Here is a 72,089-nt window from a genome sequence, read left to right on the forward strand (position 1 = left end):
AGCACGAAATCTACAAAATCATGACTTTTTTCCAAGATTCAACGGCTGAATTGCAAGAAAACAGCAGAATTTTGCACGAAATCATCAAAATTCTTACAGAAAACGGCATATTTCGATGCAAAACGATTTTTTCTCGCCGATTTTCGTTGTTTTCTGGCTTGAATTCGCAAAGAATAGCACGAAATCTACAAAATCATGACTTTTTACCAAGATTCAACGGCTGAATTGCAAGAAAACAGCAGAATTCTGCACGAAATCATCAAAATTCTTACAGAAAACCGCATTATTCGATGCAAAACGACGATTTCTCGCCGATTTTCGTTGTTTTCTGGCTTGAATTCGCAAAGAAGAGCACGAAATCTACAAAATCATGACTTTTTACCAAGATTCAACGGCTGAATTGCAAGAAAACCGCAGATTTCTGCACGAAATCATCAAAATTCTTACAGAAAACCGCATTTTTCGATGCAAATCGACGATTTCTCGCCGATTTTCGTTGTTTTCTGGCTTGAATTCGCAAAGAAGAGCACGAAATCTACAAAATCATGACTTTTTACCAAGATTCAACGGCTGAATTGCAAGAAAACAGCAGAATTCTGCACGAAATCATCAAAATTCTTACAGAAAACCGCATATTTCGATGCAAAACGACGATTTCTCGGCGATTTTCGTTGTTTTCTGGCATGAATTTGCAAAGAAGAGCACGAAATCTACAAAATCATGACTTTTTACAAAGATTCAACTGCTGAATTGCAAGAAAACAGCAGAATTCTGCACGAAATCATCAAAATTCTTAGAGAAAACCGCATATTTCGATGCAAAACGATGATTTCTCGCTGATTTTCGTTGTTTTCTGTCTTGAATTCGCAAAGAAGAGCACGAAATCTACAAAATCATGACTTTTTACCAAGATTCAACGGCTGAATTGCAAGTAAACAGCAGAATTCTGCACGAAATCGTCAAAATTCTTAGAGAAAACCGCATATTTCGATGCAAAACGACGATTTCTCGCCGATTTTCGTTGTTTTCTGGCTTGAATTCGCAAAGAAGAGCACGAAATCTACAAAATCATGACTTTTTACCAAGATTCAACGGCTGAATTGCAAGTAAACAGCAGAATTCTGCACGAAATCGTCAAAATTCTTAGAGAAAACCGCATATTTCGATGAAAAACGACGATTTCTCGCCGATTTTCGTTGTTTTCTGGCTTGAATTCGCAAAGAAGAGCACGAAATCTACAAAATCATCACTTTTTACCAAGATTCAACGGCTGAATTGCAAGAAAACAGCAGAATTCTGCACGAAATCATCAAAATTCCTAAAGAAAACCGCATATTTCGATGCAAAACGACGATTTCTCGCCGATTTTCGTTGTTTTCTGGCTTGAATTCGCAAAGAAGAGCACGGGATCTACAAAATCATCACTTTTTACCAAGATTCTACGGCTGAATTGCAAGAAAACAGCAGAATTCTGCACGAAATCATCAAAATTCTTACAGAAAACCGCATATTTCGATGCAAAACGACGATTTCTCGCCGATTTTCGTTGTTTTCTGGCTTGAATTCGGAAAGAAGAGCACAAAATCTACAAAATCATCACATTTTACCAAGATTCTACGGCTGAATTGCAAGAAAACAGCAGAATTCTACACGAAATCATTAAAATTCTTACAGAAAACCGCATATTTCGATGCAAAACAACGATTTCTCGCCGATTTTCGTTGTTTTCTGGCTTGAATTCGCAAAGAAAAGCACGAAATCTACAAAAGCATCACTTTCTACCAAGATTCTACGGCTGAATTGCAAGAAAACAGCAGAATTCTGCACGAAATCATCAAAATTCTTACAGAAAACCGCATATTTCGATGCAAAACGACGATTTCTCGCCGATTTTCGTTGTTTTCTGGCTTGAATTCGCAAAGAAGAGCACGAAATCTACAAAATCATGCCTTTTTACTAAGATTCAACGGCTGAATTGCAAGAAAACGGCAGAATTCTGCACGAAATCATCAAAATTCTTAGAGAAAACTGCATATTTCGATGCAAATCAACGATTTCTCGCCGATTTTCGTTGTTCTCTATCTTGAATTCGCCAAGAAGAGCACGAAATCTACAAAATCATGACTTTTTACCAAGATTCAACGGCTGAATTGCAAGAAAACAGCAGAATTCTGCACGAAATCGTCAAAATTCTTAGAGAAAACCGCATATTTCGATGCAAAACGACGATTTCTCGCCGATTTTCGTTGTTTTCTGGCTTGAATTCGCAAAGAAGAGCACGAAATCTACAAAATCATCACTTTTTACCAAGATTCTACGGCTGAATTGCAAGAAAACAGCAGAATTCTGCACGAAATCATCAAAATTCTTAGAGAAAACCGCATATTTCGATGCAAAACGACGATTTCTCGCCGATTTTTGTGGTTTTCTGGCTTGAATTCGCAAGAAAGAGCACGAAATCTACAAAATCATGACTTTTTACCAAGATTCAACGGCTGAATTGCAAGAAAACGGCAGAATTCTGCACGAAATCATCAAAATTTTTACAGAAAACCGCATATTTCGATGCAAAACGATTATTTCTTGCCGATTTTCGTTGTTTTCTTGCTTGAATTCGAAAAGAAGAGCACGAAATCTACAAAATCATGACTTTTTACCAAGATTCAACGGCTGAATTGCAAGATAACAGCAGAATTCTGCACGAAATCATCAAAATTCTTACAGAAAACCGCATATTTCGATGCAAAACGACGATTTCTCGCCGATTTTCGTTGTTTTCTGGCTTGAATTCGCAAAGAAGAGCACGAAATCTACTAAATCATGACTTTTTACCAAGATTCAACGGCTGAATTGCAAGAAAACAGCAGAATTCTGCAGGAAATCATCAAAATTCTTACAGAAAACCGCATATTTCGATGCAAAACGATTATTTCTCGCCGATTTTCGTTGTTTTCTGGCTTGAATTCGCAAAGAAGAGCACGAAATCTACAAAATCATGACTTTTTACCAAGATTCAACGGCTGAATTGCAAGATAACAGCAGAATTCTGCACGAAATCATCAAAATTCTTAGAGAAAACCGCATATTTCGATGCAAAACGATGATTTCTCGCTGATTTTCGTTGTTTTCTGTCTTGAATTCGCAAAGAAGAGCACGAAATCTACAAAATCATGACTTTTTACCAAGATTCAACGGCTGAATTGCAAGTAAACAGCAGAATTCTGCACGAAATCGTCAAAATTCTTAGAGAAAACCGCATATTTCGATGCAAAACGACGATTTCTCGGCGATTTTCGTTGTTTTCTGGCATGAATTTGCAAAGAAGAGCACGAAATCTACAAAATCATGACTTTTTACAAAGATTCAACTGCTGAATTGCAAGAAAACAGCAGAATTCTGCACGAAATCATCAAAATTCTTAGAGAAAACCGCATATTTCGATGCAAAACGATGATTTCTCGCTGATTTTCGTTGTTTTCTGTCTTGAATTCGCAAAGAAGAGCACGAAATCTACAAAATCATGACTTTTTACCAAGATTCAACGGCTGAATTGCAAGTAAACAGCAGAATTCTGCACGAAATCGTCAAAATTCTTAGAGAAAACCGCATATTTCGATGCAAAACGACGATTTCTCGCCGATTTTCGTTGTTTTCGGGCTTGAATTCGCAAAGAAGAGCACGAAATCTACAAAATCATGACTTTTTACCAAGATTCAACGGCTGAATTGCAAGAAAACAGCAGAATTCTGCACAAAATCATCAAAATTCTTGCAGAAAACCGCATATTTCGATGCAAAACGACGATTTCTCGCCGATTTTCGTTGTTTTCTGGCTTGAATTCGCAAAGAAGAGCACGAAATCTACAAAATCATGACTTTTTACCAAGATTCAACGGCTGAATTGCAAGAAAACAGCAGAATTCTGCACGAAATCATCAAAATTCTTAGAGAAAACTGCATATTTCGATGCAAAACAACGATTTCTCGCCGATTTTCGTTGTTTTCTATCTTGAATTCGCCAAGAAGAGCACGAAATCTACAAAATCATGACTTTTTACCTAGATTCAACGGCTGAATTGCAAGAAAACAGCAGAATTCTGCACGAAATCATCAAAATTCTTACAGAAAACCGCATATTTCGATGCAAAACGACGATTTCTCGCCGATTTTCGTTGTTTTCTGGCTTGAATTCGCAAAGAAGAGCACGAAATCTACAAAATCATGACTTTTTACCAAGATTCAACGGCTGAATTGCAAGAAAACAGCAGAATTCTGCACGAAATCTTCAAAATTCTTACAGAAAACCGCATATTTCGATGCAAAACGACGATTTCTTGCCGATTTTCGTTGTTTTCTGGCTTGAATTCGCAAAGAAGAGCACGAAATCTACAAAATCATGACTTTTTACCAAGATTCAACGGCTGAATTGCAAGAAAACAGCAGAATTCTGCACGAAATCGTCAAAATTCTTACAGAAAACCGCATATTTCGATGCAAAACGACGATTTCTCGCTGATTTTCGTTGTTTTCTATCTTGAATTCGCAAAGAAGAGCACGAAATCTACAAAATCATGACTTTTTACCAAGATTCAACGGCTGAATTGCAAGTAAACAGCAGAATTCTGCACGAAATCGTCAAAATTCTTAGAGAAAACCGCATATTTCGATGAAAAACGACGATTTCTCGCCGATTTTCGTTGTTTTCTGGCTTGAATTCGCAAAGAAGAGCACGAAATCTACAAAATCATCACTTTTTACCAAGATTCAACGGCTGAATTGCAAGAAAACAGCAGAATTCTGCACGAAATCATCAAAATTCCTAAAGAAAACCGCATATTTCGATGCAAAACGACGATTTCTCGCCGATTTTCGATGTTTTCTGGCTTGAATTCGCAAAGAAGAGCACGGGATCTACAAAATCATCACTTTTTACCAAGATTCTACGGCTGAATTGCAAGAGAACAGCAGAATTCTACACGAAATCATTAAAATTCTTACAGAAAACCGCATATTTCGATGCAAAACGACGATTTCTCGCCGATTTTCGTTGTTTTCTGGCTTGAATTCGCAAAGAAAAGCACGAAATCTACAAAAGCATCACTTTCTACCAAGATTCTACGGCTGAATTGCAAGAAAACAGCAGAATTCTGCACGAAATCATCAAAGTTCTTACAGAAAACCGCATATTTCGATGCAAAACGACGATTTCTCGCCGATTTTCGTTGTTTTCTGGCTTGAATTCGCAAAGAAGAGCACGAAATCTACAAAATCATGCCTTTTTACCAAGATTCAACGGCTGAATTGCAAGAAAACGGCAGAATTCTGCACGAAATCATCAAAATTCTTAGAGAAAACTGCATATTTCGATGCAAAACAACGATTTCTCGCCGATTTTCGTTGTTTTCTATCTTGAATTCGCCAAGAAGAGCACGAAATGTACAAAATCATGACTTTTTACCAAGATTCAACGGCTGAATTGCAAGAAAACAGCAGAATTCTGCACGAAATCGTCAAAATTCTTAGAGAAAACCGCATATTTCGATGCAAAACGACGATTTCTCGCCGATTTTCGTTGTTTTCTGGCTTGAATTCGCAAAGAAGAGCACGAAATCTACAAAATCATCACTTTTTACCAAGATTCTACGGCTGAATTGCAAGAAAACAGCAGAATTCTGCACGAAATCATCAAAATTCTTAGAGAAAACCGCATATTTCGATGCAAAACGACGATTTCTCGCCGATTTTTGTGGTTTTCTGGCTTGAATTCGCAAGAAAGAGCACGAAATCTTCAAAATCATGACTTTTTACCAAGATTCAACGGCTGAATTGCAAGAAAACAGCAGAATTCTGCACGAAATCGTCAAAATTCTTAGAGAAAACCGCATATTTCGATGCAAAACGACGATTTCTCGCCGATTTTCGTTGTTTTCTGGCTTGAATTCGCAAAGAAGAGCACGAAATCTACAAAATCATCACTTTTTACCAAGATTCTACGGCTGAATTGCAAGAAAACAGCAGAATTCTGCACGAAATCATCAAAATTCTTAGAGAAAACCGCATATTTCGATGCAAAACGACGATTTCTCGCCGATTTTTGTGGTTTTCTGGCTTGAATTCGCAAGAAAGAGCACGAAATCTACAAAATCATGATTTTTTACCAAGATTCAACGGCTGAATTGCAAGAAAACGGCAGAATTCTGCACGAAATCATCAAAATTTTTACAGAAAACCGCATATTTCGATGCAAAACGATTATTTCTTGCCGATTTTCGTTGTTTTCTGGCTTGAATTCGAAAAGAAGAGCACGAAATCTACAAAATCATGACTTTTTACCAAGATTCAACGGCTGAATTGCAAGATAACAGCAGAATTCTGCACGAAATCATCAAAATTCTTACAGAAAACCGCATATTTCGATGCAAAACGACGATTTCTCGCCGATTTTCGTTGTTTTCTGGCTTGAATTCGCAAAGAAGAGCACGAAATCTACTAAATCATGACTTTTTACCAAGATTCAACGGCTGAATTGCAAGAAAACAGCAGAATTCTGCAGGAAATCATCAAAATTCTTACAGAAAACCGCATATTTCGATGCAAAACGATTATTTCTCGCCGATTTTCGTTGTTTTCTGGCTTGAATTCGCAAAGAAGAGCACGAAATCTACAAAATCATGACTTTTTACCAAGATTCAACGGCTGAATTGCAAGATAACAGCAGAATTCTGCACGAAATCATCAAAATTCTTAGAGAAAACCGCATATTTCGATGCAAAACGATGATTTCTCGCTGATTTTCGTTGTTTTCTGTCTTGAATTCGCAAAGAAGAGCACGAAATCTACAAAATCATGACTTTTTACCAAGATTCAACGGCTGAATTGCAAGTAAACAGCAGAATTCTGCACGAAATCGTCAAAATTCTTAGAGAAAACCGCATATTTCGATGCAAAACGACGATTTCTCGCCGATTTTCGTTGTTTTCTGGCTTGAATTCGCAAAGAAGAGCACGAAATCTACAAAATCATGACTTTTTACCAAGATTCAACGGCTGAATTGCAAGAAAACAGCAGAATTCTGCACAAAATCATCAAAATTCTTACAGAAAACCGCATATTTCGATGCAAAACGACGATTTCTCGCCGATTTTCGTTGTTTTCTGGCTTGAATTCGCAAAGAAGAGCACGAAATCTACAAAATCATGACTTTTTACCAAGATTCAACGGCTGAATTGCAAGAAAACAGCAGAATTCTGCACGAAATCATCAAAATTCTTAGAGAAAACTGCATATTTCGATGCAAAACAACGATTTCTCGCCGATTTTCGTTGTTTTCTATCTTGAATTCGCCAAGAAGAGCACGAAATCTACAAAATCATGACATTTTACCTAGATTCAACGGCTGAATTGCAAGAAAACAGCAGAATTCTGCACGAAATCATCAAAATTCTTAGAGAAAACCGCATATTTCGATGCCAAACGACGATTTCTCGCCGATTTTCGTTGTTTTCTGGCTTGAATTCGCAAAGAAGAGCACGAAATCTACAAAATCATGACTTTTTACCAAGATTCAACGGCTGAATTGCAAGAAAACAGCAGAATTCTGCACGAAATCGTCAAAATTCTTACAGAAAACCGCATATTTCGATGCAAAACGACGATTTCTCGCTGAATTTCGTTGTTTTCTATCTTGAATTCGCAAAGAAGAGCACGAAATCTACAAAATCATGACTTTTTACCAAGATTCAACGGCTGAATTGCAAGTAAACAGCAGAATTCTGCACGAAATCGTCAAAATTCTTAGAGAAAACCGCATATTTCGATGAAAAACGACGATTTCTCGCCGATTTTCGTTGTTTTCTGGCTTGAATTCGCAAAGAAGAGCACGAAATCTACAAAATCATCACTTTTTACCAAGATTCAACGGCTGAATTGCAAGAAAACAGCAGAATTCTGCACGAAATCATCAAAATTCCTAAAGAAAACCGCATATTTCGATGCAAAACGACGATTTCTCGCCGATTTTCGATGTTTTCTGGCTTGAATTCGCAAAGAAGAGCACGGGATCTACAAAATCATCACTTTTTACCAAGATTCTACGGCTGAATTGCAAGAAAACAGCAGAATTCTGCACGAAATCATCAAAATTCTTACAGAAAACCGCATATTTCGATGCAAAACGACGATTTCTCGCCGATTTTCGTTGTTTTCTGGCTTGAATTCGGAAAGAAGAGCACAAAATCTACAAAATCATCACATTTTACCAAGATTCTACGGCTGAATTGCAAGAAAACAGCAGAATTCTACACGAAATCATTAAAATTCTTACAGAAAACCGCATATTTCGATGCAAAACAACGATTTCTCGCCGATTTTCGTTGTTTTCTGGCTTGAATTCGCAAAGAAAAGCACGAAATCTACAAAAGCATCACTTTCTACCAAGATTCTACGGCTGAATTGCAAGAAAACAGCAGAATTCTGCACGAAATCATCAAAATTCTTACAGAAAACCGCATATTTCGATGCAAAACGACGATTTCTCGCCGATTTTCGTTGTTTTCTGGCTTGAATTCGCAAAGAAGAGCACGAAATCTACAAAATCATGCCTTTTTACCAAGATTCAACGGCTGAATTGCAAGAAAACGGCAGAATTCTGCACGAAATCATCAAAATTCTTAGAGAAAACTGCATATTTCGATGCAAAACAACGATTTCTCGCCGATTTTCGTTGTTTTCTATCTTGAATTTGCCAAGAAGAGCACGAAATCTACAAAATCATGACTTTTTACCAAGATTCAACGGCTGAATTGCAAGAAAACAGCAGAATTCTGCACAAAATCGTCAAAATTCTTAGAGAAAACCGCATATTTCGATGCAAAACGACGATTTCTCGCCGATTTTCGTTGTTTTCTGGCTTGAATTCGCAAAGAAGAGCACGAAATCTACAAAATCATCACTTTTTACCAAGATTCTACGGCTGAATTGCAAGAAAACAGCAGAATTCTGCACGAAATCATCAAAATTCTTAGAGAAAACCGCATATTTCGATGCAAAACGACGATTTCTCGCCGATTTTTGTGGTTTTCTGGCTTGAATTCGCAAGAAAGAGCACGAAATCTACAAAATCATGACTTTTTACCAAGATTCAACGGCTGAATTGCAAGAAAACGGCAGAATTCTGCACGAAATCATCAAAATTTTTACAGAAAACCGCATATTTCGATGCAAAACGATTATTTCTTGCCGATTTTCGTTGTTTTCTGGCTTGAATTCGAAAAGAAGAGCACGAAATCTACAAAATCATGACTTTTTACCAAGATTCAACGGCTGAATTGCAAGATAACAGCAGAATTCTGCACGAAATCATCAAAATTCTTACAGAAAACCGCATATTTCGATGCAAAACGACGATTTCTCGCCGATTTTCGTTGTTTTCTGGCTTGAATTCGCAAAGAAGAGCACGAAATCTACTAAATCATGACTTTTTACCAAGATTCAACGGCTGAATTGCAAGAAAACAGCAGAATTCTGCAGGAAATCATCAAAATTCTTACAGAAAACCGCATATTTCGATGCAAAACGATTATTTCTCGCCGATTTTCGTTGTTTTCTGGCTTGAATTCGCAAAGAAGAGCACGAAATCTACAAAATCATGACTTTTTACCAAGATTCAACGGCTGAATTGCAAGATAACAGCAGAATTCTGCACGAAATCATCAAAATTCTTACAGAAAACCGCATATTTCGATGCAAAACGACGATTTCTCGCCGATTTTCGTTGTTTTCTGGCTTGAATTCGCAAAGAGGAGCACGAAATCTACAAAATCATGACTTTTTACCAAGATTCAACGGCTGAATTGCAAGAAAACAGCAGAATTCTGCACGAAATCATCAAAATTCTTACAGAAAACCGCATATTTTGATGCAAAACAAAGATTTCTCGCCCATTTTCGTTGTTTTGTGGCTTGAATTCGCAAAGAAGAGCACGAAATCCACAAAATTATCACTTTTTACCAAGATTCTACGGCTGAATTGCAAGAAAACAGCAGAATTCTGCACGAAATCATCAAAATTCTTACAGAAAACCGCATATTTCGATGCAAAACGACGATTTCTCGCCGATTTTCGTTGTTTTCTGGCTTGAATTCGCAAAGAAAAGCACGAAATCTACAAAATCATGACTTTTTACCAAGATTCAACGGCTGAATTGCAAGAAAACAGCAGAATTCTGCACGAAATCATCAAAATTCTTACAAAAAACCGCATTTTTCGATGCAAAACGACGATTTCTCGCCGATTTTCGTTGTTTTCTGGCTTGAATTCGCAAAGAAAAGCACGAAATCTACAAAATCATGACTTTTTACCAAGATTCAACGGCTGAATTGCAAGAAAACAGCAGAATTCTGCACGAAATCATCAAAATTCTTTCAGAAAACCGCATTATTCGATGCAAAACGACGATCTCTCGCCGATTTTCGTTGTTTTCTGGCTTGAATTCGCAAAGAAGAGCACGAAATCTACAAAATCATGACTTTTTACCAAGATTCAACGGCTGAATTGCAAGAAAACCGCAGATTTCTGCACGAAATCATCAAAATTCTTACAGAAAACCGCGTTTTTCGATGCAAATCGACGATTTCTCGCCGATTTTCGTTGTTTTCTGGCTTGAATTCGCAAAGAAGAGCACGAAATCTACAAAATCATGACTTTTTACCAAGATTCAACGGCTGAATTGCAAGAAAACAGCAGAATTCTGCACGAAATCATCAAAATTCTTACAGAAAACCGCATATTTCGATGCAAAACGACGATTTCTCGGCGATTTTCGTTGTTTTCTGGCATGAATTTGCAAAGAAGAGCACGAAATCTACAAAATCATGACTTTTTACAAAGATTCAACTGCTGAATTGCAAGAAAACAGCAGAATTCTGCACGAAATCATCAAAATTCTTAGAGAAAACCGCATATTTCGATGCAAAACGATGATTTCTCGCTGATTTTCGTTGTTTTCTGTCTTGAATTCGCAAAGAAGAGCACGAAATCTACAAAATCATGACTTTTTACCAAGATTCAACGGCTGAATTGCAAGTAAACAGCAGAATTCTGCACGAAATCGTCAAAATTCTTAGAGAAAACCGCATATTTCGATGCAAAACGACGATTTCTCGCCGATTTTCGTTGTTTTCTGGCTTGAATTCGCAAAGAAGAGCACGAAATCTACAAAATCATGACTTTTTACCAAGATTCAACGGCTGAATTGCAAGAAAACAGCAGAATTCTGCACGAAATCATCAAAATTCTTACAGAAAACCGCATATTTCGATGCAAAACGACGATTTCTCGCCGATTTTCGTTGTTTTCTGGCTTGAATTCGCAAAGAAGAGCACGAAATCTACAAAATCATGACTTTTTACCAAGATTCAACGGCTGAATTGCAAGAAAACAGCAGAATTCTGCACGAAATCATCAAAATTCTTAGAGAAAACTGCATATTTCGATGCAAAACAAGGATTTCTCGCCGATTTTCGTTGTTTTCTATCTTGTTTTCGCCAAGAAGAGCACGAAATCTACAAAATCATGACTTTTTACCTAGATTCTACGGCTGAATTGCAAGAAAACAGCAGAATTCTGCACGAAATCATCAAAATTCTTACAGAAAACCGCATATTTCGATGCAAAACGACGATTTCTCGCCGATTTTCGTTGTTTTCTGGCTTGAATTCGCAAAGAAGAGCACGAAATCTACAAAATCATGACTTTTTACCAAGATTCAACGGCTGAATTGCAAGAAAACAGCAGAATTCTGCACGAAATCTTCAAAATTCTTACAGAAAACCGCATATTTCGATGCAAAACGACGATTTCTCGCCGATTTTCGTTGTTTTCTGGCTTGAATTCGCAAAGAAGAGCATGAAATCTACAAAATCATGCCTTTTTACCAAGATTCAACGGCTGAATTGCAAGAAAACGGCAGAATTCTGCACGAAATCATCAAAATTCTTAGAGAAAACTGCATATTTCGATGCAAAACAACGATTTCTCGCCGATTTTCGTTGTTTTCTATCTTGAATTCGCCAAGAAGAGCACGAAGTCTACAAAATCATGACTTTTTACCAAGATTCAACGGCTGAATTGCAAGAAAACAGCAGAATTCTGCACGAAATCGTCAAAATTCTTAGAGAAAACCGCATATTTCGATGCAAAACGACGATTTCTCGCCGATTTTCGTTGTTTTCTGGCTTGAATTCGCAAAGAAGAGCACGAAATCTACAAAATCATCACTTTTTACCAAGATTCTACGGCTGAATTGCAAGAAAACAGCAGAATTCTGCACGAAATCATCAAAATTCTTAGAGAAAACCGCATATTTCGATGCAAAACGACGATTTCTCGCCGATTTTTGTGGTTTTCTGGCTTGAATTCGCAAGAAAGAGCACGAAATCTACAAAGTCATGACTTTTTACCAAGATTCAACGGCTGAATTGCAAGAAAACGGCAGAATTCTGCACGAAATCATCAAAATTTTTACAGAAAACCGCATATTTCGATGCAAAACGATTATTTCTTGCCGATTTTCGTTGTTTTCTGGCTTGAATTCGAAAAGAAGAGCACGAAATCTACAAAATCATGACTTTTTACCAAGATTCAACGGCTGAATTGCAAGATAACAGCAGAATTCTGCACGAAATCATCAAAATTCTTACAGAAAACCGCATATTTCGATGCAAAACGACGATTTCTCGCCGATTTTCGTTGTTTTCTGGCTTGAATTCGAAAAGAAGAGCACGAAATCTACAAAATCATGACTTTTTACCAAGATTCAACGGCTGAATTGCAAGATAACAGCAGAATTCTGCACGAAATCATCAAAATTCTTACAGAAAACCGCATATTTCGATGCAAAACGACGATTTCTCGCCGATTTTCGTTGTTTTCTGGCTTGAATTCGCAAAGAAGAGCACGAAATCTACTAAATCATGACTTTTTACCAAGATTCAACGGCTGAATTGCAAGAAAACAGCAGAATTCTGCAGGAAATCATCAAAATTCTTACAGAAAACCGCATATTTCGATGCAAAACGATTATTTCTCGCTGATTTTCGTTGTTTTCTGGCTTGAATTCGCAAAGAAGAGCACGAAATCTACAAAATCATCACTTTTTACCAAGATTCTACGGCTGAATTGCAAGAAAACAGCAGAATTCTGCACGAAATCGTCAAAATTCTTAGAGAAAACCGCATATTTCGATGCAAAACGACGATTTCTCGCCGATTTTCGTTGTTTTCTGGCTTGAATTCGCAAAGAAGAGCACGAAATCTACAAAATCATCACTTTTTACCAAGATTCTACGGCTGAATTGCAAGAAAACAGCAGAATTCTGCACGAAATCATCAAAATTCTTACAGAAAACCGCATATTTCGATGCAAAACAACGATTTCTCGCCGATTTTCGTTGTTTTCTGGCTTGAATTCGCAAAGAAAAGCACGAAATCTACAAAAGCATCACTTTCTACCAAGATTCTACGGCTGAATTGCAAGAAAACAGCAGAATTCTGCACGAAATCATCAAAATTCTTACAGAAAACCGCATATTTCGATGCAAAACGACGATTTCTCGCCGATTTTCGTTGTTTTCTGGCTTGAATTCGCAAAGAAGAGCACGAAATCTACAAAATCATGCCTTTTTACCAAGATTCAACGGCTGAATTGCAAGAAAACGGCAGAATTCTGCACGAAATCATCAAAATTCTTAGAGAAAACTGCATATTTCGATGCAAAACAACGATTTCTCGCCGATTTTCGTTGTTTTCTATCTTGAATTCGCCAAGAAGAGCACGAAGTCTACAAAATCATGACTTTTTACCAAGATTCAACGGCTGAATTGCAAGAAAACAGCAGAATTCTGCACGAAATCGTCAAAATTCTTAGAGAAAACCGCATATTTCGATGCAAAACGACGATTTCTCGCCGATTTTCGTTGTTTTCTGGCTTGAATTCGCAAAGAAGAACACGAAATCTACAAAATCATCACTTTTTACCAAGATTCTACGGCTGAATTGCAAGAAAATAGCAGAATTCTGCACGAAATCATCAAAATTCTTAGAGAAAACCGCATATTTCGATGCAAAACGACGATTTCTCGCCGATTTTTGTGGTTTTCTGGCTTGAATTCGCAAGAAAGAGCACGAAATCTACAAAATCATGACTTTTTACCAAGATTCAACGGCTGAATTGCAAGAAAACGGCAGAATTCTGCACGAAATCATCAAAATTTTTACAGAAAACCGCATATTTCGATGCAAAACGATTATTTCTTGCCGATTTTCGTTGTTTTCTGGCTTGAATTCGAAAAGAAGAGCACGAAATCTACAAAATCATGACTTTTTACCAAGATTCAACGGCTGAATTGCAAGATAACAGCAGAATTCTGCACGAAATCATCAAAATTCTTACAGAAAACCGCATATTTCGATGCAAAACGACGATTTCTCGCCGATTTTCGTTGTTTTCTGGCTTGAATTCGAAAAGAAGAGCACGAAATCTACAAAATCATGACTTTTTACCAAGATTCAACGGCTGAATTGCAAGATAACAGCAGAATTCTGCACGAAATCATCAAAATTCTTACAGAAAACCGCATATTTCGATGCAAAACGACGATTTCTCGCCGATTTTCGTTGTTTTCTGGCTTGAATTCGCAAAGAAGAGCACGAAATCTACTAAATCATGACTTTTTACCAAGATTCAACGGCTGAATTGCAAGAAAACAGCAGAATTCTGCAGGAAATCATCAAAATTCTTACAGAAAACCGCATATTTCGATGCAAAACGATTATTTCTCGCTGATTTTCGTTGTTTTCTGGCTTGAATTCGCAAAGAAGAGCACGAAATCTACAAAATCATCACTTTTTACCAAGATTCTACGGCTGAATTGCAAGAAAACAGCAGAATTCTGCACGAAATCGTCAAAATTCTTAGAGAAAACCGCATATTTCGATGCAAAACGACGATTTCTCGCCGATTTTCGTTGTTTTCTGGCTTGAATTCGCAAAGAAGAGCACGAAATCTACAAAATCATCACTTTTTACCAAGATTCTACGGCTGAATTGCAAGAAAACACCAGAATTCTGCACGAAATCATCAAAATTCTTACAGAAAACCGCATATTTCGATGCAAAACGACGATTTCTCGCCGATTTTCGTTGTTTTCTGGCTTGAATTCGCAAAGAAGAGCACGAAATCTACAAAATCATGACTTCTTACCAAGATTCAACGGCTGAATTGCAAGAAAACAGCAGAATTCTGCACGAAATCATCAAAATGCTTAGAGAAAACTGCATATTTCGATGCAAAACAACGATTTCTCGCCGATTTTCGTTGTTTTCTATCTTGAATTCGCCAAGAAGAGCACGAAATCTACAAAATCATGACTTTTTACCAAGATTCAACGGCTGAATTGCAAGAAAACAGCAGAATTCTGCACGAAATCGTCAAAATTCTTAGAGAAAACCGCATATTTCGATGCAAAACGACGATTTCTCGCCGATTTTCGTTGTTTTTTGACTTGAATTCGCAAAGAAGAGCACGAAATCTACAAAATCGTCACTTTTTACCAAGATTCAACGGCTGAATTTCAAGAAAACAGCAGAATTCTGCACGAAATCATCAAAATTCTTAGAGAAAACCGCATATTTCGATGCAAAACGACGATTTCTCGCCGATTTTTGTGGTTTTCTGGCTTGAGTTCGCAAAAAAGAGCACGAAATCTACAAAATCATGACTTTTTACCAAGATTCAACGGCTTAATTGCAAGAAAACAGCAGAATTCTGCACGAAATCATCAAAATTCTTACAGAAAACCGCATATTTCGATGCAAAACGATTATTTCTCGCCGATTTTCGTTGTTTTCTGGCTTGAATTCGCAAAGGAGAGCACGAAATCTACAAAATCATGACTTTTTACCAAGATTCAACGGCTGAATTGCAAGATAACAGCAGAATTCTGCACGAAATCATCAAAATTCTTACATAAAACCGCATATTTCCAGGCAAAACGACGATTTCTCGCCGATTTTCGTTGTTTTCTGGCTTGAATTCGCAAAGAAGAGCTCGAAATCTACAAAATTATGACTTTTTACTAAGATTCAACGGCTGAATTGCAAAAAAACAGCAGAATTCTGCACGAAATCATCATAATTCTTACAGAAAACCGCATATTTCGATGCAAAACAACGATTTCTCGCCGATTTTCGTTGTTTTCTGGCTTGAATTCGCAAAGAAGAGCACGAAATCTACAAAATCATCACTTTTTACCAAGATTCTACGGCTGAATTGCAAGAAAACAGCAGAATTCTGCACGAAATCATCAAAATTCTTGCAGAAAACCGCATATTTCGATGCAAAACGACGATTTCTCGCCGATTTTCGTTGTTTTCTGGCTTGAATTCGCAAAGAAGAGCACAAAATCTACAAAATCATGACTTTTTACCAAGATTCAACAACTGAATTGCAAGAAAACAGCAGAATTCTGCACGAAATCATCAAAATTCTTAGAGAAAACTGCATATTTCGATGCAAAACAACGATTTCTCGCCGATTTTCGTTGTTTTCTATCTTGAATTCGCCAAGAAGAGCACGAAATCTACAAAATCATGACTTTTTACCTAGATTCAACCGCTGAATTGCAAGAAAACAGCAGAATTCTGCACGAAATCATCAAAATTCTTACAGAAAACCGCATATTTCGATGCAAAACAACGATTTCTCGCCGATTTTCGTTGTTTTCTATCTTGAATTCGCCAAGAAGAGCACGAAATCTATAAAATCATGACTTTTTACCTAGATTCAACGGCTGAATTGCAAGAAAACAGCAGAATTCTGCACGAAATCATCAAAATTCTTACAGAAAATCGCATATTTCGATGCAAAACGACGATTTCTCGCCGATTTTCGTTGTTTTCTGGCTTGAATTTGCAAAGAAGAGCACAAAATCTACAAAATCATGAATTTTTACCAAGATTCAACGGCTGAATTGCAAGAAAACAGCAGAATTCTGCACGAAATCATCAAAATTCTTACAGAAAACCGCATATTTCGATGCAAAACAACGATTTCTCGCCGATTTTCGTTGTTTTCTGGCTTGAATTCGCAAAGAAGAGCACGAAATCTACAAAATCATCACTTTTTACCAAGATTCTACGGCTGAATTGCAAGAAAACAGCAGAATTCTGCACGAAATCATCAAAATTCTTACAGAAAACCGCATATTTCGATGCAAAACGACGATTTCTCACCGATTTTCGTTGTTTTCTGGCTTGAATTCGCAAAGAAGAGCACAAAATCTACAAAATCATGACTTTTTACCAAGATTCAACAACTGAATTGCAAGAAAACACCAGAATTCTGCACGAAATCATCAAAATTCTTAGAGAAAACTGCATATTTCGATGCAAAACAACGATTTCTCGCCGATTTTCGTTGTTTTCTATCTTGAATTCGCCAAGAAGAGCACGAAATCTACAAAATCATGACTTTTTACCTAGATTCAACGGCTGAATTGCAAGAAAACAGCAGAATTCTGCACGAAATCATCAAAATTCTTACAGAAAACCGCATATTTCGATGCAAAACAACGATTTCTCGCCGATTTTCGTTGTTTTCTATCTTGAATTCGCCAAGAAGAGCACGAAATCTATAAAATCATGACTTTTTACCTAGATTCAACGGCTGAATTGCAAGAAAACAGCAGAATTCTGCACGAAATCATCAAAATTCTTACAGAAAATCGCATATTTCGATGCAAAACGACGATTTCTCGCCGATTTTCGTTGTTTTCTGGCTTGAATTTGCAAAGAAGAGCACAAAATCTACAAAATCATGACTTTTTACCAAGATTCAACGGCTGAATTGCAAGAAAACAGCAGAATTCTGCACGAAATCATCAAAATTCTTACAGAAAACCGCATATTTCGATGCAAAACGACGATTTCTCGGCGATTTTCGTTGTTTTCTGGCATGAATTTGCAAAGAAGAGCACAAAATCTACAAAATCATGACTTTTTACCAAGATTCAACTGCTGAATTGCAAGAAAACAGCAGAATTCTGCACTAAATCATCAAAATTCTTAGAGAAAACCGCATATTTCGATGCAAAACGACGATTTCTCGCTGATTTTCGTTGTTTTCTATCTTGAATTCGCAAAGAAGAGCACGAAATCTACAAAATCATGACTTTTTACCAAGATTCAACGGCTGAATTGCAAGTAAACAGCAGAATTCTGCACGAAATCGTCAAAATTCTTAGAGAAAACCGCATATTTCGATGCAAAACGACTATTTCTCGCCGATTTTCGTTGTTTTCTGGCTTGAATTCGCAAAGAAGAGCACGAAATCTACAAAATCATGACTTTTTACCAAGATTCAACGGCTAAATTGCAAGATAACAGCAGAATTCTGCACGAAATCATCAAAATTCTTACAGAAAACCGCATATTTCGATGCAAAACGACGATTTCTCGCCGATTTTCGTTGTTTTCTGGCTTGAATTCGCAAAGAAGAGCACGAAATCTACTAAATCATGACTTTTTACCAAGATTCAACGGCTGAATTGCAAGAAAACAGCAGAATTCTGCAGGAAATCATCAAAATTCTTACAGAAAACCGCATATTTCGATGCAAAACGACGATTTCTCGCCGATTTTCGTTGTTTTCTGGCTTGAATTCGCAAAGAAGAGCACGAAATCTACAAAATCATGACTTTTTACCAAGATTCAACGGCTGAATTGCAAGAAAACAGCAAAATTCTGCACGAAATCATCAAAATTCTTACAGAAAACCGCATATTTCGATGCAAAACAACGATTTCTTGCCGATTTTCGTTGTTTTCTGGCTTGAATTCGCAAAGATGAGCACGAAATCTACAAAATCATCACTTTTTACCAAGATTCTACGGCTGAATTGCAAGAAAACAGCAGAATTCTGCACGAAATCATCAAAATTCTTACAGAAAACCGCATATTTCGATGCAAAACGACGATTTCTCGCCGATTTTCGTTGTTTTCTGGCTTGAATTCGCAAAGAAGAGCACGAAATCTAATAAATCATCACTTTTTACCAAGATTCTACGGCTGAATTGCAAGAAAACAGCAGAATTCTGCACGAAATCGTCAAAATTCTTAGAGAAAACCGCATATTTCGATGCAAAACGACGATTTCTCGCCGATTTTCGTTGTTTTCTGGCTTGAATTCGCAAAGAAGAGCACGAAATCTACCAAATCATCAGTTTTTACCAAGATTCTACGGCTGAATTGCAAGAAAACAGCAGAATTCTGCACGAAATCATCAAAATTTTTACAGAAAACCGCATATTTCGATGCAAAACGACGATTTCTCGCCGATTTTCGTTGTTTTCTGGCTTGAATTCGCAAAGAAGAGCACGAAATCTACAAAATCATGACTTTTTACCAAGATTCAACGGCTGAATTGCAAGAAAACAGCAGAGTTCTGCACGAAATCATCAAAATGCTTAGAGAAAACTGCATATTTCGATGCAAAACAACGATTTCTCGCCGATTTTCGTTGTTTTCTATCTTGAATTCGCCAAGAAGAGCACGAAATCTACAAAATCATGACTTTTTACCAAGATTCAACGGCTGAATTGCAAGAAAACAGCAGAATTCTGCACGAAATCGTCAAAATTCTTAGAGAAAACCGCATATTTCGATGCAAAACGACGATTTCTCGCCGATTTTCGTTGTTTTCTGGCTTGAATTCGCAAAGAAGAACACGAAATCTACAAAATCATCACTTTTTACCAAGATTCAACGGCTGAATTGCAAGAAAACAGCAGAATTCTGCACGAAATCATCAAAATTCTTAGAGAAAACCGCATATTTCGATGCAAAACGACGATTTCTCGCCGATTTTTGTGGTTTTCTGGCTTGAATTCGCAAAAAAGAGCACGAAATCTACAAAATCTTGACTTTTTACCAAGATTCAACGGCTGAATTGCAAGAAAACAGCAGAATTCTGCACGAAATCATCAAAATTCTTACAGAAAACCGCATATTTCGATGCAAAACGATTATTTCTCGCCGATTTTCGTTGTTTTCTGGCTTGAATTCGCAAAGGAGAGCACGAAATCTACAAAATCATGACTTTTTACCAAGATTCAACGGCTGAATTGCAAGATAACAGCAGAATTCTGCACGAAATCATCAAAATTCATACATAAAACCGCATATTTCGATGCAAAACGACGATTTCTCGCCGATTTTCGTTGTTTTCTGGCTTGAATTCGCAAAGAAGAGCTCGAAATCTACAAAATCATGACTTTTTACTAAGATTCAACGGCTGAATTGCAAGAAAACAGCAGAATTCTGCACGAAATCATCAAAATTCTCACAGAAAACCGCATATCTCGATGCAAAACGACGATTTCTCGCCGATTTTCGTTGTTTTCTGGCTTGAATTCGCAAAGAAGAGCACAAAATCTACAAAATCATGACTTTTTACCAAGATTCAACAACTGAATTGCAAGAAAACAGCAGAATTCTGCACGAAATCATCAAAATTCTTAGAGAAAACTGCATATTTCGATGCAAAACAACGATTTCTCGCCGATTTTCGTTGTTTTCTATCTTGAATTCGCCAAGAAGAGCACGAAATCTACAAAATCATGACTTTTTACCTAGATTCAACGGCTGAATTGCAAGAAAACGGCAGAATTCTGCACGAAATCATCAAAATTCTTACAGAAAACCGCATATTTCGATGCAAAACAACGATTTCTCGCCGATTTTCGTTGTTTTCTATCTTGAATTCGCCAAGAAGAGCACGAAATCTATAAAATCATGACTTTTTACCTAGATTCAACGGCTGAATTGCAAGAAAACAGCAGAATTCTGCACGAAATCGTCAAAATTCTTACAGAAAATCGCATATTTCGATGCAAAACGACGATTTCTCGCCGATTTTCGTTGTTTTCTGGCTTGAATTTGCAAAGAAGAGCACAAAATCTACAAAATCATGACTTTTTACCAAGATTCAACGGCTGAATTGCAAGAAAACAGCAGAATTCTGCACGAAATCATCAAAATTCTTAGAGAAAACCGCATATTTCGATGCAAAACGACGATTTCTCGCCGATTTTCGTTGTTTTCTGGCTTGAATTCGCAAAGAAGAGCACGAAATCTACAAAATCATCACTTTTTACCAAGATTCAACGGCTGAATTGCAAGAAAACAGCAGAATTCTGCACGAAATCATCAAAATTCTTAGAGAAAACCGCATATTTCGATGCAAAACGACGATTTCTCGCCGATTTTTGTGGTTTTCTGGCTTGAATTCGCAAAAAAGAGCACGAAATCTACAAAATCTTGACTTTTTACCAAGATTCAACGGCTGAATTGCAAGAAAACAGCAGAATTCTGCACGAAATCATCAAAATTCTTACAGAAAACCGCATATTTCGATGCAAAACGATTATTTCTCGCCGATTTTCGTTGTTTTCTGGCTTGAATTCGCAAAGGAGAGCACGAAATCTACAAAATCATGACTTTTTACCAAGATTCAACGGCTGAATTGCAAGATAACAGCAGAATTCTGAACGAAATCATCAAAATTCATACATAAAACCGCATATTTCGATGCAAAACGACGATTTCTCGCCGATTTTCGTTGTTTTCTGGCTTGAATTCGCAAAGAAGAGCTCGAAATCTACAAAATCATGACTTTTTACTAAGATTCAACGGCTGAATTGCAAGAAAACAGCAGAATTCTGCACGAAATCATCAAAATTCTCACAGAAAACCGCATATCTCGATGCAAAACGACGATTTCTCGCCGATTTTCGTTGTTTTCTGGCTTGAATTCGCAAAGAAGAGCACAAAATCTACAAAATCATGACTTTTTACCAAGATTCAACAACTGAATTGCAAGAAAACAGCAGAATTCTGCACGAAATCATCAAAATTCTTAGAGAAAACTGCATATTTCGATGCAAAACAACGATTTCTCGCCGATTTTCGTTGTTTTCTATCTTGAATTCGCCAAGAAGAGCACGAAATCTACAAAATCATGACTTTTTACCTAGATTCAACGGCTGAATTGCAAGAAAACGGCAGAATTCTGCACGAAATCATCAAAATTCTTACAGAAAACCGCATATTTCGATGCAAAACAACGATTTCTCGCCGATTTTCGTTGTTTTCTATCTTGAATTCGCCAAGAAGAGCACGAAATCTATAAAATCATGACTTTTTACCTAGATTCAACGGCTGAATTGCAAGAAAACAGCAGAATTCTGCACGAAATCGTCAAAATTCTTACAGAAAATCGCATATTTCGATGCAAAACGACGATTTCTCGCCGATTTTCGTTGTTTTCTGGCTTGAATTTGCAAAGAAGAGCACAAAATCTACAAAATCATGACTTTTTACCAAGATTCAACGGCTGAATTGCAAGAAAACAGCAGAATTCTGCACGAAATCATCAAAATTCTTACAGAAAACCGCATATTTCGATGCAAAACAACGATTTCTCGCCGATTTTCGTTGTTTTCTGGCTTGAATTCGCAAAGAAGAGCACGAAATCTACAAAATCATCACTTTTTACCAAGATTCTACGGCTGAATTGCAAGAAAACAGCAGAATTCTGCACGAAATCATCAAAATTCTTACAGAAAACCGCATATTTCGATGCAAAACGACGATTTCTCGCCGATTTTCGTTGTTTTCTGGCTTGAATTCGCAAAGAAGAGCACAAAATCTACAAAATCATGACTTTTTACCAAGATTCAACAACTGAATTGCAAGAAAACAGCAGAATTCTGCACGAAATCATCAAAATTCTTAGAGAAAACTGCATATTTCGATGCAAAACAACGATTTCTCGCCGATTTTCGTTGTTTTCTATCTTGAATTCGCCAAGAAGAGCACGAAATCTACAAAATCATAACTTTTTACCTAGATTCAACGGCTGAATTGCAAGAAAACAGCAGAATTCTGCACGAAATCATCAAAATTCTTACAGAAAACCGCATATTTCGATGCAAAACAACGATTTCTCGCCGATTTTCGTTGTTTTCTATCTTGAATTCGCCAAGAAGAGCACGAAATCTATAAAATCATGACTTTTTACCTAGATTCAACGGCTGAATTGCAAGAAAACAGCAGAATTCTGCACGAAATCATCAAAATTCTTACAGAAAATCGCATATTTCGATGCAAAACGACGATTTCTCGCCGATTTCCGTTGTTTTCTGGCTTGAATTTGCTAAGAAGAGCACAAAATCTACAAAATCATGACTTTTTACCAAGATTCAACGGCTGAATTGCAAGAAAACAGCAGAATTCTGCACGAAATCATCAAAATTCTTACAGAAAACCGCATATTTCGATGCAAAACGACGATTTCTCGGCGATTTTCGTTGTTTTCTGGCATGAATTTGCAAAGAAGAGCACAAAATCTACAAAATCATGACTTTTTACCAAGATTCAACTGCTGAATTGCAAGAAATCAGCAGAATTCTGCACGAAATCATCAAAATTCTTAGAGAAAACCGCATATTTCGATGCAAAACGACGATTTCTCGCTGATTTTCGTTGTTTTCTATCTTGAATTCGCAAAGAAAAGCACGAAATCTACAAAATCATGACTTTTTACCAAGATTCAACGACTGAATTGCAAGTAAACAGCAGAATTCTGCACGAAATCGTCAAAATTCTTGGAGAATACCGCATATTTCGATGCAAAACGACTATTTCTCGCCGATTTTCGTTGTTTTCTGGCTTGAATTCGCAAAGAAGAGCACGAAATCTACAAAATCATCACTTTTTACCAAGATTCAACGGCTGAATTGCAAGAAAACAGCAGAATCCTGCACGAAATCATCAAAATTCTTAGAGAAAACCGCATATTTCGATGCAAAACGACGATTTCTCGCCGGTTTTCATTGTTTTCTGGCTTGAATTCGCAAAGAAGAGCACGAAATCTACAAAATCATGACTTTTTACCAAGATTCAACGGCTGAATTGCAAGAAAACATCAGAATTCTGCACGAAATCATCAAAATTCTTACAGAAAACCGCATATTTCGATGCAAAACGACGATTTCTCTCCGATTTTCGTTGTTTTCTGGCTTGAATTCGCAAAGAAGAGCACGAAATCTACAAAATCGTGACTTTTTACCAAGATTCAACGGCTGAATTGCAAGAAAACAGCAAAATTCTGCACGAAATCATCAAAATTCTTACAGAAAACCGCATATATCGATGCAAAACGACGATTTCTCGCCGATTTTCGTTGTTTTCTGGCTTGAATTCGCAAAGAAGAGCACGAAATCTACAAAATCATCACTTTTTACCAAGATTCTACGGCTGAATTGGAAGAAAACAGCAGAATTCTGCACGAAATCATCAAAATTCTCACAGAAAACCGCATATTTCGATGCAAAACAACGATTTCTCGCCGATTTTCGTTGTTTTTGTAGATTTCGTGCTCTTCTTTGCGAATTCAAGCCAGAAAACAACGAAAATCGGCGAGAAATCGTCGTTTTGCATCGAAATATGCGGTTTTCTGTAAGAATTTTGATGATTTCGTGCAGAATTCTGCTGTTTTCTGGCAATTCAGCCGTAGAATCTTGATAAAAAGTGATGATTTTGTAGATTTCGTGCTCTTCTTTGCGAATTCAAGCCAAGAAAACCGCAGAATTCTGCACGAAATCATCAAAATTCTTACAGAAAACCGCATTTTTCGATGCAAATCGACGATTTCTCACCGATTTTCGTTGTTTTCTGGCTTGAATTCGCAAAGAAGAGCACGAAATCTACAAAATCATGACTTTTTACCAAGATTCAACGGCTGAATTGCAAGAAAACAGCAGAATTCTGCACAAAATCATCAAAATTCTTACAGAAAACCGCATATTTCGATGCAAAACAACGATTTCTCGCCGATTTTCGTTGTTTTCTGGCTTGAATTCGCAAAGAAGAGCACGAAATCTACAAAATCATGACTTTTTACCAAGATTCAACGGCTGAATTGCAAGAAAACAGAAGAATTCTGCACGAAATCATCAAAATTCTTACAAAAAACCGCATATTTCGATGCAAAACGACGATTTCTCGCCGATTTTCGTTGTTTTCTGGCTTGAATTCGCAAAGAAGAGCACGAAATCTACAAAATCATGACTTTTTACTAAGATTCAACGGCTGAATTGCAAGAAAACCGCAGAATTCTGCACGAAATCATCAAAATTCTTACAGAAAACCGCATTTTTCGATGCAAATCGACGATTTCTCACCGATTTTCGTTGTTTTCTGGCTTGAATTCGCAAAGAAGAGCACGAAATCTACAAAATCATGACTTTTTACCAAGATTCAACCGCTGAATTGCAAGAAAACAGCAGAATTCTGCACGAAATCATCAAAATTCTTACAGAAAACCGCATATTTCGATGCAAAACAACGATTTCTCGCCGATTTTCGTTGTTTTCTGGCTTGAATTCGCAAAGAAGAGCACGAAATCTACAAAATCATCACTTTTTACCAAGATTCTACGGCTGAATTGCAAGAAAACAGCAGAATTCTGCACGAAATCATTAATATTCTTACAGAAAAACGCATATTTCGATGCAAAACGACGATTTCTCGCCGATTTTCGTTGTTTTCTGGCTTGAATTCGCAAAGAAGAGCACGAAATCTACAAAATCATGACTTTTTACCAAGATTCAACGGCTGAATTGCAAGAAAACAGCAGAATTCTGCACGAAATCATCAAAATTCTTAGAGAAAACTGCATATTTCGATGCAAAACAACGATTTCTCGCCGATTTTCGTTGTTTTCTATCTTGAATTCGCCAAGAAGAGCACGAAATCTACAAAATCATGACTTTTTACCAAGATTCAACGGCTGAATTGCAAGAAAACAGCAGAATTCTGCACGAAATCGTCAAAATTCTTAGAGAAAACCGCATATTTCGATGCAAAACGACGATTTCTCGCCGATTTTCGTTGTTTTCTGGCTTGAATTCGCAAAGAAGAGCACGAAATCTACAAAATCATCACTTTTTACCAAGATTCAACGGCTGAATTGCAAGAAAACAGCAGAATTCTGCACGAAATCATCAAAATTCTTAAAGAAAACCGCATACTTCGATGCAAAACGACGATTTCTCGCCGATTTTCGTTGTTTTCTGGCTTGAATTCGCAAAGAAGAGCACGAAATCTACAAAATCATCACTTTTTACCAAGATTCAACGGCTGAATTGCAAGAAAACAGCAGAATTCTGCACGAAATCATCAAAATTTTTAGAGAAAACCGCATATTTCGATGCAAAACGACGATTTCTCGCTGATTTTCGTTGTTTTCTATCTTGAATTTGCAAAGAAGAGCACGGAATCTACAAAATCATGATTTTTACCAAGATTCAACGGCTGAATTGCAAGAAAACAGCAGAATTCTGCACGAAATCATCAAAATTCTTACAGAAAACTGCATATTTCGATGCAAAACGACGATTTCTCGCCGATTTTCGTTGTTTTCTGGCTTGAATTCGCAAAGAAGAGCACGAAATCTACAAAATCATGACTTTTTACCAAGATTCAACAGCTGAATTGCAAGAAAACAGCAGAATTCTGCACGAAATCATCAAAATTCTTACAGAAAACCGCATTTTTCGATGCAAAACGACGATTTCTCGCCGATTTTCGTTGTTTTCTGGCTTGAATTCGCAAAGAAGAGCACGAAATCTACAAAATCATGACTTTTTACCAAGATTCAACGGCTGAATTGCAAGAAAACAGCAAAATTCTGCACGAAATCATCAAAATTCTTACAGAAAACCGCATATTTCGATGCAAAACAACGATTTCTTGCCGATTTTCGTTGTTTTCTGGCTTGAATTCGCAAAGAAGAGCACGAAATCTACAAAATCATCACTTTTTACCAAGATTCTACGGCTGAGTTGCAAGAAAACAGCAGAATTCTGCACGAAATCATCAAAATTCTTACAGAAAACCGCATATTTCGATGCAAAACGACGATTTCTCGCCGATTTTCGTTGTTTTCTGGCTTGAATTCGCAAAGAAGAGCACGAAATCTACAAAATCATGACTTTTTGCCAAGCTTCAACGACTGAATTGCAAGATAACAGCAGAATTCTGCACGAAATCATCAAAATTCTTACAGAAAACCGCATATTTCGATGCAAATCGATTATTTCTCGCCGATTTTCGTTGTTTTCTGGCTTGAATTCGCAAAGAAGAGCACGAAATCTACAAAATCATGACTTTTTACCAAGATTCAACGGCTGAATTGCAAGATAACAGCAGAATTCTGCACGAAATCATCAAAATTCTTACAGAAAACCGCATATTTCGATGCAAAACGACGATTTCTCGCCGATTTTCGTTGTTTTCTGGCTTGAATTCGCAAAGAGGAGCACGAAATCTACAAAATCATGACTTTTTACTAAGATTCAACGGCTGAATGCAAGAAAACAGCAGAATTCTGCACGAAATCATCAAAATTCTTACAGAAAACCGCATATTTCGATGCAAAACGACGATTTCTCGCCGATTTTCGTTGTTTTCTGGCTTGAATTCGCAAAGAAGAGCACGAAATCTACAAAATCATGACTTTTTACCAAGATTTAACGGCTGAATTGCAAGAAAACAGCAGAATTCTGCACGAAATCATCAAAATTCTTACAGAAAACCGCATTTTTCGATGCAAAACGACGATTTCTCGCCGATTTTCGTTGTTTTCTGGCTTGAATTCGCAAAGAAGAGCACGAAATCTACAAAATCATGACTTTTAACCAAGATTTAACGGCTGAATTGCAAGAAAACAGCAGAATTCTGCACGAAATCATCAAAATTCTTACAGAAAACCGCATATTTTGATGCAAAACGACGATTTCTCGCCGATTTTCGTTGTTTTCTGGCTTGAATTCGCAAAGAAGAGCACGAAATCTACAAAATCATCACTTTTTACCAAGATTCTACGGCTGAATTGCAAGAAAACAGCAGAATTCTGCACGAAATCATCAAAATTCTTACAGAAAACCGCATATTTCGATGCAAAACGACGATTTCTCGCCGATTTTCGTTGTTTTCTGGCTTGAATTCGCAAAGAAGAGCACGAAATCTACAAAATCATCACTTTTTACCAAGATTCAACGGCTGAATTGCAAGAAAACAGCAAAATTCTGCACGAAATCATCAAAATTCTTACAGAAAACCGCATATTTCGATGCAAAACAACGATTTCTTGCCGATTTTCGTTGTTTGTCTGGCTTGAATTCGCAAAGAAGAGCACGAAATCTACAAAATCATCACTTTTTACCAAGATTCTACGGCTGAATTGCAAGAAAACAGCAGAATTCTGCACGAAATCATCAAAATTCTTACAGAAAACCGCATATTTCGATGCAAAACGACGATTTCTCGCCGATTTTCGTTGTTTTCTGGCTTGAATTCGCAAAGAAGAGCACGAAATCTACAAAATCATCACTTTTTACCAAGATTCTACTGCTGAATTGCAAGAAAACAGCAGAATTCTGCACGAAATCATCAAAATTCTTACAGAAAACCGCATATTTCGATGCAAAAGAACGATTTCTCGCCGATTTTCGTTGTTTTCTGGCTTGAATTCGCAAAGAAGAGCACGAAATCTACAAAATCATCACTTTTTACCAAGATTCTACGGCTGAATTGCAAGAAAACAGCAGAATTCTGCACGAAATCATCAAAATTCTTACAGAAAACCGCATATTTCGATGCAAAACGACGATTTCTCGCCGATTTTCGTTGTTTTCTGGCTTGAATTCGCAAAGAAGAGCACGAAATCTACAAAATCATGACTTTTTGCCAAGCTTCAACGGCTGAATTGCAAGATAACAGCAGAATTCTCCACGAAATCATCAAAATTCTTACAGAAAACCGCATATTTCGATGCAAAACGACGATTTCTCGCCGATTTTCGTTGTTTTCTGGCTTGAATTCGCAAAGAAGAGCACGAAATCTACAAAATCATGACTTTTTACCAAGATTCAACGGCTGAATTGCAAGAAAACAGCAGAATTCTGCACGAAATCATCAAAATTCTTACAGAAAACCATATTTCGATGCAAAACGATTATTTCTCGCCGATTTTCGTTGTTTTCTGGCTTGAATTCGCAAAGAAGAGCACGAAATCTACAAAATCATGACTTTTTACCAAGATTCAACGGCTGAATTGCAAGATAACAGCAGAATTCTGCACGAAATCATCAAAATTCTTACAGAAAACCGCATATTTCGATGCAAAACGACGATTTCTCGCCGATTTTCGTTGTTTTCTGGCTTGAATTCGCAAAGAGGAGCACGAAATCTACAAAATCATGACTTTTTACCAAGATTCAACGGCTGAATGCAAGAAAACAGCAGAATTCTGCACGAAATCATCAAAATTCTTACAGAAAACCGCATATTTCGATGCAAAACGACGATTTCTCGCCGATTTTCGTTGTTTTCTGGCTTCAATTCGCAAAGAAGAGCACGAAATCTACAAAATCATCACTTTTTACCAAGATTCTACGGCTGAATTGCAAGAAAACAGCAGAATTCTGCACGAAATCATCAAAATTCTTACAGAAAACCGCATATTTCGATGCAAAACGACGATTTCTCGCCGATTTTCGTTGTTTTCTGGCTTGAATTCGCAAAGATTAGCACGAAATCTACAAAATCATGACTTTTTGCCAAGCTTCAACGGCTGAATTGCAAGATAACAGCAGAATTCTGCACGAAATCATCAAAATTCTTACAGAAAACCGCATATTTCGATGCAAAACGACGATTTCTCGCCGATTTTCGTTGTTTTCTGGCTTGAATTCGCAAAGAAGAGCACGAAATCTACAAAATCATCACTTTTTACCAAGATTCTACGGCTGAATTGCAAGAAAACAGCAGAATTCTGCACGAAATCATCAAAATTCTTACAGAAAACCGCATATTTCGATGCAAAACGACGATTTCTCGCCGATTTTCGTTGTTTTCTGGCTTGAATTCGCAAAGAAGAGCACGAAATCTACAAAATCATGACTTTTTACCAAGATTCAACGGCTGAATTGCAAGATAACAGCAGAATTCTGCACGAAATCATCAAAATTCTTACAGAAAACCGCATATTTCGATGCAAAACGACGATTTCTCGCCGATTTTCGTTGTTTTCTGGCTTGAATTCGCAAAGAAGAGCACGAAATCTACAAAATCATCACTTTTTACCAAGATTCTACGGCTGAATTGCAAGAAAACAGCAGAATTCTGCACGAAATCATCAAAATTCTTACAGAAAACCGCATATTTCGATGCAAAACGACGATTTCTCGCCGATTTTCGTTGTTTTCTGGCTTGAATTCGCAAAGAAGAGCACGAAATCTACAAAATCATCACTTTTTACCAAGATTCTACGGCTGAATTGCAAGAAAACAGCAGAATTCTGCACGAAATCATCAAAATTCTTACAGAAAACCGCATATTTCGATGCAAAACGACGATTTCTCGCCGATTTTCGTTGTTTTCTGGCTTGAGTTCGCAAAGAAGAGCACGAAATCTACAAAGTCATGACTTTTTGCCAAGCTTCAACGGCTGAATTGCAAGATAACAGCAGAATTCTGCACGAAATCATCAAAATTCTTACAGAAAACCGCATTTTTCGATGCAAAACGACGATTTCTCGCCGATTTTCGTTGTTTTCTGGCTTGAATTCGCAAAGAAGAGCACGAAATCTACAAAATCATCACTTTTTACCAAGATTCTACGGCTGAATTGCAAGAAAACAGCAGAATTCTGCAAGAAATCATCAAAATTCTCACAGAAAACCGCATATTTCGATGCAAAACAACGATTTCTCGCCGATTTTCGTTGTTTTCTGGCTTGAATTCGCAAAGAAGAGCACGAAATCTACAAAATCATCACTTTTTACCAAGATTCAACGGCTGAATTGCAAGAAAACAGCAGCATTCTGCACGAAATCATCAAAATTCTTACAGAAAACCGCATTTTTCGATGCAAAACGACGATTTCTCGCCGATTTTCGTTGTTTTCTGGCTTGAATTCGCAAAGAAGAGCACGAAATCTACAAAATCATGACTTTTTACCAAGATTCAACGGCTGAATTGCAAGAAAACAGCAAAATTCTGCACGAAATCATCAAAATTCTTACAGAAAACCGCATATTTCGATGCAAAACAACGATTTCTTGCCGATTTTCGTTGTTTTCTGGCTTGAATTCGCAAAGAAGAGCACGAAATCTACAAAATCATCACTTTTTACCAAGATTCTACGGCTGAATTGCATGAAAACAGCAGAATTCTGCACGAAATCATCAAAATTCTTACAGAAAACCGCATATTTCGATGCAAAACGACGATTTCTCGCCGATTTTCGTTGTTTTCTGGCTTGAATTCGCAAAGAAGAGCACGAAATCTACAAAATCATCACTTTTTACCAAGATTCTACGGCTGAATTGCAAGAAAACAGCAGAATTCTGCAAGAAATCATCAAAATTCTTACAGAAAACCGCATATTTCGATGCAAAACAACGATTTCTCGCCGATTTTCGTTGTTTTCTGGCTTGAATTCGCAAAGAAGAGCACGAAATCTACAAAATCATCACTTTTTACCAAGATTCTACGGCTGAATTGCAAGAAAACAGCAGAATTCTGCAAGAAATCATCAAAATTCTCACAGAAAACCGAATATTTCGATGCAAAACAACGATTTTTCGCCGATTTTCGTTGTTTTCTGGCTTGAATTCGCAAAGAAGAGCACGAAATCTACAAAATCATCACTTTTTACCAAGATTCTACGGCTGAATTGCAAGAAAACAGCAGAATTCTGCACGAAATCATCAAAATTCTTACAGAAAACCTCATATTTCGATGCAAAACGACGATTTCACGCCGATTTTCGTTGTTTTCTGGCTTGAATTCGCAAAGAAGAGCACGAAATCTACAAAATCATGACTTTTTACCAAGATTCAACGGCTGAATTGCAAGAAAACAGCAGAATTCTGCACGAAATCATCAAAATTCTTACAGAAAACCGCATTTTTCGATGCAAAACGACGATTTCTCGCCGATTTTCGTTGTTTTCTGGCTTGAATTCGCAAAGAAGAGCACGAAATCTACAAATTCATGACTTTTTACCAAGATTCAACGGCTGAATTGCAAGAAAACAGCAAAATTCTGCACGAAATCATCAAAATTCTTACAGAAAACCGCATATTTCGATGCAAAACAACGATTTCTTGCCGATTTTCGTTGTTTTCTGGCTTGAATTCGCAAAGAAGAGCACGAAATCTACAAAATCATCACTTTTTACCAAGATTCTACGGCTGAATTGCATGAAAACAGCAGAATTCTGCACGAAATCATCAAAATTCTTACAGAAAACCGCATATTTCGATGCAAAACGACGATTTCTCGCCGATTTTCGTTGTTTTCTGGCTTGAATTCGCAAAGAAGAGCACGAAATCTACAAAATCATCACTTTTTACCAAGATTCTACGGCTGAATTGCAAGAAAACAGCAGAATTCTGCAAGAAATCATCAAAATTCTTACAGAAAACCGCATATTTCGATGCAAAACAACGATTTCTCGCCGATTTTCGTTGTTTTCTGGCTTGAATTCGCAAAGAAGAGCACGAAATCTACAAAATCATCACTTTTTACCAAGATTCTACGGCTGAATTGCAAGAAAACAGCAGAATTCTGCAAGAAATCATCAAAATTCTCACAGAAAACCGAATATTTCGATGCAAAACAACGATTTTTCGCCGATTTTCGTTGTTTTCTGGCTTGAATTCGCAAAGAAGAGCACGAAATCTACAAAATCATCACTTTTTACCAAGATTCTACGGCTGAATTGCAAGAAAACAGCAGAATTCTGCACGAAATCATCAAAATTCTTACAGAAAACCTCATATTTCGATGCAAAACGACGATTTCACGCCGATTTTCGTTGTTTTCTGGCTTGAATTCGCAAAAAAGAGCACGAAATCTACAAAATCATGACTTTTTACCAAGATTCAACGGCTGAATTGCAAGAAAACAGCAGAATTCTGCACGAAATCATCAAAATTCTTAGAGAAAACTGCATATTTCGATGCAAAACAACGATTTCTCGCCGATTTTCGATGTTTTCTATCTTGAATTCGCCAAGAAGAGCACGAAATCTACAAAATCATGGCTTTTTACCAAGATTCAACGGCTGAATTGCAAGAAAACAGCAGAATTCTGCACGAAATCGTCAAAATTCATATAGAAAACCGCATATCTCGATGCAAAACGACGATTTCTCGCCGATTTTCGTTGTTTTCTGGCTTGAATTCGCAAAGAAGAGCACGAAATCTACAAAATCATCACTTTTTACCAAGATTCAACGGCTGAATTGCAAGAAAACAGCAGAATTCTGCACGAAATCATCAAAATTCTTAGAGAAAACCGCATATTTCGATGCAAAACGACGATTTCTCGCCGATTTTCGTTGTTTTCTGGCTTGAATTCGCAAAGAAGAGCACGAAATCTACAAAATCATGACTTTTTACCAAGATTCAACAGCTGAATTGCAAGAAAACAGCAGAATTCTGCACGAAATCATCAAAATTCTTACAGAAAACCGCATTTTTCGATGCAAAACGACGATTTCTCGCCGATTTTCGTTGTTTTCTGGCTTGAATTCGCAAAGAAGAGCACGAAATCTACAAAATCATGACTTTTTACCAAGATTCAACGGCTGAATTGCAAGAAAACAGCAAAATTCTGCACGAAATCATCAAAATTCTTACAGAAAACCGCATATATCGATGCAAAACAACGATTTCTTGCCGATTTTCGTTGTTTTCTGGCTTGAATTCGCAAAGAAGAGCACGAAATCTACAAAATCATCACTTTTTACCAAGATTCTACGACTGAATAGCAAGAAAACAGCAGAATTCTGCACGAAATCATCAAAATTCTTACAGAAAACCGCATATTTCGATGCAAAACGACGATTTCTCGCCGATTTTCGTTGTTTTCTGGCTTGAATTCGCAAAGAAGGGCACAAAATCTACAAAATCATGAGTTTTTACCAAGATTCAACGGCTGAATTGCAAGAAAACAGCAGAATTCTGCACGAAATCATCAAAATTCTTACAGAAAACCGCATATTTCGATGCAAAACGACGATTTCTCGCCGATTTTCGTTGTTTTCTGGCTTGAATTCGCAAAGAAGGGCACGAAATCTACAAAATCATGACTTTTTACCAAGATTCAACGGCTGAATTGCAAGAAAACAGCAGAATTCTGCACGAAATCATCAAAATTCTTAGAGAAAACTGCATATTTCGATGCAAAACAACGATTTCTCGCCGATTTTCGGTGTTTTCTATCTTGAATTCGCCAAGAAGAGCACGAAATCTACAAAATCATGACTTTTTACCAAGATTCAACGGCTGAATTGCAAGAAAACAGCAGAATTCTGCACGAAGTCGTCAAAATTCTTAGAGAAAACCGCATATTTCGATGCAAAACGACGATTTCTCGCCGATTTTCGTTGTTTTCTGGCTTGAATTCGCAAAGAAGAGCACGAAATCTACAAAATCATGACTTTTTACCAAGATTCAACTGCTGAAATGCAAGAAAACAGCAGAATTCTGCACGAAATCTTCAAAACTCTTAGAGAAAACCGCATATTTCGATGCAAAACGACGATTTCTCGCTGATTTTCGTTGTTTTCTATCTTGAATTCGCAAAGAAGAGCACGAAATCTACAAAATCATGACTTTTTACCAAGATTCAACGGCTGAATTGCAAGTAAACAGCAGAATTCTGCACGAAATCGTCAAAATTCTTAGAGAAAATCGCATATTTCGATGCAAAACGACGATTTCTCGCCGATTTTCGTTGTTTTCTGGCTTGAATTCGCAAAGAAGAGCACGAAATCTACAAAATCATCACTTTTTACCAAGATTCAACGGCTGAATTGCAAGAAAACAGCAGAATTCTGCACGAAATCATCAAAATTCTTAGAGAAAACCGCATATTTCGATGCAAAACGACGATTTCTCGCCGATTTTTGTGGTTTTCTGGCTTGAATTCGCAAAAAAAAAGCACGAAATCTACAAAATCATGACTTTTTACCAAGATTCAACGGCTGAATTGCTAGAAAACAGCAGAATTCTGCACGAAATCATCAAAATTCTTACAGAAAACCGCATATTTCGATGCAAAACGACGATTTTTTGCCGATTTTCGTTGTTTTCTGGCTTGAATTCGCAAAGAAGAGCACGAAATCTACAAAATCATGACTTTTTACCAAGATTCAACGGCTGAATTGCAAGAAAACAGCAGAATTCTGCACGAAATCATCAAAATTCTTAGAGAAAACTGCATATTTCGATGCAAAACAACGATTTCTCGCCGATTTTCGTTGTTTTCTATCTTGAATTCGCCAAGAAGAGCACGAAATCTACAAAATCATGACTTTTTACCAAGATTCAACGGCTGAATTGCAAGAAAACAGCAGAATTCTGCACGAAATCGTCAAAATTCTTAGAGAAAACCGCATATTTCGATGCAAAACGACGATTTCTCGCCGATTTTCGTTGTTTTCTGGCTTGAATTCGCAAAGAAGAGCACGAAATCTACAAAATCATGACTTTTTACCAAGATTCAACGGCTGAATTGCAAGAAAACAGCAGAATTCTGCACGAAATCTTCAAAATTCTTACAGAAAACCGCATTTTTCGATGCAAAACGACGATTTCTCGCCGATTTTCGTTGTTTTCTGGCTTGAATTCGCAAAGACGAGCACGAAATCTACAAAATCATGACTTTTTACCAAGATTCAACGGCTGAATTGCAAGAAAACAGCAAAATTCTGCACGAAATCATCAAAATTCTTACAGAAAACCGCATATATCGATGCAAAACAACGATTTCTTGCCGATTTTCGTTGTTTTCTGGCTTGAATTTGCAAAGAAGAGCCCGAAATCTACAAAATCATCACTTTTTACCAAGATTCTACGGCTGAATTGCAAGAAAACAGCAGAATTCTGCACGAAATCATCAAAATTCTTACAGAAAACCGCATATTTCGATGCAAAACGACGATTTCTCGCCGATTTTCGTTGTTTTCTGGCTTGAATTCGCAAAGAAGAGCACGAAATCTACAAAATCATCACTTTTTACCAAAATTCTACGGCTGAATTGCAAGAAAACAGCAGAATTCTGCACGAAATCATCAAAATTCTTAAAGAAAACCGCATATTTCGATGCAAAACAACGATTTCTCGCCGATTTTCGTTGTTTTCTGGCTTGAATTCGCAAAGAAGAGCACGAAATCTACAAAATCATCACTTTTTACCAAGATTCTACGGCTGAATAGCAAGAAAACAGCAGAATTCTGCACGAAATCATCAAAATACTTACAGAAAACCGCATATTTCGATGCAAAACGACGATTTCTCGCCGATTTTCGTTGTTTTCTGGCTTGAATTCGCAAAGAAGAGCACGAAATCTACAAAATCATGACTTTTTACCAAGATTCAACGGCTGAATTGCAAGAAAACAGCAGAATTCTGCACGAAATCATCAAAATTCTTAGAGAAAACTGCATATTTCGATGCAAAACAACGATTTCTCGCCGATTTTCGGTGTTTTCTATCTTGAATTCGCCAAGAAGAGCACGAAATCTACAAAATCATGACTTTTTACCAAGATTCAACGGCTGAATTGCAAGAAAACAGCAGAATTCTGCACGAAATCGTCAAAATTCTTAGAGAAAACCGCATATTTCGATGCAAAACGACGATTTCTCGCCGATTTTCGTTGTTTTCTGGCTTGAATTCGCAAAGAAGAGCACGAAATCTACAAAATCATCACTTTTTACCAAGATTCAACGGCTGAATTGCAAGAAAACAGCAGAATTCTGCACGAAATCATCAAAATTCTTAGAGAAAACCGCATATTTCGATGCAAAACGACGATTTCTCGCCGATTTTTGTGGTTTTCTGGCTTGAATTCGCAAAAAAGAGCACGAAATCTACAAAATCATCACTTTTTACCAAGATTCAACGGCTGAATTGCAAGAAAACAGCAGAATTCTGCACGAAATCATCAAAATTCTTAGAGAAAACCGCATATTTCGATGCAAAACGACGATTTCTCGCCGATTTTTGTGGTTTTCTGGCTTGAATTCGCAAAAAAAAGCACGAAATCTACAAAATCATGACTTTTTACCAAGATTCAACGGCTGAATTGCAAGAAAACAGCAGAATTCTGCACGAAATCATCAAAATTCTTACAGAAAACCGCATATTTCGATGCAAAACGACGATTTTTCGCCGATTTTCGTTGTTTTCTGGCTTGAATTCGCAAAGAAGAGCACGAAATCTACAAAATCATGACTTTTTACCAAGATTCAACGGCTGAATTGCAAGAAAACAGCAGAATTCTGCACGAAATCATCAAAATTCTTAGAGAAAACTGCATATTTCGATGCAAAACAACGATTTCTCGCCGATTTTCGTTGTTTTCTATCTTGAATTCGCCAAGAAGAGCACGAAATCTACAAAATCATGACTTTTTACCAAGATTCAACGGCTGAATTGCAAGAAAACAGCAGAATTCTGCACGAAATCGTCAAAATTCTTAGAGAAAACCGCATATTTCGATGCAAAACGACGATTTCTCGCCGATTTTCGTTGTTTTCTGGCTTGAATTCGCAAAGAAGAGCACGAAATCTACAAAATCATGACTTTTTACCAAGATTCAACGGCTGAATTGCAAGGAAACAGCAGAATTCTGCACGAAATCTTCAAAATTCTTACAGAAAACCGCATTTTTCGATGCAAAACGACGATTTCTCGCCGATTTTCGTTGTTTTCTGGCTTGAATTCGCAAAGACGAGCACGAAATCTACAAAATCATGACTTTTTACCAAGATTCAACGGCTGAATTGCAAGAAAACAGCAAAATTCTGCACGAAATCATCAAAATTCTTACAGAAAACCGCATATATCGATGCAAAACAACGATTTCTTGCCGATTTTCGTTGTTTTCTGGCTTGAATTTGCAAAGAAGAGCCCGAAATCTACAAAATCATCACTTTTTACCAAGATTCTACGGCTGAATTGCAAGAAAACAGCAGAATTCTGCACGAAATCATCAAAATTCTTACAGAAAACCGCATATTTCGATGCAGAACGACGATTTCTCGCCGATTTTCGTTGTTTTCTGGCTTGAATTCGCAAAGAAGAGCACGAAATCCACAAAATCATCACTTTTTACCAAAATTCTACGGCTGAATTGCAAGAAAACAGCAGAATTCTGCACGAAATCATCAAAATTCTTAAAGAAAACCGCATATTTCGATGCAAAACAACGATTTCTCGCCGATTTTCGTTGTTTTCTGGCTTGAATTCGCAAAGAAGAGCACGAAATCTACAAAATCATCACTTTTTACCAAGATTCTACGGCTGAATAGCAAGAAAACAGCAGAATTCTGCACGAAATCATCAAAATACTTACAGAAAACCGCATATTTCGATGCAAAACGACGATTTCTCGCCGATTTTCGTTGTTTTCTGGCTTGAATTCGCAAAGAAGAGCACGGAATCTACAAAATCATGACTTTTTACCAAGATTCAACGGCTGAATTGCAAGAAAACAGCAGAATTCTGCACGAAATCATCAAAATTCTTAGAGAAAACTGCATATTTCGATGCAAAACAACGATTTCTCGCCGATTTTCGGTGTTTTCTATCTTGAATTCGCCAAGAAGAGCACGAAATCTACAAAATCATGACTTTTTACCAAGATTCAACGGCTGAATTGCAAGAAAACAGCAGAATTCTGCACGAAATCGTCAAAATTCTTAGAGAAAACCGCATATTTCGATGCAAAACGACGATTTCTCGCCGATTTTTGTGGTTTTCTGGCTTGAATTCGCAAAAAAGAGCACGAAATCTACAAAATCATGACTTTTTACCAAGATTCAACGGCTGAATTGCAAGAAAACAGCAGAATTCTGCACGAAATCATCAAAATTCTTACAGAAAACCGCATATTTCGATGCAAAACGACGATTTTTCGCCGATTTTCGTTGTTTTCTGGCTTGAATTCGCAAAGAAGAGCACGAAATCTACAAAATCATCACTTTTTACCAAGATTCAACGGCTGAATTGCAAGAAAACAGCAGAATTCTGCACGAAATCATCAAAATTCTTAGAGAAAACCGCATATTTCGATGCAAAACGACGATTTCTCGCCGATTTTTGTGGTTTTCTGGCTTGAATTCGCAAAAAAGAGCACGAAATCTACAAAATCATGACTTTTTACCAAGATTCAACGGCTGAATTGCAAGAAAACAGCAGAATTCTGCACGAAATCCTCAAAATTCTTACAGAAAACCGCATATTTCGATGCAAAACGATTATTTCTCGCCGATTTTCGTTGTTTTCTGGCTTGAATTCGCAAAGAAGAGCACGAAATCTACAAAATCATGACTTTTTACCAAGATTCAACGGCTGAATTGCAAGATAACAGCAGAATTCTTCACGAAATCATCAAAATTCTTACAGAAAACCGCATATTTCGATGCAAAACGACGATTTCTCGCCGATTTTCGTTGTTTTCTGGCTTGAATTCGCAAAGAAGAGCACGAAATCTACAAAATCATGACTTTTTACCAAGATTCAACTGCTGAATTGCAAGAAAACAGCAGAATTCTGCACGAAATCATCAAAATTCTTAGAGAAAACCGCATATTTCGATGCAAAACGACGATTTCTCGCTGATTTTCGTTGTTTTCTATCTTGAATTCGCAAAGAAGAGCACGAAATCTACAAAATCATGACTTTTTACCAAGATTCAACGGCTGAATTGCAAGTAAACAGCAGAATTCTGCACGAAATCGTCAAAATTCTTAGAGAAAATCGCATATTTCGATGCAAAACGACGATTTCTCGCCGATTTACGTTGTTTTCTGGCTTGAATTCGCAAAGAAGAGCACGAAATCTACAAAATCATCACTTTTTACCAAGATTCAACGGCTGAATTGCAAGAAAACAGCAGAATTCTGCACGAAATCATCAAAATTCTTAGAGAAAACCGCATATTTCGATGCAAAACGACGATTTCTCGCCGATTTTTGTGGTTTTCTGGCTTGCATTCGCAAAAAAGAGCACGAAATCTACAAAATCATGACTTTTTACCAAGATTCAACGGCTGAATTGCAAGAAAACAGCAGAATTCTGCACGAAATCATCAAAATTCTTACAGAAAACCGCATATTTCGATGCAAAACGACGATTTTTCGCCGATTTTCGTTGTTTTCTGGCTTGAATTCGCAAAGAAGAGCACGAAATCTACAAAATCATGACTTTTTACCAAGATTCAACGGCTGAATTGCAAGAAAACAGCAGAATTCTGCACGAAATCATCAAAATTCTTAGAGAAAACTGCATATTTCGATGCAAAACAATGATTTCTCGCCGATTTTCGTTGTTTTCTATCTTGAATTCGCCAAGAAGAGCACGAAATCTACAAAATCATGACTTTTTACCAAGATTCAACGGCTGAATTGCAAGAAAACAGCAGAATTCTGCACGAAATCGTCAAAATTCTTAGAGAAAACCGCATATTTCGATGCAAAACGACGATTTCTCGCCGATTTTCGTTGTTTTCTGGCTTGAATTCGCAAAGAAGAGCACGAAATCTACAAAATCATCACTTTTTACCAAGATTCAACGGCTGAATTGCAAGAAAACAGCAGAATTCTGCACGAAATCATCAAAATTCTTAGAGAAAACCGCATATTTCGATGCAAAACGACGATTTCTCGCCGATTTTTGTGGTTTTCTGGCTTGAATTCGCAAAAAAGAGCACGAAATCTACAAAATCATGACTTTTTACCAAGATTCAACGGCTGAATTGCAAGAAAACAGCAGAATTCTGCACGAAATCATCAAAATTCTTACAGAAAACCGCATATTTCGATGCAAAACGATTATTTCTCGCCGATTTTCGTTGTTTTCTGGTTTGAATTCGCAAAGAAGAGCACGAAATCTACAAAATCATGACTTTTTACCAAGATTCAACGGCTGAATTGCAAGATAACAGCAGAATTCTGCACGAAATCATCAAAATTCTTACAGAAAACCGCATATTTCGATGCAAAACGACGATTTCTCGCCGATTTTCGTTGTTTTCTGGCTTGAATTCGCAAAGAGGAGCACGAAATCTACAAAATCATGACTTTTTACCAAGATTCAACGGCTGAATTGCAAGAAAACAGCAGAATTCTGCACGAAATCCTCAAAATTCTTACAGAAAACCGCATATTTCGATGCAAAACGATTATTTCTCGCCGATTTTCGTTGTTTTCTGGCTTGAATTCGCAAAGAAGAGCACGAAATCTACAAAATCATGACTTTTTACCAAGATTCAACGGCTGAATTGCAAGATAACAGCAGAATTCTGCACGAAATCATCAAAATTCTTAGAGAAAACCGCATATTTCGATGCAAAACGACGATTTCTCGCCGATTTTTGTGGTTTTCTGGCTTGAATTCGCAAAAAAGAGCACGAAATCTACAAAATCATGACTTTTTACCAAGATTCAACGGCTGAATTGCAAGAAAACAGCAGAATTCTGCACGAAATACTCAAAATTCTTACAGAAAACCGCATATTTCGATGCAAAACGATTATTTCTCGCCGATTTTCGTTGTTTTCTGGCTTGAATTCGCAAAGAAGAGCACGAAATCTACAAAATCATGACTTTTTACCAAGATTCAACGGCTGAATTGCAAGATAACAGCAGAATTCTTCACGAAATCATCAAAATTCTTACAGAAAACCGCATATTTCGATGCAAAACGACGATTTCTCGCCGATTTTCGTTGTTTTCTGGCTTGAATTCGCAAAGAAGAGCACGAAATCTACAAAATCATGACTTTTTACCAAGATTCAACTGCTGAATTGCAAGAAAACAGCAGAATTCTGCACGAAATCATCAAAATTCTTAGAGAAAACCGCATATTTCGATGCAAAACGACGATTTCTCGCTGATTTTCGTTGTTTTCTATCTTGAATTCGCAAAGAAGAGCACGAAATCTACAAAATCATGACTTTTTACCAAGATTCAACGGCTGAATTGCAAGTAAACAGCAGAATTCTGCACGAAATCGTCAAAATTCTTAGAGAAAATCGCATATTTCGATGCAAAACGACGATTTCTCGCCGATTTACGTTGTTTTCTGGCTTGAATTCGCAAAGAAGAGCACGAAATCTACAAAATCATCACTTTTTACCAAGATTCAACGGCTGAATTGCAAGAAAACAGCAGAATTCTGCACGAAATCATCAAAATTCTTAGAGAAAACCGCATATTTCGATGCAAAACGACGATTTCTCGCCGATTTTTGTGGTTTTCTGGCTTGCATTCGCAAAAAAGAGCACGAAATCTACATAATCATGACTTTTTACCAAGATTCAACGGCTGAATTGCAAGAAAACAGCAGAATTCTGCACGAAATCATCAAAATTCTTACAGAAAACCGCATATTTCGATGCAAAACGACGATTTTTCGCCGATTTTCGTTGTTTTCTGGCTTGAATTCGCAAAGAAGAGCACGAAATCTACAAAATCATGACTTTTTACCAAGATTCAACGGCTGAATTGCAAGAAAACAGCAGAATTCTGCACGAAATCATCAAAATTCTTAGAGAAAACTGCATATTTCGATGCAAAACAACGATTTCTCGCCGATTTTCGTTGTTTTCTATCTTGAATTCGCCAAGAAGAGCACGAAATCTACAAAATCATGACTTTTTACCAAGATTCAACGGCTGAATTGCAAGAAAACAGCAGAATTCTGCACGAAATCGTCAAAATTCTTAGAGAAAACCGCATATTTCGATGCAAAACGACGATTTCTCGCCGATTTTCGTTGTTTTCTGGCTTGAATTCGCAAAGAAGAGCACGAAATCTACAAAATCATCACTTTTTACCAAGATTCAACGGCTGAATTGCAAGAAAACAGCAGAATTCTGCACGAAATCATCAAAATTCTTAGAGAAAACCGCATATTTCGATGCAAAACGACGATTTCTCGCCGATTTTTGTGGTTTTCTGGCTTGAATTCGCAAAAAAGAGCACGAAATCTACAAAATCATGACTTTTTACCAAGATTCAACGGCTGAATTGCAAGAAAACAGCAGAATTCTGCACGAAATCATCAAAATTCTTACAGAAAACCGCATATTTCGATGCAAAACGATTATTTCTCGCCGATTTTCGTTGTTTTCTGGTTTGAATTCGCAAAGAAGAGCACGAAATCTACAAAATCATGACTTTTTACCAAGATTCAACGGCTGAATTGCAAGATAACAGCAGAATTCTGCACGAAATCATCAAAATTCTTACAGAAAACCGCATATTTCGATGCAAAACGACGATTTCTCGCCGATTTTCGTTGTTTTCTGGCTTGAATTCGCAAAGAGGAGCACGAAATCTACAAAATCATGACTTTTTACCAGGATTCAACGGCTGAATGCAAGAAAACAGCAGAATTCTGCACGAAATCATCAAAATTCTTACAGAAAACCGCATATTTCGATGCAAAACGACGATTTCTCGCCGATTTTCGTTGTTTTCTGGCTTCAATTCGCAAAGAAGAGCACGAAATCTACAAAATCATCACTTTTTACCAAGATTCTACGGCTGAATTGCAAGAAAACAGCAGAATTCTGCACGAAATCATCAAAATTCTTACAGAAAACCGCATATTTTGATGCAAAACGACGATTTCTCGCCGATTTTCGTTGTTTTCTGGCTTGAATTCGCAAAGATTAGCACGAAATCTACAAAATCATGACTTTTTGCCAAGCTTCAACGGCTGAATTGCAAGATAACAGCAGAATTCTGCACGAAATCATCAAAATTCTTACAGAAAACCGCATATTTCGATGCAAAACGACGATTTCTCGCCGATTTTTGTTGTTTTCTGGCTTGAATTCGCAAAGAAGAGCACGAAATCTACAAAATCATGACTTTTTACCAAGATTCAACGGCTGAATTGCAAGAAAACAGCAGAATTCTGCACGAAATCATCAAAATTCTTACAGAAAACCGCATATTTCGATGCAAAACGATTATTTCTCGCCGATTTTCGTTGTTTTCTGGCTTGAATTCGCAAAGAAGAGCACGAAATCTACAAAATCATGACTTTTTACCATGATTCAACGGGTGAATTGCAAGATAACAGCAGAATTCTGCACGAAATCATCAAAATTCTTACTGTAAACCGCATATTTCGATGCAAAACGACGATTTCTCGCCGATTTTCGTTGTTTTCTGGCTTGAATTCGCAAAGAAGAGCACGAAATCTACAAAATCATCACTTTTTACCAAGATTCTACGGCTGAATTGCAAGAAAACAGCAGAATTCTGCACGAAATCATCAAAATTCTTACAGAAAACCGCATATTTCGATGCAAAACGACGATTTCTCGCCGATTTTCGTTGTTTTCTGGCTTGAATTCGCAAAGAAGAGCACGAAATCTACAAAATCATCACTTTTTACCAAGATTCTACGGCTGAATTGCAAGAAAACAGCAGAATTCTGCACGAAATCATCAAAATTCTTACAGAAAACCGCATATTTCGATGCAAAACAACGATTTCTCGCCGATTTTCGTTGTTTTCTGGCTTGAATTCGCAAAGAAGAGCACGAAATCTACAAAATCATCACTTTTTACCAAGATTCTACGGCTGAATTGCAAGGAAACAGCAGAATTCTGCACGAAATCATCAAAATTCTTACAGAAAACCGCATATTTCGATGCAAAACAACGATTTCTTGCCGATTTTCGTTGTTTTCTGGCTAGAATTCGCAAAGAAGAGCACGAAATCTACAAAATCATTACTTTTTACCAAGATTCTACGGCTGAATTGCAAGAAAACAGCAGAATTCTGCACGAAATCATCAAAATTCTTACAGAAAACCGCATATTTCGATGCAAAAGACGATTTCTCGCCGATTTTCGTTGTTTTCTGGCTTGAATTCGCAAAGAAGAGCACTAAATCCACAAAATCATCACTTTTTACCAAGATTCTACGGCTGAATTGCAAGAAAACAGCAGAATTCTGCAAGAAATCATCAAAATTCTTACAGAAAACCGCATATTTCGATGCAAAACAACGATTTCTCGCCGATTTTCGTTGTTTTCTGGCTTGAATTCGCAAAGAAGAGCACGAAATCTACAAAATCATCACTTTTTACCAAGATTCTACGGCTGAATTGCAAGAAAACAGCAGAATTCTGCAAGAAATCATCAAAATTCTTACAGAAAACCGAATATTTCGATGCAAAACAACGATTTTTCGCCGATTTTCGTTGTTTTCTGGCTTGAATTCGCAAAGAAGAGCACGAAATCTTCAAAATCATCACTTTTTACCAAGATTCTACGGCTGAATTGCAAGAAAACAGCAGAATTCTGCACGAAATCATCAAAATTCTTACAGAAAACCGCATATTTCGATGCAAAACGACGATTTTACGCCGATTTTCGTTGTTTTCTGGCTTGATTTCGCAAAGAAGAGCACGAAATCTACAAAATCATGACTTTTTACCAAGATTCAACGGCTGAATTGCAAGAAAACAGCAGAATTCTGCACGAAATCATCAAAATTCTTAGAGAAAACTGCATATTTCGATGCAAAACAACGATTTCTCGCCGATTTTCGTTGTTTTCTATCTTGAATTCGCCAAGAAGAGCACGAAATCTACAAAATCATGGCTTTTTACCAAGATTCAACGGCTGAATTGCAAGAAAACAGCAGAATTCTGCACGAAATCGTCAAAATTCTTATAGAAAACCGCATATCTCGATGCAAAACGATGATTTCTCGCCGATTTTCGTTGTTTTCTGGCTTGAATTCGCAAAGAAGAGCACGAAATCTACAAAATCATCACTTTTTACCAAGATTCAACGGCTGAATTGCAAGAAAACAGCAGAATTCTGCACGAAATCATCAAAATTCTTAGAGAAAACCGCATATTTCGATGCAAAACGACGATTTCTCGCCGATTTTTGTGGTTTTCTGGCTTGCATTCGCAAAAAAGAGCACGAAATCTACAAAATCATGACTTTTTACCAAGATTCAACGGCTGAATTGCAAGAAAACAGCAGAATTCTGCACGAAATCATCAAAATTCTTACAGAAAACCGCATATTTCGATGCAAAACGACGATTTTTCGCCGATTTTCGTTGTTTTCTGGCTTGAATTCGCAAAGAAGAGCACGAAATCTACAAAATCATGACTTTTTACCAAGATTCAACGGCTGAATTGCAAGAAAACAGCAGAATTCTGCACGAAATCATCAAAATTCTTAGAGAAAACTGCATATTTCGATGCAAAACAACGATTTCTCGCCGATTTTCGTTGTTTTCTATCTTGAATTCGCCAAGAAGAGCACGAAATCTACAAAATCATGACTTTTTACCAAGATTCAACGGCTGAATTGCAAGAAAACAGCAGAATTCTGCACGAAATCGTCAAAATTCTTAGAGAAAACCGCATATTTCGATGCAAAACGACGATTTCTCGCCGATTTTCGTTGTTTTCTGGCATGAATTTGCAAAGAAGAGCACGAAATCTACAAAATCATGACTTTTTACCAAGATTCAACGGCTGAATTGCAAGAAAACAGCAGAATTCTGCACGAAATCATCAAAATTCTTAGAGAAAACCGCATATTTCGATGCAAAACGACGATTTCTCGCCGATTTTTGTGGTTTTCTGGCTTGAATTCGCAAAAAAGAGCACGAAATCTACAAAATCATGACTTTTTACCAAGATTCAACGGCTGAATTGCAAGAAAACAGCAGAATTCTGCACGAAATCATCAAAATTCTTACAGAAAACCGCATATTTCGATGCAAAACGATTATTTCTCGCCGATTTTCGTTGTTTTCTGGTTTGAATTCGCAAAGAAGAGCACGAAATCTACAAAATCATGACTTTTTACCAAGATTCAACGGCTGAATTGCAAGATAACAGCAGAATTCTGCACGAAATCATCAAAATTCTTACAGAAAACCGCATATTTCGATGCAAAACGACGATTTCTCGCCGATTTTCGTTGTTTTCTGGCTTGAATTCGCAAAGAGGAGCACGAAATCTACAAAATCATGACTTTTTACCAGGATTCAACGGCTGAATGCAAGAAAACAGCAGAATTCTGCACGAAATCATCAAAATTCTTACAGAAAACCGCATATTTCGATGCAAAACGACGATTTCTCGCCGATTTTCGTTGTTTTCTGGCTTCAATTCGCAAAGAAGAGCACGAAATCTACAAAATCATCACTTTTTACCAAGATTCTACGGCTGAATTGCAAGAAAACAGCAGAATTCTGCACGAAATCATCAAAATTCTTACAGAAAACCGCATATTTTGATGCAAAACGACGATTTCTCGCCGATTTTCGTTGTTTTCTGGCTTGAATTCGCAAAGATTAGCACGAAATCTACAAAATCATGACTTTTTGCCAAGCTTCAACGGCTGAATTGCAAGATAACAGCAGAATTCTGCACGAAATCATCAAAATTCTTACAGAAAACCGCATATTTCGATGCAAAACGACGATTTCTCGCCGATTTTTGTTGTTTTCTGGCTTGAATTCGCAAAGAAGAGCACGAAATCTACAAAATCATGACTTTTTACCAAGATTCAACGGCTGAATTGCAAGAAAACAGCAGAATTCTGCACGAAATCATCAAAATTCTTACAGAAAACCGCATATTTCGATGCAAAACGATTATTTCTCGCCGATTTTCGTTGTTTTCTGGCTTGAATTCGCAAAGAAGAGCACGAAATCTACAAAATCATGACTTTTTACCATGATTCAACGGGTGAATTGCAAGATAACAGCAGAATTCTGCACGAAATCATCAAAATTCTTACTGTAAACCGCATATTTCGATGCAAAACGACGATTTCTCGCCGATTTTCGTTGTTTTCTGGCTTGAATTCGCAAAGAAGAGCACGAAATCTACAAAATCATCACTTTTTACCAAGATTCTACGGCTGAATTGCAAGAAAACAGCAGAATTCTGCACGAAATCATCAAAATTCTTACAGAAAACCGCATATTTCGATGCAAAACAACGATTTCTCGCCGATTTTCGTTGTTTTCTGGCTTGAATTCGCAAAGAAGAGCACGAAATCTACAAAATCATCACTTTTTACCAAGATTCTACGGCTGAATTGCAAGGAAACAGCAGAATTCTGCACGAAATCATCAAAATTCTTACAGAAAACCGCATATTTCGATGCAAAACAACGATTTCTTGCCGATTTTCGTTGTTTTCTGGCTAGAATTCGCAAAGAAGAGCACGAAATCTACAAAATCATTACTTTTTACCAAGATTCTACGGCTGAATTGCAAGAAAACAGCAGAATTCTGCACGAAATCATCAAAATTCTTACAGAAAACCGCATATTTCGATGCAAAAGACGATTTCTCGCCGATTTTCGTTGTTTTCTGGCTTGAATTCGCAAAGAAGAGCACTAAATCTACAAAATCATCACTTTTTACCAAGATTCTACGGCTGAATTGCAAGAAAACAGCAGAATTCTGCAAGAAATCATCAAAATTCTTACAGAAAACCGCATATTTCGATGCAAAACAACGATTTCTCGCCGATTTTCGTTGTTTTCTGGCTTGAATTCGCAAAGAAGAGCACGAAATCTACAAAATCATCACTTTTTACCAAGATTCTACGGCTGAATTGCAAGAAAACAGCAGAATTCTGCAAGAAATCATCAAAATTCTCACAGAAAACCGAATATTTCGATGCAAAACAACGATTTTTCGCCGATTTTCGTTGTTTTCTGGCTTGAATTCGCAAAGAAGAGCACGAAATCTTCAAAATCATCACTTTTTACCAAGATTCTACGGCTGAATTGCAAGAAAACAGCAGAATTCTGCACGAAATCATCAAAATTCTTACAGAAAACCGCATATTTCGATGCAAAACGACGATTTTACGCCGATTTTCGTTGTTTTCTGGCTTGATTTCGCAAAGAAGAGCACGAAATCTACAAAATCATGACTTTTTACCAAGATTCAACGGCTGAATTGCAAGAAAACAGCAGAATTCTGCACGAAATCATCAAAATTCTTAGAGAAAACTGCATATTTCGATGCAAAACAACGATTTCTCGCCGATTTTCGTTGTTTTCTATCTTGAATTCGCCAAGAAGAGCACGAAATCTACAAAATCATGGCTTTTTACCAAGATTCAACGGCTGAATTGCAAGAAAACAGCAGAATTCTGCACGAAATCGTCAAAATTCTTATAGAAAACCGCATATCTCGATGCAAAACGATGATTTCTCGCCGATTTTCGTTGTTTTCTGGCTTGAATTCGCAAAGAAGAGCACGAAATCTACAAAATCATCACTTTTTACCAAGATTCAACGGCTGAATTGCAAGAAAACAGCAGAATTCTGCACGAAATCATCAAAATTCTTAGAGAAAACCGCATATTTCGATGCAAAACGACGATTTCTCGCCGATTTTCGTTGTTTTCTGGCTTGAATTCGCAAAGAAGAGCACGAAATCTACAAAATCATGACTTTTTACCAAGATTCAACGGCTGAATTGGAAGAAAACAGCAGAATTCTGCACGAAATCATCAAAATTCTTACAGAAAACCGCATTTTTCGATGCAAAACGACGATTTCTCGCCGATTTTCGTTGTTTTCTGGCTTGAATTGCAAAGAAGAGCACGAAATCTACAAAATCATGACTTTTTACCAAGATTCAACGGCTGAATTGCAAGTAAACAGCAGAATTCTGCACGAAATCGTCAAAATTCTTAGAGAAAATCGCATATTTCGATGCAAAACGACGATTTCTCGCCGATTTTCGTTGTTTTCTGGCTTGAATTCGCAAAGAAGAGCACGAAATCTACAAAATCATCACTTTTTACCAAGATTCTACGGCTGAATTGCAAGAAAACAGCAGAATTCTGCACGAAATCATCAAAATTCTTACAGAAAACCGCATATTTCGATGCAAAACAACGATTTCTCGCCGATTTTCGTTGTTTTCTGGCTTGAATTCGCAAAGAAGAGCACGAAATCTACAAAATCATCACTTTTTACCAAGATTCTACGGCTGAATTGCAAGGAAACAGCAGAATTCTGCACGAAATCATCAAAATTCTTACAGAAAACCGCATATTTCGATGCAAAACAACGATTTCTTGCCGATTTTCGTTGTTTTCTGGCTTGAATTCGCAAAGAAGAGCACGAAATCTACAAAATCATTACTTTTTACCAAGATTCTACGGCTGAATTGCAAGAAAACAGCAGAATTCTGCACGAAATCATCAAAATTCTTACAGAAAACCGCATATTTCGATGCAAAAGACGATTTCTCGCCGATTTTCGTTGTTTTCTGGCTTGAATTCGCAAAGAAGAGCACTAAATCTACAAAATCATCACTTTTTACCAAGATTCTACGGCTGAATTGCAAGAAAACAGCAGAATTCTGCAAGAAATCATCAAAATTCTTACAGAAAACCGCATATTTCGATGCAAAACAACGATTTCTCGCCGATTTTCGTTGTTTTCTGGCTTGAATTCGCAAAGAAGAGCACGAAATCTACAAAATCATCACTTTTTACCAAGATTCTACGGCTGAATTGCAAGAAAACAGCAGAATTCTGCAAGAAATCATCAAAATTCTTACAGAAAACCGAATATTTCGATGCAAAACAACGATTTTTCGCCGATTTTCGTTGTTTTCTGGCTTGAATTCGCAAAGAAGAGCACGAAATCTTCAAAATCATCACTTTTTACCAAGATTCTACGGCTGAATTGCAAGAAAACAGCAGAATTCTGCACGAAATCATCAAAATTCTAACAGAAAACCGCATATTTCGATGCAAAACGACGATTTTACGCCGATTTTCGTTGTTTTCTGGCTTGATTTCGCAAAGAAGAGCACGAAATCTACAAAATCATGACTTTTTACCAAGATTCAACGGCTGAATTGCAAGAAAACAGCAGAATTCTGCACGAAATCATCAAAATTCTTAGAGAAAACTGCATATTTCGATGCAAAACAACGATTTCTCGCCGATTTTCGTTGTTTTCTATCTTGAATTCGCCAAGAAGAGCACGAAATCGACAAAATCATGGCTTTTTACCAAGATTCAACGGCTGAATTGCAAGAAAACAGCAGAATTCTGCACGAAATCGTCAAAATTCTTATAGAAAACCGCATATCTCGATGCAAAACGACGATTTCTCGCCGATTTTCGTTGTTTTCTGGCTTGAATTTGCAAAGAAGAGCACGAAATCTACAAAATCATCACTTTTTACCAAGATTCAACGGCTGAATTGCAAGAAAACAGCAGAATTCTGCACGAAATCATCAAAATTCTTAGAGAAAACCGCATATTTCGATGCAAAACGACGATTTCTCGCCGATTTTCGTTGTTTTCTGGCTTGAATTCGCAAAGAAGAGCACGAAATCTACAAAATCATGACTTTTTACCAAGATTCAACGGCTGAATTGGAAGAAAACAGCAGAATTCTGCACGAAATCATCAAAATTCTTACAGAAAACCGCATTTTTCGATGCAAAACGACGATTTCTCGCCGATTTTCGTTGTTTTCTGGCTTGAATTGCAAAGAAGAGCACGAAATCTACAAAATCATGACTTTTTACCAAGATTCAACGGCTGAATTGCAAGTAAACAGCAGAATTCTGCACGAAATCGTCAAAATTCTTAGAGAAAATCGCATATTTCGATGCAAAACGACGATTTCTCGCCGATTTTCGTTGTTTTCTGGCTTGAATTCGCAAAGAAGAGCACGAAATCTACAAAATCATCACTTTTTACCAAGATTCAACGGCTGAATTGCAAGAAAACAGCAGAATTCTGCACGAAATCATCAAAATTCTTAGAGAAAACCGCATATTTCGATGCAAAACGACGATTTCTCGCCGATTTTTGTGGTTTTCTGGCTTGAATTCGCAAAAAAAAGCACGAAATCTACAAAATCATGACTTTTTACCAAGATTCAACGGCTGAATTGCAAGAAAACAGCAGAATTCTGCACGAAATCATCAAAATTCTTACAGAAAACCGCATATTTCGATGCAAAACGACGATTTTTCGCCGATTTTCGTTGTTTTCTGGCTTGAATTCGCAAAGAAGAGCACGAAATCTACAAAATCATGACTTTTTACCAAGATTCAACGGCTGAATTGCAAGAAAACAGCAGAATTCTGCACGAAATCATCAAAATTTTTAGAGAAAACTGCATATTTCGATGCAAAACAACGATTTCTCGCCGATTTTCGTTGTTTTCTATCTTGAATTCGCCAAGAAGAGCACGAAATCTACAAAATCATGACTTTTTACCAAGATTCAACGGCTGAATTGCAAGAAAACAGCAGAATTCTGCACGAAATCGTCAAAATTCTTAGAGAAAACCGCATATTTCGATGCAAAACGACGATTTCTCGCCGATGTTCGTTGTTTTCTGGCTTGAATTCGCAAAGAAGAGCACGAAATCTACAAAATCATGACTTTTTACCAAGATTCAACCGCTGAATTGCAAGAAAACAGCAGAATTCTGCACGAAATCATCAAAATTCTTACAGAAAACCGCATTTTTCGATGCAAAACGACGATTTCTCGCCGATTTTCGTTGTTTTCTGGCTTGAATTCGCAAAGAAGAGCACGAAATCTACAAAATCATGACTTTTTACCAAGATTCAACGGCTGAATTGCAAGAAAACAGCAAAATTCTGCACGAAATCATCAAAATTCTTACAGAAAACCGCATATATCGATGCAAAACAACGATTTCTTGCCGATTTTCGTTGTTTTCTGGCTTGAATTCGCAAAGAAGAGCACGAAATCTACAAAATCATCACTTTTTACCAAGATTCTACGGCTGAATTGCAAGAAAACAGCAGAATTCTGCACGAAATCATCAAAATTCTTACAGAAAACCGCATATTTCGATGCAAAACGACGATTTCTCGCCGATTTTCGTTGTTTTCTGGCTTGAATTCGCAAAGAAGAGCACGAAATCTACAAAATCATCACTTTTTACCAAAATTCTACGGCTGAATTGCAAGAAAACAGCAGAATTCTGCACGAAATCATCAAAATTCTTACAGAAAACCGCATATTTCGATGCAAAACAACGATTTCTCGCCGATTTTCGTTGTTTTCTGGCTTGAATTCGCGAAGAAGAGCACGAAATCTACAAAATCATCACTTTTTACCAAGATTCTACGGCTGAATAGCAAGAAAACAGCAGAATTCTGCACGAAATCATCAAAATTCTTACAGAAAACCGCATATTTCGATGCAAAACGACGATTTCTCGCCGATTTTCGTTGTTTTCTGGCTTGAATTCGCAAAGAGGAGCACGAAATCTACAAAATCATGACTTTTTACCAAGATTCAACCGCTGAATTGCAAGAAAACAGCAGAATTCTGCACGAAATCATCAAAATTCTTAGAGAAAACTGCATATTTCGATGCAAAACAACGATTTCTCGCCGATTTTCGGTGTTTTCTATCTTGAATTCGCCAAGAAGAGCACGAAATCTACAAAATCATGACTTTTTACCAAGATTCAACGGCTGAATTGCAAGAAAACAGCAGAATTCTGCACGAAATCGTCAAAATTCTTAGAGAAAACCGCATATTTCGATGCAAAACGACGATTTCTCGCCGATTTTCGTTGTTTTCTGGCTTGAATTCGCAAAGAAGTGCACGAAATCTACAAAATCATCACTTTTTACCAAGATTCAACGGCTGAATTGCAAGAAAACAGCAGAATTCTGCACGAAATCATCAAAATCCTTAGAGAAAACCGCATATTTCGATGCAAAACGACGATTTCTCGCCGATTTTTGTGGTTTTCTGGCTTGAATTCGCAAAAAAGAGCACGAAATCTACAAAATCATGACTTTTTACCAAGATTCAACGGCTGGATTGCAAGAAAACAGCAGAATTCTGCACGAAATCCTCAAAATTCTTACAGAAAATCGCATATTTCGATGCAAAACGATTATTTCTCGCCGATTTTCGTTGTTTTCTGGCTTGAATTCGCAAAGAAGAGCACGAAATCTACAAAATCATGACTTTTTACCAAGATTCAACGGCTGAATTGCAAGATAACAGCAGAATTCTTCACGAAATCATCAAAATTCTTACAGAAAACCGCATATTTCGATGCAAAACGACGATTTCTCGCCGATTTTCGTTGTTTTCTGGCTTGAATTCGCAAAGAAGAGCACGAAATCTACAAAATCATGACTTTTTACCAAGATTCAACTGCTGAATTGCAAGAAAACAGCAGAATTCTGCACGAAATCATCAAAATTCTTAGAGAAAACCGCATATTTCGATGCAAAACGACGATTTCTCGCTGATTTTCGTTGTTTTCTATCTTGAATTCGCAAAGAAGAGCACGAAATCTACAAAATCATGACTTTTTACCAAGATTCAACAGCTGAATTGCAAGTAAACAGCAGAATTCTGCACGAAATCGTCAAAATTCTTAGAGAAAATCGCATATTTCGATGCAAAACGACGATTTCTCGCCGATTTTCGTTGTTTTCTGGCTTGAATTCGCAAAGAAGAGCACGAAATCTACAAAATCATCACTTTTTACCAAGATTCAACGGCTGAATTGCAAGAAAACAGCAGAATTCTGCACGAAATCATCAAAATTCTTAGAGAAAACCGCATATTTCGATGCAAAACGACGATTTCTCGCCGATTTTTGTGGTTTTCTGGCTTGCATTCGCAAAAAAGAGCACGAAATCTACAAAATCATGACTTTTTACCAAGGTTCAACGGCTGAATTGCAAGAAAACAGCAGAATTCTGCACGAAATCATCAAAATTCTTACAGAAAACCGCATATTTCGATGCAAAACGACGATTTTTCGCCGATTTTCGTTGTTTTCTGGCTTGAATTCGCAAAGAAGAGCACGAAATCTACAAAATCATGACTTTTTACCAAGATTCAACCGCTGAATTGCAAGAAAACAGCAGAATTCTGCACGAAATCATCAAAATTCTTACAGAAAACCGCATTTTTCGATGCAAAACGACGATTTCTCGCCGATTTTCGTTGTTTTCTGGCTTGAATTCGCAAAGAAGAGCACGAAATCTACAAAATCATGACTTTTTACCAAGATTCAACGGCTGAATTGCAAGAAAACAGCAAAATTCTGCACGAAATCATCAAAATTCTTACAGAAAACCGCATATATCGATGCAAAACAACGATTTCTTGCCGATTTTCGTTGTTTTCTGGCTTGAATTCGCAAAGAAGAGCACGAAATCTACAAAATCATCACATTTTACCAAGATTCTACGGCTGAATTGCAAGAAAACAGCAGAATTCTGCACGAAATCATCAAAATTCTTACAGAAAACCGCATATTTCGATGCAAAACGACGATTCCTCGCCGATTTTCGTTGTTTTCTGGCTTGAATTCGCAAAGAAGAGCACGAAATCTACAAAATCATCACTTTTTACCAAAATTCTACGGCTGAATTGCAAGAAAACAGCAGAATTCTGCACGAAATCATCAAAATTCTTACAGAAAACCGCATATTTCGATGCAAAACAAAGATTTCTCGCCGATTTTCGTTGTTTTCTGGCTTGAATTCGCGAAGAAGAGCACGAAATCTACAAAATCATCACTTTTTACCAAGATTCTACGGCTGAATAGCAAGAAAACAGCAGCATTCTGCACGAAATCATCAAAATTCTTACAGAAAACCGCATATTTCGATGCAAAACGACGATTTCTCGCCGATTTTCGTTGTTTTCTGGCTTGAATTCGCAAAGAAGAGCACGAAATCTACAAAATCATGACTTTTTACCAAGATTCAACGGCTGAATTGCAAGAAAACAGCAGAATTCTGCACGAAATCATCAAAATTCTTAGAGAAAACTGCATATTTCGATGCAAAACAACGATTTCTCGCCGATTTTCGGTGTTTTCTATCTTGAATTCGCCAAGAAGAGCACGAAATCTACAAAATCATGACTTTTTACCAAGATTCAACGGCTGAATTGCAAGAAAACAGCAGAATTCTGCACGAAATCGTCAAAATTCTTAGAGAAAACCGCATATTTCGATGCAAAACGACGATTTCTCGCCGATTTTCGTTGTTTTCTGGCTTGAATTCGCAAAGAAGTGCACGAAATCTACAAAATCATCACTTTTTACCAAGATTCAACGGCTGAATTGCAAGAAAACAGCAGAATTCTGCACGAAATCATCAAAATCCTTAGAGAAAACCGCATATTTCGATGCAAAACGACGATTTCTCGCCGATTTTTGTGGTTTTCTGGCTTGAATTCGCAAAAAAGAGCACGAAATCTACAAAATCATGACTTTTTACCAAGATTCAACGGCTGAATTGCAAGAAAACAGCAGAATTCTGCACGAAATCCTCAAAATTCTTACAGAAAATCGCATATTTCGATGCAAAACGATTATTTCTCGCCGATTTTCGTTGTTTTCTGGCTTGAATTCGCAAAGAAGAGCACGAAATCTACAAAATCATGACTTTTTACCAAGATTCAACGGCTGAATTGCAAGATAACAGCAGAATTCTTCACGAAATCATCAAAATTCTTACAGAAAACCGCATATTTCGATGCAAAACGACGATTTCTCGCCGATTTTCGTTGTTTTCTGGCTTGAATTCGCAAAGAAGAGCACGAAATCTACAAAATCATGACTTTTTACCAAGATTCAACTGCTGAATTGCAAGAAAACAGCAGAATTCTGCACGAAATCATCAAAATTCTTAGAGAAAACCGCATATTTCGATGCAAAACGACGATTTCTCGCTGATTTTCGTTGTTTTCTATCTTGAATTCGCAAAGAAGAGCACGAAATCTACAAAATCATGACTTTTTACCAAGATTCAACGGCTGAATTGCAAGTAAACAGCAGAATTCTGCACGAAATCGTCAAAATTCTTAGAGAAAATCGCATATTTCGATGCAAAACGACGATTTCTCGCCGATTTTCGTTGTTTTCTGGCTTGAATTCGCAAAGAAGAGCACGAAATCTACAAAATCATCACTTTTTACCAAGATTCAACGGCTGAATTGCAAGAAAACAGCAGAATTCTGCACGAAATCATCAAAATTCTTAGAGAAAACCGCATATTTCGATGCAAAACGACGATTTCTCGCCGATTTTTGTGGTTTTCTGGCTTGCATTCGCAAAAAAGAGCACGAAATCTACAAAATCATGACTTTTTACCAAGATTCAACGGCTGAATTGCAAGAAAACAGCAGAATTCTGCACGAAATCATCAAAATTCTTACAGAAAACCGCATATTTCGATGCAAAACGACGATTTTTCGCCGATTTTCGTTGTTTTCTGGCTTGAATTCGCAAAGAAGAGCACGAAATCTACAAAATCATGACTTTTTACCAAGATTCAACGGCTGAATTACAAGAAAACAGCAGAATTCTGCACGAAATCATCAAAATTCTTAGAGAAAACTGCATATTTCGATGCAAAACAACGATTTCTCGCCGATTTTCGTTGTTTTCTATCTTGAATTCGCCAAGAAGAGCACGAAATCTACAAAATCATGACTTTTTACCAAGATTCAACGGCTGAATTGCAAGAAAACAGCAGAATTCTGCACGAAATCGTCAAAATTCTTAGAGAAAACCGCATATTTCGATGCAAAACGACGATTTCTCGCCGATTTTCGTTGTTTTCTGGCTTGAATTCGCAAAGAAGAGCACGAAATCTACAAAATCATCACTTTTTACCAAGATTCAACGGCTGAATTGCAAGAAAACAGCAGAATTCTGCACGAAATCATCAAAATTCTTAGAGAAAACCGCATATTTCGATGCAAAACGACGATTTCTCGCCGATTTTCGTTGTTTTCTGGCTTGAATTCGCAAAGAAGAGCACGAAATCTACAAAATCATCACTTTTTACCAAGATTCTACGGCTGAATTGCAAGAAAACAGCAGAATTCTGCACGAAATCATCAAAATTCTTACAGAAAACCGCATATTTCGATGCAAAACGACGATTTCTCGGCGATTTTCGTTGTTTTCTGGCTTGAATTCGCAAAGAAGAGCACGAAATCTACAAAATCATGACTTTTTACCAAGATTCAACGGCTGAATTGCAAGAAAACAGCAGAATTCTGCACGAAATCATCAAAATTCTTACAGAAAACCGCATTTTTCGATGCAAAACGACGATTTCTCGCCGATTTTCGTTGTTTTCTGGCTTGAATTCGCAAAGAAGAGCACGAAATCTACAAAATCATGACTTTTTACCAAGATTCAACGGCTGAATTGCAAGAAAACAGCAGAATTCTGCACGAAATCATCAAAATTCTTACAGAAAACCGCATATTTCGATGCAAAACAACGATTTCTCGCCGATTTTCGTTGTTTTCTGGCTTGAATTCGCAAAGAAGAGCACGAAATCTACAAAACCATCACTTTTTACCAAGATTCTACGGCTGAATTGCAAGAAAACAGCAGAATTCTGCAAGAAATCATCAAAATTCTTACAGAAAACCGCATATTTCGATGCAAAACAACGATTTCTCGCCGATTTTCGTTGTTTTCTGGCTTGAATTCGCAAAGAAGAGCACGAAATCTACAAAATCATCACTTTTTACCAAGATTCTACGGCTGAATTGCAAGAAAACAGCAGAATTCTGCACGAAATCGTCAAAATTCTTATAGAAAACCGCATATCTCGATGCAAAACGACGATTTCTCGCCGATTTTCGTTGTTTTCTGGCTTGAATTCGCAAAGAAGAGCACGAAATCTACAAAATCATCACTTTTTACCAAGATTCAACGGCTGAATTGCAAGAAAACAGCAGAATTCTGCACGAAATCATCAAAATTCTTAGAGAAAACCGCATATTTCGATGCAAAACGACGATTTATCGCCGATTTTCGTTGTTTTCTGGCTTGAATTCGCAAAGAAGAGCACGAAATCTACAAAATCATGACTTTTTACCAAGATTCAACGACTGAATTGCAAGAAAACAGCAGAATTCTGCACGAAATCATCAAAATTCTTACAGAAAACCGCATTTTTCGATGCAAAACGACGATTTCTCGCCGATTTTCGTTGTTTTCTGGCTTGAATTCGCAAAGAAGAGCACGAAATCTACAAAATCATGACTTTTTACCAAGATTCAACGGCTGAATTGCAAGAAAACAGCAAAATTCTGCACGAAATCATCAAAATTCTTACAGAAAACCGCATATTTCGATGCAAAACGACGATTTCTCGCCGATTTTTGTGGTTTTCTGGCTTGCATTCGCAAAAAAGAGCACGAAATCTACAAAATCATGACTTTTTACCAAGATTCAACGGCTGAATTGCAAGAAAACAGCAGAATTCTGCACGAAATCATCAAAATTCTTACAGAAAACCGCATATTTCGATGCAAAACGATTATTTCTCGCCGATTTTCGTTGTTTTCTGGCTTGAATTCGCAAAGAAGAGCACGAAATCTACAAAATCATGACTTTTTACCAAGATTCAACGGCTGAATTGCAAGATAACAGCAGAATTCTGCACGAAATCATCAAAATTCTTACAGAAAACCGCATATTTCGATGCAAAACGACCATTTCTCGCCGATTTTCGTTGTTTTCTGGCTTGAATTCGCAAAGAAGAGCACGAAATCTACAAAATCATGACTTTTTACCAAGATTCAACTGCTGAATTGCAAGAAAACAGCAGAATTCTGCACGAAATCGTCAAAATTCTTAGAGAAAATCGCATATTTCGATGCAAAACGACGATTTCTCGCCGATTTTCGTTGTTTTCTGGCTTGAAATCGCAAAGAAGAGCACGAAATCTACAAAATCATGACTTTTTACCAAGATTCAACGGCTGAATTGCAAGAAAACAGCAGAATTCTGCACGAAATCATCAAAATTCTTACAGAAAACCGCATTTTTCGATGCAAAACGACGATTTCTCGCCGATTTTCGTTGATTTCTGGCTTGAATTCGCAAAGAAGAGCACGAAATCTACAAAATCATGACTTTTTACCAAGATTCAACGGCTGAATTGCAAGAAAACAGCAGAATTCTGCACGAAATCATCAAAATTCTTACAGAAAACCGCATATTTCGATGCAAAACGACGATTTCTCGCCGATTTTCGTTGTTTTCTGGCTTGAATTCGCAAAGAAGAGCACGAAATCTACAAAATCATCACTTTTCACCAAGATTCTACGGCTGAATTGCAAGAAAACAGCAGAATTCTGCACGAAATCGTCAAAATTCTTATAGAAAACCGCATATCTCGATGCAAAACGACGATTTCTCGCCGATTTTCGTTGTTTTCTGGCTTGAATTCGCAAAGAAGAGCACGAAATCTACAAAATCATCACTATTTACCAAGATTCAACGGCTGAATTGCAAGAAAACAGCAGAATTCTGCACGAAATCATCAAAATTCTTAGAGAAAACCGCATATTTCGATGCAAAACGACGATTTCTCGCCGATTTTCGTTGTTTTCTGGCTTGAATTCGCAAAGAAGAGCACGAAATCTACAAAATCATGACTTTTTACCAAGATTCAACAGCTGAATTGCAAGAAAACAGCAGAATTCTGCACGAAATCATCAAAATTCTTACAGAAAACCGCATTTTTCGATGCAAAACGACGATTTCTCGCCGATTTTCGTTGTTTTCTGGCTTGAATTCGCAAAGAAGAGCACGAAATCTACAAAATCATGACCTTTTACCAAGATTCAACGGCTGAATTGCAAGAAAACAGCAAAATTCTGCACGAAATCATCAAAATTCTTACAGAAAACCGCATATATCGATGCAAAACAACGATTTCTTGCCGATTTTCGTTGTTTTCTGGCTGTAATTCGCAAAGAAGAGCACGAAATCTACAAAATCATCACTTTTTACCAAGATTCTACGGCTGAATAGCAAGAAAACAGCAGAATTCTGCACGAAATCATCAAAATTCTTACAGAAAACCGCATATTTCGATGCAAAACGACGATTTCTCGCCGATTTTCGTTGTTTTCTGGCTTGAATTCGCCAAGAAGGGCACGAAATCTACAAAATCATGACTTTTTACCAAGATTCAACGGCTGAATTGCAAGAAAACAGCAGAATTCTGCACGAAATCATCAAAATTCTTACAGAAAACCGCATATTTCGATGCAAAACGATTATTTCTCGCCGATTTTCGTTGTTTTCTGGCTTGAATTCGCAAAGAAGAGCACGAAATCTACAAAATCATGACTTTTTACCAAGATTCAACGGCTGAATTGCAAGATAACAGCAGAATTCTGCACGAAATCATCAAAATTCTTACAGAAAACCGCATATTTCGATGCAAAACGACCATTTCTCGCCGATTTTCGTTGTTTTCTGGCTTGAATTCGCAAAGAAGAGCACGAAATCTACAAAATCATGACTTTTTACCAAGATTCAACTGCTGAATTGCAAGAAAACAGCAGAATTCTGCACGAAATCGTCAAAATTCTTAGAGAAAATCGCATATTTCGATGCAAAACGACGATTTCTCGCCGATTTTCGTTGTTTTCTGGCTTGAATTCGCAAAGAAGAGCACGAAATCTACAAAATCATCACTTTTTACCAAGATTCAACGGCTGAATTGCAAGAAAACAGCAGAATTCTGCACGAAATCATCAAAATTCTTAGAGAAAACCGCATATTTCGATGCAAAACGACGATTTCTCGGCGATTTTCGTTGTTTTCTGGCTTGAATTCGCAAAGAAGAGCACTAAATCTACAAAATCATGACTTTTTACCAAGATTCAACGGCTGAATTGCAAGAAAACAGCAGAATTCTGCACGAAATCATCAAAATTCTTACAGAAAACCGCATTTTTCGATGCAAAACGACGATTTCTCGCCGATTTTCGTTGTTTTCTGGCTTGAATTCGCAAAGAAGAGCACGAAATCTACAAAATCATGACTTTTTACCAAGATTCAACGGCTGAATTGCAAGAAAACAGCAGAATTCTGCACGAAATCATCAAAATTCTTACAGAAAACCGCATATTTCGATGCAAAACAACGATTTCTCGCCGATTTTCGTTGTTTTCTGGCTTGAATTCGCAAAGAAGAGCACGAAATCTACAAAACCATCACTTTTTACCAAGATTCTACGGCTGAATTGCAAGAAAACAGCAGAATTCTGCAAGAAATCATCAAAATTCTTACAGAAAACCGCATATTTCGATGCAAAACAACGATTTCTCGCCGATTTTCGTTGTTTTCTGGCTTGAATTCGCAAAGAAGAGCACGAAATCTACAAAATCATCACTTTTTACCAAGATTCTACGGCTGAATTGCAAGAAAACAGCAGAATTCTGCACGAAATCGTCAAAATTCTTATAGAAAACCGCATATCTCGATGCAAAACGACGATTTCTCGCCGATTTTCGTTGTTTTCTGGCTTGAATTCGCAAAGAAGAGCACGAAATCTACAAAATCATCACTTTTTACCAAGACTCAACGGCTGAATTGCAAGAAAACAGCAGAATTCTGCACGAAATCATCAAAATTCTTAGAGAAAACCGCATATTTCGATGCAAAACGACGATTTATCGCCGATTTTCGTTGTTTTCTGGCTTGAATTCGCAAAGAAGAGCACGAAATCTACAAAATCATGACTTTTTACCAAGATTCAACGACTGAATTGCAAGAAAACAGCAGAATTCTGCACGAAATCATCAAAATTCTTACAGAAAACCGCATTTTTCGATGCAAAACGACGATTTCTCGCCGATTTTCGTTGTTTTCTGGCTTGAATTCGCAAAGAAGAGCACGAAATCTACAAAATCATGACTTTTTACCAAGATTCAACTGCTGAATTGCAAGAAAACAGCAAAATTCTGCACGAAATCATCAAAATTCTTACAGAAAACCGCATATTTCGATGCAAAACGACGATTTCTCGCCGATTTTTGTGGTTTTCTGGCTTGCATTTGCAAAAAAGAGCACGAAATCTACAAAATCATGACTTTTTACCAAGATTCAACGGCTGAATTGCAAGAAAACAGCAGAATTCTGCACGAAATCATCAAAATTCTTACAGAAAACCGCATATTTCGATGCAAAACGATTATTTCTCGCCGATTTTCGTTGTTTTCTGGCTTGAATTCGCAAAGAAGAGCACGAAATCTACAAAATCATGACTTTTTACCAAGATTCAACGGCTGAATTGCAAGATAACAGCAGAATTCTGCACGAAATCATCAAAATTCTTACAGAAAACCGCATATTTCGATGCAAAACGACCATTTCTCGCCGATTTTCGTTGTTTTCTGGCTTGAATTCGCAAAGAAGAGCACGAAATCTACAAAATCATGACTTTTTACCAAGATTCAACTGCTGAATTGCAAGAAAACAGCAGAATTCTGCACGAAATCGTCAAAATTCTTAGAGAAAATCGCATATTTCGATGCAAAACGACGATTTCTCGCCGATTTTCGTTGTTTTCTGGCTTGAAATCGCAAAGAAGAGCACGAAATCTACAAAATCATGACTTTTTACCAAGATTCAACGGCTGAATTGCAAGAAAACAGCAGAATTCTGCACGAAATCATCAAAATTCTTACAGAAAACCGCATTTTTCGATGCAAAACGACGATTTCTCGCCGATTTTCGTTGTTTTCTGGCTTGAATTCGCAAAGAAGAGCACGAAATCTACAAAATCATCACTTTTCACCAAGATTCTACGGCTGAATTGCAAGAAAACAGCAGAATTCTGCAAGAAATCATCAAAATTCTTACAGAAAACCGCATATTTCGATGCAAAACAACGATTTTTCGCCGATTTTCGTTGTTTTCTGGCTTGAATTTGCAAAGAAGAGCACGAAATCTACAAAATCATCACTTTTTACCAAGATTCTACGGCTGAATTGCAAGAAAACAGCAGAATTCTGCACGAAATCGTCAAAATTCTTATAGAAAACCGCATATCTCGATGCAAAACGACGATTTCTCGCCGATTTTCGTTGTTTTCTGGCTTGAATTCGCAAAGAAGAGCACGAAATCTACAAAATCATCACTATTTACCAAGATTCAACGGCTGAATTGCAAGAAAACAGCAGAATTCTGCACGAAATCATCAAAATTCTTAGAGAAAACCGCATATTTCGATGCAAAACGACGATTTCTCGCCGATTTTCGTTGTTTTCTGGCTTGAATTCGCAAAGAAGAGCACGAAATCTACAAAATCATGACTTTTTACCAAGATTCAACGGCTGAATTGCAAGAAAACAGCAGAATTCTGCACGAAATCATCAAAATTCTTACAGAAAACCGCATTTTTCGATGCAAAACGACGATTTCTCGCCGATTTTCGTTGTTTTCTGGCTTGAATTCGCAAAGAAGAGCACGAAATCTACAAAATCATGACCTTTTACCAAGATTCAACGGCTGAATTGCAAGAAAACAGCAAAATTCTGCACGAAATCATCAAAATTCTTACAGAAAACCGCATATATCGATGCAAAACAACGATTTCTTGCCGATTTTCGTTGTTTTCTGGCTGTAATTCGCAAAGAAGAGCACGAAATCTACAAAATCATCACTTTTTACCAAGATTCTACGGCTGAATAGCAAGAAAACAGCAGAATTCTGCACGAAATCATCAAAATTCTTACAGAAAACCGCATATTTCGATGCAAAACGACGATTTCTCGCCGATTTTCGTTGTTTTCTGGCTTGAATTCGCCAAGAAGGGCACGAAATCTACAAAATCATGACTTTTTACCAAGATTCAACGGCTGAATTGCAAGAAAACAGCAGAATTCTGCACGAAATCATCAAAATTCTTACAGAAAACCGCATATTTCGATGCAAAACGATTATTTCTCGCCGATTTTCGTTGTTTTCTGGCTTGAATTCGCAAAGAAGAGCACGAAATCTACAAAATCATGACTTTTTACCAAGATTCAACGGCTGAATTGCAAGATAACAGCAGAATTCTGCACGAAATCATCAAAATTCTTACAGAAAACCGCATATTTCGATGCAAAACGACCATTTCTCGCCGATTTTCGTTGTTTTCTGGCTTGAATTCGCAAAGAAGAGCACGAAATCTACAAAATCATGACTTTTTACCAAGATTCAACTGCTGAATTGCAAGAAAACAGCAGAATTCTGCACGAAATCGTCAAAATTCTTAGAGAAAATCGCATATTTCGATGCAAAACGACGATTTCTCGCCGATTTTCGTTGTTTTCTGGCTTGAATTCGCAAAGAAGAGCACGAAATCTACAAAATCATCACTTTTTACCAAGATTCAACGGCTGAATTGCAAGAAAACAGCAGAATTCTGCACGAAATCATCAAAATTCTTAGAGAAAACCGCATATTTCGATGCAAAACGACGATTTCTCGCCGATTTTTGTGGTTTTCTGGCTTGCATTCGCAAAAAAGAGCACGAAATCTACAAAATCATGACTTTTTACCAAGATTCAACGGCTGAATTGCAAGAAAACAGCAGAATTCTGCACGAAATCATCAAAATTCTTACAGAAAACCGCATATTTCGATGCAAAACGACGATTTTTCGCCGATTTTCGTTGTTTTCTGGCTTGAATTCGCAAAGAAGAGCACGAAATCTACAAAGTCATGACTTTTTACCAAGATTCAACCGCTGAATTGCAAGAAAACAGCAGAATTCTGCACGAAATCATCAAAATTCTTACAGAAAACCGCATTTTTCGATGCAAAACGACGATTTCTCGCCGATTTTCGTTGTTTTCTGGCTTGAATTCGCAAAGAAGAGCACGAAATCTACAAAATCATGACTTTTTACCAAGATTCAACGGCTGAATTGCAAGAAAACAGCAAAATTCTGCACGAAATCATCAAAATTCTTACAGAAAACCGCATATATCGATGCAAAACAACGATTTCTTGCCGATTTTCGTTGTTTTCTGGCTTGAATTCGCAAAGAAGAGCACGAAATCTACAAAATCATCACTTTTTACCAAGATTCTACGGCTGAATTGCAAGAAAACAGCAGAATTCTGCACGAAATCATCAAAATTCTTACAGAAAACCGCATATTTCGATGCAAAACGACGATTCCTCGCCGATTTTCGTTGTTTTCTGGCTTGAATTCGCAAAGAAGAGCACGAAATCTACAAAATCATCACTTTTTACCAAAATTCTACGGCTGAATTGCAAGAAAACAGCAGAATTCTGCACGAAATCATCAAAATTCTTACAGAAAACCGCATATTTCGATGCAAAACAAAGATTTCTCGCCGATTTTCGTTGTTTTCTGGCTTGAATTCGCGAAGAAGAGCACGAAATCTACAAAATCATCACTTTTTACCAAGATTCTACGGCTGAATAGCAAGGAAACAGCAGCATTCTGCACGAAATCATCAAAATTCTTACAGAAAACCGCATATTTCGATGCAAAACGACGATTTCTCGCCGATTTTCGTTGTTTTCTGGCTTGAATTCGCAAAGAAGAGCACGAAATCTACAAAATCATGACTTTTTACCAAGATTCAACGGCTGAATTGCAAGAAAACAGCAGAATTCTGCACGAAATCATCAAAATTCTTAGAGAAAACTGCATATTTCGATGCAAAACAACGATTTCTCGCCGATTTTCGGTGTTTTCTATCTTGAATTCGCCAAGAAGAGCACGAAATCTACAAAATCATGACTTTTTACCAAGATTCAACGGCTGAATTGCAAGAAAACAGCAGAATTCTGCACGAAATCGTCAAAATTCTTAGAGAAAACCGCATATTTCGATGCAAAACGACGATTTCTCGCCGATTTTCGTTGTTTTCTGGCTTGAATTCGCAAAGAAGTGCACGAAATCTACAAAATCATCACTTTTTACCAAGATTCAACGGCTGAATTGCAAGAAAACAGCAGAATTCTGCACGAAATCATCAAAATTCTTAGAGAAAACCGCATATTTCGATGCAAAACGACGATTTCTCGCCGATTTTTGTGGTTTTCTGGCTTGCATTCGCAAAAAAGAGCACGAAATCTACAAAATCATGACTTTTTACCAAGATTCAACGGCTGAATTGCAAGAAAACAGCAGAATTCTGCACGAAATCATCAAAATTCTTACAGAAAACCGCATATTTCGATGCAAAACGACGATTTTTCGCCGATTTTCGTTGTTTTCTGGCTTGAATTCGCAAAGAAGAGCACGAAATCTACAAAATCATGACTTTTTACCAAGATTCAACGGCTGAATTGCAAGAAAACAGCAGAATTCTGCACGAAATCACCAAAATTCTTAGAGAAAACTGCATATTTCGATGCAAAACAACGATTTCTCGCCGATTTTCGTTGTTTTCTTTCTTGAATTCGCCAAGAAGAGCACGAAATCTACAAAATCATGACTTTTTACCAAGATTCAACGGCTGAATTGCAAGAAAACAGCAGAATTCTGCACGAAATCATCAAAATTCTTACAGAAAACCGCATATTTCGATGCAAAACAAAGATTTCTCGCCGATTTTCGTTGTTTTCTGGCTTGAATTCGCGAAGAAGAGCACGAAATCTACAAAATCATCACTTTTTACCAAGATTCTACGGCTGAATAGCAAGAAAACAGCAGCATTCTGCACGAAATCATCAAAATTCTTACAGAAAACCGCATATTTCGATGCAAAACGACGATTTCTCGCCGATTTTCGTTGTTTTCTGGCTTGAATTCGCAAAGAAGAGCACGAAATCTACAAAATCATGACTTTTTACCAAGATTCAACGGCTGAATTGCAAGAAAACAGCAGAATTCTGCACGAAATCATCAAAATTCTTAGAGAAAACTGCATATTTCGATGCAAAACAACGATTTCTCGCCGATTTTCGGTGTTTTCTATCTTGAATTCGCCAAGAAGAGCACGAAATCTACAAAATCATGACTTTTTACCAAGATTCAACGGCTGAATTGCAAGAAAACAGCAGAATTCAGCACGAAATCGTCAAAATTCTTAGAGAAAACCGCATATTTCGATGCAAAACGACGATTTCTCGCCGATTTTCGTTGTTTTCTGGCTTGAATTCGCAAAGAAGTGCACGAAATCTACAAAATCATCACTTTTTACCAAGATTCAACGGCTGAATTGCAAGAAAACAGCAGAATTCTGCACGAAATCATCAAAATCCTTAGAGAAAACCGCATATTTCGATGCAAAACGACGATTTCTCGCCGATTTTTGTGGTTTTCTGGCTTGAATTCGCAAAAAAGAGCACGAAATCTACAAAATCATGACTTTTTACCAAGATTCAACGACTGAATTGCAAGATAACAGCAGAATTCTTCACGAAATCATCAAAATTCTTACAGAAAACCGCATATTTCGATGCAAAACGACGATTTCTCGCCGATTTTCGTTGTTTTCTGGCTTGAATTCGCAAAGAAGAGCACGAAATCTACAAAATCATGACTTTTTACCAAGATTCAACTGCTGAATTGCAAGAAAACAGCAGAATTCTGCACGAAATCATCAAAATTCTTAGAGAAAACCGCATATTTCGATGCAAAACGACGATTTCTCGCTGATTTTCGTTGTTTTCTATCTTGAATTCGCAAAGAAGAGCACGAAATCTACAAAATCATGACTTTTTACCAAGATTCAACGGCTGAATTGCAAGTAAACAGCAGAATTCTGCACGAAATCGTCAAAATTCTTAGAGAAAATCGCATATTTCGATGCAAAACGACGATTTCTCGCCGATTTTCGTTGTTTTCTGGCTTGAATTCGCAAAGAAGAGCACGAAATCTACAAAATCATCACTTTTTACCAAGATTCAACGGCTGAATTGCAAGAAAACAGCAGAATTCTGCACGAAATCATCAAAATTCTTAGAGAAAACCGCATATTTCGATGCAAAACGACGATTTCTCGCCGATTTTTGTGGTTTTCTGGCTTGCATTCGCAAAAAAGAGCACGAAATCTACAAAATCATCACTTTTTACCAAGATTCAACGGCTGAATTGCAAGAAAACAGCAGAATTCTGCACGAAATCATCAAAATCCTTAGAGAAAACCGCATATTTCGATGCAAAACGACGATTTCTCGCCGATTTTTGTGGTTTTCTGGCTTGAATTCGCAAAAAAGAGCACGAAATCTACAAAATCATGACTTTTTACCAAGATTCAACGGCTGAATTGCAAGATAACAGCAGAATTCTTCACGAAATCATCAAAATTCTTACAGAAAACCGCATATTTCGATGCAAAACGACGATTTCTCGCCGATTTTCGTTGTTTTCTGGCTTGAATTCGCAAAGAAGAGCACGAAATCTACAAAATCATGACTTTTTACCAAGATTCAACTGCTGAATTGCAAGAAAACAGCAGAATTCTGCACGAAATCATCAAAATTCTTAGAGAAAACCGCATATTTCGATGCAAAACGACGATTTCTCGCTGATTTTCGTTGTTTTCTATCTTGAATTCGCAAAGAAGAGCACGAAATCTACAAAATCATGACTTTTTACCAAGATTCAACGGCTGAATTGCAAGTAAACAGCAGAATTCTGCACGAAATCGTCAAAATTCTTAGAGAAAATCGCATATTTCGATGCAAAACGACGATTTCTCGCCGATTTTCGTTGTTTTCTGGCTTGAATTCGCAAAGAAGAGCACGAAATCTACAAAATCATCACTTTTTACCAAGATTCAACGGCTGAATTGCAAGAAAACAGCAGAATTCTGCACGAAATCATCAAAATTCTTAGAGAAAACCGCATATTTCGATGCAAAACGACGATTTCTCGCCGATTTTTGTGGTTTTCTGGCTTGCATTCGCAAAAAAGAGCACGAAATCTACAAAATCATGACTTTTTACCAAGATTCAACGGCTGAATTGCAAGAAAACAGCAGAATTCTGCACGAAATCATCAAAATTCTTACAGAAAACCGCATATTTCGATGCAAAACGACGATTTTTCGCCGATTTTCGTTGTTTTCTGGCTTGAATTCGCAAAGAAGAGCACGAAATCTACAAAATCATGACTTTTTACCAAGATTCAACGGCTGAATTGCAAGAAAACAGCAGAATTCTGCACGAAATCATCAAAATTCTTAGAGAAAACTGCATATTTCGATGCAAAACAACGATTTCTCGCCGATTTTCGTTGTTTTCTATCTTGAATTCGCCAAGAAGAGCACGAAATCTACAAAATCATGACTTTTTACCAAGATTCAACGGCTGAATTGCAAGAAAACAGCAGAATTCTGCACGAAATCATCAAAATTCTTACAGAAAACCGCATATTTCGATGCAAAACAAAGATTTCTCGCCGATTTTCGTTGTTTTCTGGCTTGAATTCGCGAAGAAGAGCACGAAATCTACAAAATCATCACTTTTTACCAAGATTCTACGGCTGAATAGCAAGAAAACAGCAGCATTCTGCACGAAATCATCAAAATTCTTACAGAAAACCGCATATTTCGATGCAAAACGACGATTTCTCGCCGATTTTCGTTGTTTTCTGGCTTGAATTCGCAAAGAAGAGCACGAAATCTACAAAATCATGACTTTTTACCAAGATTCAACGGCTGAATTGCAAGAAAACAGCAGAATTCTGCCCGAAATCATCAAAATTCTTAGAGAAAACTGCATATTTCGATGCAAAACAACGATTTCTCGCCGATTTTCGGTGTTTTCTATCTTGAATTCGCCAAGAAGAGCACGAAATCTACAAAATCATGACTTTTTACCAAGATTCAACGGCTGAATTGCAAGAAAACAGCAGAATTCTGCACGAAATCGTCAAAATTCTTAGAGAAAACCGCATATTTCGATGCAAAACGACGATTTCTCGCCGATTTTCGTTGTTTTCTGGCTTGAATTCGCAAAGAAGTGCACGAAATCTACAAAATCATCACTTTTTACCAAGATTCAACGGCTGAATTGCAAGAAAACAGCAGAATTCTGCACGAAATCATCAAAATCCTTAGAGAAAACCGCATATTTCGATGCAAAACGACGATTTCTCGCCGATTTTTGTGGTTTTCTTGCTTGAATTCGCAAAAAAGAGCACGAAATCTACAAAATCATGACTTTTTACCAAGATTCAACGACTGAATTGCAAGATAACAGCAGAATTCTTCACGAAATCATCAAAATTCTTACAGAAAACCGCATATTTCGATGCAAAACGACGATTTCTCGCCGATTTTCGTTGTTTTCTGGCTTGAATTCGCAAAGAAGAGCACGAAATCTACAAAATCATGACTTTTTACCAAGATTCAACTGCTGAATTGCAAGAAAACAGCAGAATTCTGCACGAAATCATCAAAATTCTTAGAGAAAACCGCATATTTCGATGCAAAACGACGATTTCTCGCTGATTTTCGTTGTTTTCTATCTTGAATTCGCAAAGAAGAGCACGAAATCTACAAAATCATGACTTTTTACCAAGATTCAACGGCTGAATTGCAAGTAAACAGCAGAATTCTGCACGAAATCGTCAAAATTCTTAGAGAAAATCGCATATTTCGATGCAAAACGACGATTTCTCGCCGATTTTCGTTGTTTTCTGGCTTGAATTCGCAAAGAAGAGCACGAAATCTACAAAATCATCACTTTTTACCAAGATTCAACGGCTGAATTGCAAGAAAACAGCAGAATTCTGCACGAAATCATCAAAATTCTTAGAGAAAACCGCATATTTCGATGCAAAACGACGATTTCTCGCCGATTTTTGTGGTTTTCTGGCTTGCATTCGCAAAAAAGAGCACGAAATCTACAAAATCATGACTTTTTACCAAGATTCAACGGCTGAATTGCAAGAAAACAGCAGAATTCTGCACGAAATCATCAAAATTCTTACAGAAAACCGCATATTTCGATGCAAAACGACGATTTTTCGCCGATTTTCGTTGTTTTCTGGCTTGAATTCGCAAAGAAGAGCACGAAATCTACAAAATCATGACTTTTTACCAAGATTC

The sequence above is a fragment of the Gnatocerus cornutus genome, chromosome 8 (genome assembly GCF_029298725.1).
Source record: "Gnatocerus cornutus isolate USDA-ARS CGAHR chromosome 8, icGnaCorn1.1, whole genome shotgun sequence".
Lineage (NCBI taxonomy): Eukaryota > Metazoa > Arthropoda > Insecta > Coleoptera > Tenebrionidae > Gnatocerus > Gnatocerus cornutus.